The 72,089-nt window shown below is 37.6% G+C and overlaps 2 protein-coding genes and 4 long non-coding RNA genes across 11 annotated transcripts; 1 reads left to right on the forward strand and 5 right to left on the reverse strand.

Moving 5' to 3' along the window:
* Positions 1–4,453: 4,453 nt before the first annotated feature.
* On the reverse strand, positions 4,454–18,143 carry LOC113091503 (gastrula zinc finger protein XlCGF8.2DB-like). 2 transcript variants are annotated; one of them, XM_026257074.1, is made up of 4 exons: positions 18,086–18,124; positions 15,361–15,564; positions 9,913–10,335; positions 4,454–6,647 (listed from the first exon to the last, which is right to left on the reverse strand). In XM_026257074.1, exons 3-4 carry the CDS (start codon positions 10,256–10,258, stop codon positions 5,818–5,820), a joined length of 1,176 nt encoding a protein of 391 aa, XP_026112859.1. In that variant the 5' UTR covers positions 10,259–10,335; positions 15,361–15,564; positions 18,086–18,124; the 3' UTR covers positions 4,454–5,817. The 2 variants fall into 2 exon arrangements, with proteins under 2 accessions (XP_026112859.1, XP_026112858.1); XM_026257073.1 differs by lacking the exon at positions 15,361–15,564 and having other exon boundaries at positions 18,086–18,143.
* Positions 18,144–19,337: 1,194 nt separating this feature from the next.
* Positions 19,338–26,484, reverse strand: LOC113091497 (uncharacterized). Of its 2 annotated transcripts, none has more exons than XR_003287361.1 (4): positions 26,439–26,484; positions 24,872–25,071; positions 20,804–20,884; positions 19,338–19,497 (listed from the first exon to the last, which is right to left on the reverse strand). It is a non-coding gene; the product is annotated as an uncharacterized LOC113091497 (long non-coding RNA). The 2 variants fall into 2 exon arrangements; XR_003287362.1 differs by having other exon boundaries at positions 24,861–25,071.
* Positions 26,485–26,840: 356 nt separating this feature from the next.
* LOC113091499 (uncharacterized) lies at positions 26,841–28,918 on the reverse strand. 2 transcript variants are annotated; one of them, XR_003287365.1, is made up of 6 exons: positions 28,307–28,918; positions 27,966–27,996; positions 27,726–27,868; positions 27,576–27,626; positions 27,280–27,418; positions 26,841–26,875 (listed from the first exon to the last, which is right to left on the reverse strand). It is a non-coding gene; the product is annotated as an uncharacterized LOC113091499 (long non-coding RNA). The 2 variants fall into 2 exon arrangements; XR_003287364.1 differs by lacking the exon at positions 26,841–26,875 and adding an exon at positions 26,993–27,182.
* A 14-nt stretch (positions 28,919–28,932) lies between these two features.
* Positions 28,933–37,521, reverse strand: LOC113091516 (uncharacterized). Its single transcript, XM_026257088.1, has 13 exons — positions 37,212–37,521; positions 37,002–37,092; positions 35,665–35,825; positions 35,535–35,591; positions 35,110–35,184; positions 34,771–34,848; positions 34,377–34,421; positions 32,372–32,443; positions 32,222–32,275; positions 32,008–32,055; positions 31,731–31,918; positions 30,469–30,625; positions 28,933–29,160 (listed from the first exon to the last, which is right to left on the reverse strand). Exons 1-13 carry the CDS (start codon positions 37,396–37,398, stop codon positions 29,057–29,059), a joined length of 1,317 nt encoding a protein of 438 aa, XP_026112873.1. The 5' UTR covers positions 37,399–37,521; the 3' UTR covers positions 28,933–29,056.
* A 131-nt stretch (positions 37,522–37,652) lies between these two features.
* LOC113091500 (uncharacterized) lies at positions 37,653–40,821 on the reverse strand. 3 transcript variants are annotated; one of them, XR_003287369.1, is made up of 4 exons: positions 40,768–40,821; positions 38,752–38,773; positions 38,543–38,602; positions 37,653–38,248 (listed from the first exon to the last, which is right to left on the reverse strand). It is a non-coding gene; the product is annotated as an uncharacterized LOC113091500 (long non-coding RNA). The 3 variants fall into 3 exon arrangements; XR_003287367.1 differs by lacking the exon at positions 40,768–40,821 and adding an exon at positions 39,616–39,769; XR_003287366.1 differs by lacking the exon at positions 40,768–40,821 and having other exon boundaries at positions 37,654–38,248; positions 38,752–39,038.
* LOC113091498 (uncharacterized) lies at positions 40,611–43,108 on the forward strand. Its single transcript, XR_003287363.1, has 3 exons — positions 40,611–40,910; positions 41,074–41,159; positions 42,885–43,108. It is a non-coding gene; the product is annotated as an uncharacterized LOC113091498 (long non-coding RNA).
* Positions 43,109–72,089: the final 28,981 nt, after the last annotated feature.

Below are 72,089 nucleotides of genomic sequence, written 5' to 3' on the forward strand. Positions count from 1 at the left end.
ACTTGTACGGTATCTGGGAGCGTGGCTTGCACTGCCCAACCCGTCACGCTGGGTCATCCGGACGGTCCGACTCGGCTATGTGATTCAGTTCGCCCGGCGACCCCCCAAGTTCAATGGCGTGCTCGAGACTTAGGTGGCAGTCCAGGATGCCCCTGTCTTGCGCGAGGAGATTGCTGTCCTCCTGGCGAAAGATGCAATCGAGCCGGTTCCTCCAGCCGAGATGAGGATGGGGTTTTACAGCCCTTACTTCATCGTGCCCAAGAAAAGCGGTGGCCTTCGACCTATCCTGGATCTGCGAGTCTTGAATCGGGCCCTACACAAGCTCCCGTTCAGGATGTTGACGCAGAAACGCATTATCAAATGCGTCCAGCCCCAGGACTGGTTTGCAGCGATCGACCTGAAAGACGCGTACTTTCATGTCTCTATCCTCCCTCGTCACAGACCGTTCCTGCGCTTTGCTTTCGAGGGTCAGGCATGGCAGTACAAGGTCCTCCCCTTCGGGCTCTCCCTGTCCCCCCGTGTCTTCACGAAGGTCGCGGAGGGCACCCTTGCCCCACTCTGGGAAGTGGGCATCAGGATCCTCAACTATCTCGACGACTGGCTCATTATGGCCCGGTCCCGAGAAGAGTTGTGCGATCACAGGGACTTCGTGCTTCGGCACCTCAGTCAGTTGGGGCTTCAGGTCAACCGGGAGAAGAGCAAGCTCTCCCCTGTGTATAGAATCTCTTATCTCGGTATGGAGTTAGACTCGGTGAGTATGACGGCACGTCTCACCAGCGAGTGTGCCCAGTCAGTGCTGAACTGCCTGAGTTCCCTCAGAGGCAGGACAGTGGTACCACTGAAACACTTTCAGAGGCTTCTGGGGCATATGGCATCCGCAGCCGCAGTCACGCCGCTCGGGTTGCTTCATATGAGACCACTTCAGCACTAGTTACACTCCCGAGTCCCGAGATAGGCATGGCACCGCGGTACACATCGTGTCACCATCACACTGATGTGTCGCCGCCTATTCAGTCCCTGGTCGGACCTTGCTTTTCTACGGGCCGGCGTGCCCTTAGAACAAGTGTCCCGGCACGTTGTTGTCACAACGGATGCCTCCAACTCAGGCTGGGGCGCGACATGCAACGGGCAGGCAGCTTCAGGGTCCTGGACAGGACCTCGACTGCTTTGGCACATCAACTGCCTGGAGTTGCTGTCAGTGCATCTAGCTTTGCGACGGTTTCGTCCGCTAGTGCTGGACAAGCACGTGTTGGTCCGCACGGACAACACTGCGGCTGTTTCGTACATCAACCGACAGGGCGGTCTACGATCATGTCGCATGTCTCAACTCGCCCGCCATCTCCTCCACTGGAGTCAGACATGGCTCAAGTCGCTGCGCGCTGTCCACATCCCGGGGGAGCTCAATCGTGCAGCCGACGTGCTCTCACGACAGCTCACTTTCCCCGGGGAATGGCAACTCCATCCCCAGACGGTCCAGCTGATCTGGAGTCGATTCGGGGAAGCCAGGTAGACCTGTTTGCTTCCCGCGAGTCCTCCCACTGCCAGCTGTACTATTCTCTGTCCCAGGCCGCCCTGGGCACAGATGCACTGGCACACAGCTGGCCTCGGGCTTTACGCAAGTATGCGTTTCCCCCAGTGAGCCTGCTCGCACAGACTCTGTGCAAGGTCAGGGAGGACGAGGAATAGGTCCTGTTGGTTGCGCCTTACTGGCCCACCCGGACCTGGTTTTCGGAACTCATGCTCCTCGTGACAGCCCCTCCCTGGCGCATCCCCCTGAGGAGAGACCTTCTCTCTCAGGGGCTTGGCACCATTGGCACCCGCGTCCAGATCTCTGGAACCTCCACGTGTGGCTTCTAGACGGGACGCGGCAGATCTAAGTGATCTGCCCCCAGCAGTGGTAGACACTATCACTCAGGCTAGAGCCCCTTCTACGAGGCAGGCCTATGCTCTGAAGTGGAGATGCCCGGTCAGAGTCGTGCTTTCTTTCCTGCAAGAAAGGCTGGAGCGTGGGCTGTCACCCTCCAACCTGAAGGTGTATGTGGCTGCCATTGCAGCCCATCACGATGCAGTGGACGGCCGGTCCCTGGGGAGGCATGACCTGATCGTTAGGTTCCTGAGGGGTGCCAGAAGGTTACATCCTCCTAGGACACCCCTGATTCCCTCCTGGGACCTCTCTATTGTCCTGGCGGGACTTCAGAGGGGTCCCTTTGAGCCGCTGGATTCGGTCGAGCTGACGTTCTCTTGTCGTTGCTGTGTCCCGTAAGAGCGATTCGCATATACGTGGACCGCACCCAGAGCTTCATAAGCTCTGAGCAGTTCCTGGTCTGCTTTGGAGGTCAGCAGAAGGGGAAGGCTGTCTCTAAGCAGAGGTTGGCCCACTGGATAGTGGACGCCATCGCCTTGGCTTACCATTCCCAAGGCGAGCCGTGCCTCCTGGGGGTGAGGGCCCACTCCACACGGAGTGTGGCCCCATCCTATGCGTTGGCGCACGGCGCCTCTCTGGCAGACATCTGTCGAGCTGCGGGCTGGGCGACACCTAACACCCTTGCGAGGTTTTACAACCTCCGTGTAGAGCCAGTTTCTTCCCGTGTGTTGGGTAACAGGTAATTGGCGGGAAGGGCTGGCTGGGTGTCTCGCTTGCTGCGCCATTCCCCCTAACACGGGGATGTGAGCGCCTTCTTCTCCCAGTAGAGTTCCCCGGTTGGCGTACCCTGGTCGAGCATCCTCCAGCACCCTCGGCGACATGACTTGGCGGAGCAGTCTGTCGCCAGGCCCAGTACTGGTGTTAGCATGCCCGGAGCCGGTCAGCCCCTGTACTGGGCTAGGTGTCCATATGGCTGGGTTCCCTACGGGTAATCCCATATGTGTATTCTTCTACGGTAAGGTTTCCCTCTTGGCAAACCCGTGTCTTACCTTGACAGATCGTTCTTTCAGTCTCTTCTGGCAGCCGTTCCATCCCTACTCTAAGGTAGGACCTGCCTCAGAGACCCTTCCATATGTGTACTGCCCCCTGGGTCAGTCCATATCGGTATATCCACATGTCACCTCCCTACGGGTAGGATGTGGTCTCCATAGCGGCCTTCCTAAGGCTCGCTTCCCCATTGTCTTGCCAGCTGAAAGAACAAATAGGGAAGATTTGAAGCAATCTTTCACCGAAGGTTGAAATCCCTTCCATTTTCTTTTGTGGGCGGAACAGCAGCATGGCCTTCTCCGGCAGCGATGTACTCACCCTTTGGCCCCTTCGGTACCAAGGTCAGTGAATTTGCGCTGGGGCTTTGGGAAGGTTACGACCTTAAGCGTAGCTTTTGTGGCACACCAAGGCTTGTCAACAATTGCAGTGCCTCAGGGTTGTGACGAGGTTCAGGTTATGGCGTTTTCCATAGGACCCCATTTGTCGGTCGACATAACTCGTAGTGACCGACAGATAGGGAACGTCTCGGTTACGTACGTAACCCTCGTTCCCTGATGGAGGGAACGGAGACGTTATGTCCCCATGCCACAATCTTGAACCATTCGCTGTTGCCGGGACACGTTCTCGGCTCCTCAGCGTAAAACCTAATGAGTGGATGCACCTTTCACCTGTGTTAATCCACTTGCCAATTTCATTGGCGTTTTCTCTTAAAATCAGAGATGATTGGCCTCCCAAGTGAGACCCCATTTGTCGGTCGACATAACGTCTCCGTTCCCTCCATCAGGGAACGAGGGTTACGTACGTAACCGAGACGTTATAATACATCATAATACGTATATGTGGTTATAAGTTTAAGAGTATGATTATTTATAACACACAAAGAACACTGTATTAAATCTACTTCATTTACAGTATAATAGACTGTATCATATCTTGAAATTAAGATCTGCACAGTATCTTACTACAGCTTGTGAGTGGTTAGATGTTGAGTGTTACTGTGGAGCTAATGTTAATTAAATGATGTGAGCTTAATACTCCAACTGAAAAAAATTAAATTATTTATATGGCTAAATTTTATTTTCATGGTCCCCTTAATCAATCGACTATAAGTGACTTTTCATCTACATGCCAACTCTCTCATTAGAGTATTAGATGCTCAAGAATGGTAGAATCTAGTATGGAAGAATAAGATGACACTTGCAAAGACACAGTTAGTTTATCTGTTGGTTAACCATCAAAATAAAGTGTTGGCATATATTTACAGTGGCAGACATACTAATACTCTAAAGACCACTAGTTGTTATGTAGATACAGTTACTTATTAACAGCTGTCTAAAGGGTCCCATCAAAATAATCAAACTAAATAAAACAAATAAAAAAAATAGTTCAAATTATAATCCATTGTAAAAGTGGATGCAACGTGTTCATTGTGTTATAAATAATCATACTCTTAAAAGCAATAACCACAAATAAGTAATTATAATATATTTGTTATGAATATGCATGAGACGACAACATATTATAAGTTTTTTTTTATAATGCATTATGCATTCATTATAATGCTTTAAGAATACCCTTATAATGTATTATAAATATGGGCTTCATAGTTTTACCCAGAATAGTATTTGAATATTTGTGTTCAAGTTAAAAAAACAAAAAACATTTAAATAATCAGTTAATCAATCAGTTCAAATTGTGTTTTACAATTAACCCCACCTGTTGGGTAAGGTGTAACATTTGTTCTTCTGTCACTTTCATTGTAATTGTACGAAAATGGTAGGTCCTAGAAACAAAGTGTTTGTTTGTAGCAGAGATGTGTATGTTACTTGTGTAAAAGTATTAATGTAACATTGAAAAATTTATTTGAATTGATTTTAATTGACCAAAACCAAAAAGTGTTTGCCCCGCCCTCCCATATTTTTATTCATTCTGTTGCACATTCTTAACACTTGTTTTTTATACACAGGGAAATGCAGGGTTTTCAAATGACTGATTTATAGTACAATACTGTATAACGTTTCTGAAATAAAACTCAGAGAGATGTAATTGTTTTTGTAAATATACCTCATCTTATACATCATGTACAGTCTGTGTGATTAAAAGCTCCCCCATGGTTTAGTGTTAAAAAAAAGCAAACAAAAATAACAATATATTGTGATATTGAATTATTTCCACACAGATAGGGTCTCACCATACCTATCAAAACTATTTTTTTTCCTGGCACTCTTCCAAATATCACCCTGGTCTTCTGCTAAATTTTACTTAAAATTAAAAAGTTAGTAAAATAATATTTTTGGCATTCAGAACCCCCTCTTGAATTAGGCATGTATTTTTTTTACTGTACAGCCTTGCTGAGAATAGACTTCTTTTAAACTATTAGAAAATATTACAAATCCCAATTTGAACACTGTGTGTGTGTTACAATGTATCAGCAGAACTGTTGTAGTGCTTATCATTATAACTCACTTAATTTTTGTTTACAGAACAACAGTTAAATTATAATACTAACATCTATTTAAATATTGATAGAGCTCTTGCTTTTTCTCAACTTTTATTTTGACAGAAACGCGTAGGAAGACCTCAGAGCTTCTTTTCGTTGACAACAGCAGATTTATTAACGAGTCTCAATACGAATACATCGTACTTATCTCATTGTCATGTCTTGTAAAAATTCATTAATGTGACTGAACAACTTACAAATAACATTGTATCAGCACACACAGATTTGGACGCTTTGGACTTTGAACCCTAACAATCAGAACGTGCAATTTTGCGATTTCAATCATGCAGACTATTTTGGTGTATTTTGTGTCATGCAAAGTGTACGCAGACCATCGTGTAGATGTAAAAACCATAGTATACATTGGCCTTGATGTTTAGTTTTGAAGTTCTTCCACACAGAAGTTTTAATGCTCCTTTCTGATGTGAACTCTCATGTGCCTGTTAAAGCTTGATAGTTGAGTGAAACTGATTCCACACTGAGAGCACGTGTAAGGCTTCTCACCAGTGTGAACTCTCATGTGTCTTTTAAGGCTTTCTTTTTTAATGAAACCATGTCCACATTGTTTGCAGGTGTAAGGCTTCTCTCCGGTGTGAACTCTAATGTGGACTTTAAGGTTTCCTTGTTGACTGAAATGTTTTCCACACTGTTGGCAGGTAAAAGGCTTCTCACCAGTGTGAATTCCCATGTGGGCATTATAAATGCTTTTATGTGTAAAATTCTTTCCACATTGAAGGCATGCATAAGGCTGCTCTCCAGTATGAATTCTCATGTGCCTTTTAAGGTTTCCATTTTCAGTGAAACTATTTCCACACTGAGGGCAGGTGTACGGCTTCTCTCCAGTGTGAACTCTCATGTGGACATTAAGGATTCCTTGTTGATTGAAACTCTTTCCACACTGTTTGCACGTGTAAGGCTTCTCTCCTGTGTGAACTCTCATATGTTTTTTAAGGTTTCCTTTTTCTGTGAAAGTATTTCCACACTGTTTGCAGGTGTAAGGCTTCACTCCGGTGTGAATTCTCATGTGGACTTTAAGGTTTCCTTGTTGATTGAAATTCTTTCCGCAGTGTTGGCAAGTGAAATTACTTCTACTTTCAGTCTTTTGAGCTCTTTTCAGTGAGGAAGACTTTTCAGTCTGTGAACAACTAAAAGATTTTTCTCCAGTTATGGAATTATATTTGGTGTACTGATCTTTATCTTGCATTTCATTCAATAATTCATGCTCCTCTTTCGGGTCTAGGGTGAAAAGATACAAATACAAATTAACAACCATTTAAAAGCAGCAGTAGAACAGAAATAATGACCAAATCTCCCTTTTATGTCCAAAAAGAAGTGTCAAACTCTGCTCCCTGAGGGTCACAGTCCTGCATTGGTTAGCTAAACTCTAGAGGGTTTGCCCCTACCAAAACTGAATTTGACATCCCTGGTATAAAATATTCAAAAAATATTATCCTAACCCAACAAGCAACCTATCTGTCAGAGTTATGTGAACTAAAGGCTGATTTATACTTCTGGATCGGACCTACGTCGTAGCCTACTCGTACATGTATTCCCTTACGCCATAGGCTGATGTGCACCTCTCCAAAAATCTAACAGTGCATCAATTTTACGCATACCTGAAGCACCATCTTGTGCTTGGTCTGCTGGAAACCCTACCACCATATGCACTTGAGTTTTGTGTGTTCATGTGTACTTTATGAATGAATGAATGAATGAATGATGCATTTATATAGAGCTTTGTGTATTGTTGTAAATACAAAATGCTTTACAATCGTGTGTGGGGTCTCTCCTCAACCATCACTACTTTAATATATTTAAATATTACACCTTCTCATATAAAATAAAACAAAGCAAAGAAACAAGTGTCTTATTATACTGCATAGCATTATACATCAGTACTTGTCCATGACAAACAATGTTGATCTGCCGTGGTACAAGTCCTTGTGGAGACTGAAAGAATGCTGCAATCTTCTTTTCCGGTGTTGTCTCCTTTTGTAGTTTTAAATAATGATTTGATATTTATTTGCCACCGTCATGGCTATAATACTTCTCTGACGAGCCGCTTCGAGAAGGGAAGTCGTGGCCTAATGGTTAGAGGGTTGGACTCCAAATCGAAGGGTTGTGGGTTCTAGTCTCTGGCCGGATGGAATTGTAGGTGGGGGAGTGCATGAACAGCTCTCTCTCCACCTTCAATTCCATGACTTAGCTGCCCTTGAGCAAGGCATTGAACCCCCAACTGCTCCCCGGGCGCCGCAGCATAAATGGCTGCCCACTGCTCCGGGTGTGTGCTCACAGTGTGTGTGTGTGTTCACTGCTCTGTGTGTGTGCATTTCGGATGGGTTAAATGCAGAGCACAAATTCTGAGTATGGGTCACCATACTTGGCTGAATGTCACTTCACTTCACTTCTTCATGGTACTGCGGACTAGCGGTTTGCTTGTCGACACGGACAACGATGCAAAAGTATAAATGAAAACTGACGAATAGCCTACGGCGTAGAGGCCAATGCGTAGGTGCGATGCAGTAGTATAAATAAGCCTCAACACCCAGGAAGAAGTATTATTAAATATGTTGATACTGTAGTATCAAAGACATGACACCTAGATAAGACTGGCTTATGACTCAAAGGAATGTAGAGTTTCACTCTACAAGTATATTGGTGCCAGCGTGGCGGCTCTCCAGGCCTACAAATACATAAAATCTTACATATATACTCAAGCGGGTCTGTGACCAGCGCCGAGAATGGCTGCTTGCCTGTGCTGGGTTACAGCTCTTGCCATCCTTTGCTTTAATTCTCATGCATGGACTCATTCACTAAACTGAATATCCAATCAGAGTTTTCATGCTTGCCAATGTCCCTGATGCCGATTCAACATGCTGAATTGGGCTAACTGCTGCTGGCATTAACACAACAAAAACTAGACTAACAGATGCTCAACGACAAGTGTGTCCAAGCCTATAGTGTGCAAGCATTCCCACCACACTTAAGCTTATTGGTGGAGAGCACTGATGCAGTCAGTGAGTAGATATGGTGATGATTGCCCATAATGATTGACAGAGGCCGATGAGCAAATTTGGCCAGAATGCCGGGGTTACGAAGGACATTCACCCTGGGACATTTGCATTTCGGTTAAATTTTTAGGTACCCCAGACCACAATTTCTGAGAACCCCCAAATTTAAGTCTCCAACATTCTCTGCTCCAAAAAAAACCCCTAAACCATTACACTTCCACCTCCATGTTTGACATTGGGTGTGAGGCGGTCTGACGACGTAATCTCTCTAGCTCTCCATCTCCGTTTGCTTCTGTTAGAGCAAAAATAAAACATATGTCCACAGAACTTTATTCCAGTCATTCACAGTCCAGTTCTCTTTTTTGCAACCAAGTTGCTTGGCTTTATTTGTAGCCTGCAGAATTGCCATCAGTGTTTAACCATCAATGCTCATCTATCACTGCCTGTTTGTCGTAACATCTCTCATGTTCAAATTTCTTAGCAGGACTAACTGAAAAAAATAAAAAACTGAATGGAAACCGTTTTACATGCCTTTGTCACATCTCACCTTGATTATGAGACCACTCTTCCTTATAGCCTATCAGATAAATACATTAAACAATTGAGAGCACATTACTTCGATTCTTTCTTACCTTCCATAGTTAACTTTTTTTTTCTGGGGGTGGTGCTCTTGCATATGAGAGTTTTATAAATCCTTTCACTTAAAGCCAAATGTTTAAATTTTTTATTCATTTACTTTTTTTTCTCTTGCATTGAGAAGGGATGACTTTTTCAATTTGGAGGGTGAAGTGAGTATTAAAGGGGTCATATGGTGTTGCTCAAAAGAACATTAAAAGTTTATGTGGCTGAATACCTCGAGCTGTTGGGCATGCGTGTGATTTTAATGTTATACCCCTTGAACGTACTGTGATGCCGTGTCCCAGAGTTCTATTGAGCTACCTATCTGATTATTCTACCAACACTGTATTTATCCTACTGTAAGTGTAGGTTTAGGGTTGGGGTAGGTTAGCGGTTCTCTATTCCATGTTATCACAGCTTATTCTGCCATGATTCCAGTTCGAAGCAAACATATAGGTTTCATTCAAAGTGAACAGAAGTGTGTGAGATGTGAAATTTAAATTGTATTTACAGTGGTATATGATTTCACACTTGTCCGTGTGTGAGGGCCTTGCAATGCAATAAAACTCATTACAAACTAGGCATTTGTTGTATCCAGTGGGGACATAATTATGGATTATGACTTATACTGTGTTTTTACATGTCGCATTGCACTGCATAAACATAGAACCATGTCTGCATTTGTGATCTGAGAAATGACAAACAAGCACTAATTTCGAAGGATCTTATCTATTTACGAACAGTTTGTAACGCTCCAAAAAGAAAGCTTGAAATCGCATCATGATAGCTTTAACAGAGTAAATATTTTCTGTAGAGTTTGGAGATTAATGAAGTTCAAATGAGTGAGCTCAGCTTTGAAAATGAAAACCAACCTGTTTGTTCCTCAGTACCTTCACGTTTGACTCTGTATGCTTCTTCATTCCTCAAGTCTTCACTCTCCTCTTTAATTAATACCATCTCTATTTGTTCCTCAGTATTTTCATGTTTTACTCTGAATGCTTCTTCATTCCTCATGTCTTCACTCTCCTCTTTAATAAACACCATCTCTGTTTGTGTCTCAATATCTTCATGTTTGACTCTGAATGCTTCTTCATTCCTTGTGTCCACACTCTCCTCTTTAATAAACACCATCTCCGTTTGTGTCTCAGTATCTTCATGTTTGCCTCTGAAAAATTCTTCAATCCTCATGTCTTCACTCTCTTCTTTAATACATTCCATCTTTATAATAGTGTGTCACATGGATCTTAGCAGCTTCAACAGGAGTTTTTCTGTGCGTTTTGACACTTTGTCCTGTCCTGTTTAAGATGAGAATTAAACAAAAAAATTTAAATAAATCCAAACGGAATCTCTGGGTTTGTCTCAAATAGCCTTTAATCACCTCAGATGGCAAAACACAACCAAAGCTAGTACTACAGAATAATATAAGAATACTATGAAAATAATGATGTGTATGAATAGGATGAACTGATTAAGAAATAGGGAGCGAAGAGTACTTTCACAACATTGTATTTTGGTTGCAATTAGGTAATGTTATAGTACAACCTCTTCAAACATAATCTGTAATCTTAATGTTTTTAATAGTTTAAAAACAAATATTACAGGGAGGAACTTTTTAGTTAATAGCCTTTAGGTGATTGTATCTCAAAGACATATGAAATATTACATGGTGTTCCACAAGGATCAGTTCTTGTACCAGTTGTTTTTCTTATACATGCTCAATTTGTGGAGCATAACTCAGATATGACATGAATGATATTTTTTATGCTGAGGATATATAATTATACATTTCATTTGAGTTCAGAGACACTGATGTATTAGAGAGATTAGAGCTGCAACTAACGATTATTTTTTCTGTCGACTAATCTAACGATTATTTTTTCGATTAGTCGACTAATCTAACGATTATTTTAATTACAATAAATAATCTAATGTTCTTTTTTTATTAGCTAATGAATCCTTTGGATAACTTTGCAAAAAATATATAAGTACAACTAATATAATATTTCAACCTTTATTCATTTTCAACTAATGTGATTGAAGTTTTTACAGTATAAAATAATAAAGAGGCAAAGAAAATTATTGTACTATGGTAAATATGAGTTTATGATTGCGTTTATAATTAAACCACAGTAGCCATAAATTTACAGTTGTCTGAGACGTCATGAAATGTTCTTTAGCATCACAAACCATAAAATGTAGTCAGGGTTCTGCTATGGTTTAGCATGGTTTCCAGAGATCTGGAGCTGATTCGGGGTAGCTCGGTGGTTTGTGACTGTTGTCTCGCGGCGCGCTGTCTTTTAAGGGGCCGTTCACATATCACGTGTTTTGCGAGCTCAAGTTCGTCATTTCCAATGTAGGCGCGCGATAAGCGCGCTCATAATGGAAGCGACGTTGTCGCGACGCGCTCGTTTTTTCCAGGCATGTCCGCACAGCATAGAGTTAAAAACATCTCAACTTTTCAGAATGCCGCAAGCACAAGAATATCGGACCTGAACCAGGAAGTTGGTCACTAGATCACACGGTAACCAGTTAAACCGTAACACCGGAGAGCGCCAAGATGTTTTCCTCTGAGGTGCTCGCGCATTGCAGTTGTGCTGCCGTGGTACACCATATCGGTTTTGCAAAGGGAACAAAGGGCCATTTTATTTGTCCTCTGTTTAGAGTATTCCCATACTTTTGATAACAGTGGTCTCTGTTTTTGTGATAAAATGCAACTTTCTCCATTCCCAGTATGCCATTACACGAGATGTAAACAAACAGTTGACGCGTCGACGCATTTCACGCACGTCAACGTATTTTTGTATGTAGTCAACGTAATCGATGATGTCGACGCATCATTGCACCATTAAGAGAGATTGCCTGAGTGTCAATCATTGTAAAAAGAATGAACACAATTTATTATTATTTAATTGAACAAAGATAAAACTGAAATTCATATTGTGGGCCTAAACATGAGCAGGAGAGGATAGAAGACGGGTAGGGTAACCTGGGTGTGATTCTTGACTCTGACCTTAGTTTTAAGTCACATATCAAGTGACAAAAATGTATAATCATTTGATAAATAATGCCAAGATTTGTCCTTTTTTATCTTTGAATGATGCTAAGAAACCCATTCATGCTTTTTATCTTCTTGCATCTTGATTATTGACCAGAGTACTAATGAAAATAAAATAAAAAAAAGGAGCGAGCATATTACACCAGTTTTAATGGAATTGCGATAACCAGTCCATCAAAGAACTGATTTTAAGGTTCTTTTATTGGTTTAGAAAACTCTTATTGGCACAATTTGGCACCTCTATACATTTCAGACTGTCGAGATATATCCTGAATCATAGTTTCAGATCCTCTAATGCTAGTCTTCTAGCAAATTATTATTATTCATTTATTATTTTTTTTTTTTTTTAAATGCATAAAACAAAGCTTACGTTGCATATGTAAATGTGTGTACATATGTGCAAAAATATTTATAGTTTTTGTGGCCTATATTTGTGTGTTTTTGCAATATCTGCTTACACTCACAATGTGATATAATACTACCAAAAAAAATTATAATCCTTACCTTTAACTTCATAACAAAATCCCAGATAGCAAGACAATGAAAATATAAATTTAATAAATACACAAATTATTTGTGATTAGGATGCTGTGAGCATGGAGATTGTAGTATACACCGTAAGTTTGAAAACATTTAAGCTAAGCGTTTAATATGAATAAACAGTGCTCATAAAAGTCTGCTACGGTAATATTCTCAAGTTAAGTGAGTTTCCTTTATATCTACACCACATTTACCATTTCTAAAACTGTTGTATTATATATTATATTGTCTTACAGCCTATTATATAAACCGACTTCAAACAAAGTTTTACATTCTCAATACTGCTTTCATATTCTCATTAAATTACAGCTTGATGTAGGCCTACTATCCACTTAAATATTCCTTTATCAAGTTTCAGTTCATAAACTTTACTTTACTGGCTTTATGTATTATGTAAACACTTCATAAATTTCACGTTTATGCATACAACTGTTTGACATTTATTTTCTGACATGTAATTGATGCTTCAGTTGAATATTTACTTTACAGAAATAGTTTAGTTTAGTTTAGTTCAAAACTATGTTAGCATCACAACCGTGAACTAACTTTAGGGGTTAACTTTAAGTCCCGATATACTCAAAACAGTTATTTGTTTAGGGGTAAAACAAAGTTTGCAATTTGTGAGCAGCAGTATACTTTTAGCGACAAAACGACTATTCTTACAAAGATAATACTTGAAGTGCAGGATAAAACTCTTGCTGTCTGTTGGCGTGCAATAAATATCGAAAGTTATGTATGAACACCTGTCTGTTCTACTCATTTCAACGGACTCGTGAAAACTGCTAAAAAAAAAAAAAAAAAACCACGACAAATAGCATTTTTTTTTTTTTTTACAGTAACGCAAATAGTTACTTTCCCTGGTAACGAGTTACTTTTATTATGGAGTAATTCATTTACTAATTCAGTTACTTTTTGGAACAAGTAGTGAGTAACTATAACTAATTACTTTTTAAAGTAACGCTCCCAACAGTGGACATTAATACATAAACAACATCACCAGAACTGTTCTGAGTCACTTCACAGGCATTTTACCGTTCCATTTGAGTAAAACCAGTGTCAATTTAAAGGTATTCACGGCAACCTGTCAAAACAAGCCCCTCTACATTGTGAGTAAATCACTTGCATATGCGACTTTTACTCTGGGCGACTAAATTATGTCTATTGCTAGCCATTGGCTAATAAATTCTTAGATTTTATGCGCCAATGTGTGTGTTTGAGGCTATTATAGGATTAGCACAGATATATTTTCCCTCGCTAAACACTGACTGAGCGCTTCAGAGTTCTCTCCATTAAAGGATCTGTACTTTTCAGTTAATCTCAATGGACGCACAGCGCTATATTTGCCGAACTGTAAACTGTGTGAGGGTGCATGACTCGCCGTCGCTTTACTGATATCGCTGTTTCTCACACATGCAGAGAGAGAGTACAAGAGTCTTACAACACCGAATCGACTTGCTACATGTTAACTATATTCTTTGTTGTATTTTCCTGTCAAAATAATGGAGTTCATTTAGAATTATTCAGCTTTTTAGAACAAGCAGAAAGCAGATATGCCGGTTTCTCTGGTAGTGGGCGGGGCTAATGCGCAAATGGCAATTTCATTGCCTAGCACTCATCTATCACCATCCCTGTTTTGATTTCAGCAAATCAGTTCAACCGAACGCAGACAACGTGATTAATATTCATGAACCCAGCAGCTCATCAATCCATAGTGCATTGTATATTGTTAGTATGGTAGTAGAATTAGTAGTAGTATTATCTTTTAATAATAATAATAATATGATCTATTGCTTTTTTTTTTTTACAGAAACCCAAAATGACAATTATGCATTCATACGTGATTATCAAGTTTTAGTTCTAATCACTAAAGTTCTATCATTAAATAGTGCTTAATACCATAATATAATGCTTGACTTGACTTAGAAGCTAAGATTTAAGAAGCTGTGCCATTTTACAAATATAAGCTTATTTGAACCATATGTGTGTGTGTGAGAGTGTGTGATTATATTGCCAAGGTGTGCATTGAGGGTTGCAAAATAAAAGTTCATTTTTACATAAAGGCATTGCATATTGCATATGTATGCATATTACTATTATCTAGTAAAATGTATGTGATACTGATACTACTGTTGAATTTTTTTTTATAAAACTAAAAACACAATATTTATTCCATGTTTTAATTTTAATAGCAAATCCACTTCATTTACCAAAAACAAAATGTTTAAATGTCATTAATTAAAAGACAAATTAAATTCGGGTGAAACTGGTTTACCTGTTTTTCATAATTCTATTACTTGTAGTAAAAAACTTTACACACAATTGTAAATGAGTATAAAAATTGGCACTGGATTTATTTTTAGTGATTAATTTTTTTTATTTTTATTATTAGTTTATTTTTGTGTTTTGCTTTGGTACCGAAATTGGTACCGAGAACCATGGATTTTCACTGGTATCGGTACAGAATTCTGAAATTTTGGTACCGTGATAACACTACTTTCAACATTACAATATAATTAAAAGAAATTATTTTTTAACACTTAATAGGCTCTGAAAAATATGACAACTGAAAATTTTTATGTATTAAAACATTCTTCACAAACTATATATACAAAATATATATAAACTTAAAAATTAATATATGTGATGGGTGGGGCAGGCCGAGAGACGTGGGAACGGAGCGAGGCCGGTGGAGTGATTGGAAATCAGCGACACCTGTGACACTCACCGGTCTCGAGTCCCACGGAGGAGATCGGTAGGATATAAAAGAGGGAATTCGGAGACTCCTGCCGGCTGCCCAAAACCGGAGGAGCCATCGCTGTCCACCGGGCGCTGGAGAAGTGTCTTGTCGTCCACTGAGGGTCATCCAGTGCTGCCGCCAGGCACCGCGGAGGAGTTCACCCAGCTGGTGGGGGGCTGAGCGACAGTGCGTCTGGACACCGGAACACTTTATATTTGTTTATTTATTATATTGGGGGGGGGGGGGGGGGGGCACAGTCTCGGGAGTACAGTGAAGGACGAGAGAGGTCCAGGCCTGGATTTTAGTTTGTGTTTTGGTTTTGTTGGTGTACGGCAGTCGTCTGTGAGGGGCTGGTGCGCTGTTTTGTCTCAATTTTATTATTAAAATCTTATTTGATTTTCCAGCGGTTCCTGCCTCCTTCCCGTAATTAGGAAGTTTGTACTTTGCTACAAAATAAATTAATCATTATTCAATAAAAAAAGTTAATAAGCAACTAGGTTTCACTGTAAAGGCAGCAATCTCTTTAAAACCTGATGCGGATCTGACACACACATTGGCTTTTCTCCCAACCTGTTACGGTCATTCAGGACTTATTTAAAGGGTCATGAAACACCCCCCCCCCCCAGATTTTTTTTATAACTGATCCGTTTAAATTATATTAAGCCTTAAAGTTCTGCATGATTAAGGGCGTGGCCACTTGAGTGACAGGTGAATTTCTACTGCTGTCACAGCCGTCGCGCTAGGTGGGCGTGGCTTCAGCAACCAGCTCCTGCCCGTTTGCCCATTTTCAATTGTCCGGGAGAGTCGTGCTGCCAAGATGGCGACGGCTCACTCTGCACACTTTAGGTTTCAAAACTTTAGGTTTTTACAACCAGAAAAAGTTTTAAATACGTTAAATGGTATAAGAAATGTCAAAATTATAATTTCAAGAGGTTTTACAGTTGGGACGGAAAGACAAGAAGAGACAAGATGTGGCTGGATTAAACTTTAAAAGAATGCCATTAAATAAATATAAGCACATTTAAAATCAAATGTCAGATGTCTTTATTTGAATGTATCTGAAGGGAACCAACTGTCCTCAGAAACATGTCATTGCCAATTTAATTTAATTCCAATAAATATAGGCCTATCACATACATGTCAATTTTTTTTAGCCCTGAACGTCCTACAAGGCCTTCTCATTTAATTATATAAGTTGCTATATACCAATATAATTCAAAATGAGACACAGGAGATAATAAAAAGGTTATTTGAAATTAAAATTATTAAAGGTAAGACAGAACCGGAGTACTGTGAATGTGCCTCACCTCAAACTATAATGGTCATCATCGGCCATGGATGGACAGTGGGAAATATATATATATATATATATATATATATATATATATATATATTTTTTTTTTTTATCAATTTGTCAATATTACATTGCCAATTTTAATTTTTATAATTTCCTGTTAGTTAAAGCTGCAGTAGGTAACTTTTGCCGCTCTAGCGGTTAATAAACAGAACTGCTTGCGTCTTGCGGAAGAACATCGTAGCCGGAGCTACTTCTCTTTGTTTATGTCTATGAAGAATCACAAAGGTACTGGGTTACTCCGCCGCGGTACCCCCGAAGCAATCTAAAATAGTCAGAATATAAACACTTATTATAGGTGTACCCTAGTGATTCAGGACAAGCTAAAAACACGGTTTGGAAAATGGATTCATGGTGTACTCGCTTATTATATACATTTTTCTACATTTTGAACTCAAACAAAGTTACAGACCGGACCTCTGATTGGTTGTTTCTTAACGGGAGCTAAGTGATTGGATTCTTTTCTTTATTTTACAGTGAAATACAGCTGCAGTTTGGTCTTGGTATATTTTAGAAGTACACTACTTAAAACATACAAGTTTGGTATTTTCACATTCTGAATGCTTTATTTGGTTAACATTATTATTTTAAAAAAAAAAATTAAAAAAAAATTACATTTCGTACTACAATATCGCCTAATTGCAAGCAAAATATAATGTTGTTGTTGTAAAAAGTTGTACAAATATTTTGTATGCGTTTTGTAAGTAAATACAGTGGTTGACTAAATTTTTGTGTATTATAAATTATTAGTCCTATATATGTTAATATAAGCTTATAAAATGAACAACAACCAGATGTCAGCACTACAGGTAAGGCGAAATGTAAAAGAGCGCTTGTAATAAGCCGAATATTAAGATTTGCAGAAATAAATGTAACCTATGACAGTCTACAACAAATTATAGAGAAAGAAAAAAAAAAACACTCAATCCATTTCTTTTACTATACAGGTATAATATTGTTTTATATTAAAGGGAACACTTTGATGGCAGCATGTGCAATACCAGTTTGGATGTGGCAAGTACTTTGCATTATAAGTAACTGTAATAAAACGTGTTAGAGTGTTAAAAATTATGTTATTTCTTTTTTTGCTTTGCAGCCTTCAAACGCGACTTTCTGTCGTAATAAACACGTCGGATTAAAACGTTTTCACAACAGTTTCACAACGTGAAAACCAGCGTTTTTACAGCGCAGTTGTGTTTGCTGTCTGTGGACGCTCTTTATTCATTAAACAGTGCTCAATAACGCTATTAGATAAAGCACTACATGGTTACATTCTCTAATAGTTGCATCATTTCACAATTATCGGTCAGTTTTAACGCGTTATATTGATTCGCACACTTTAAATGTCTAGAAACAAACCTTCAGGAGAATCACAGACGCAGGAGCGCGACGCAGCCTCAATGACGTCACGCCGTCCGGTCAAAATAAAAGTCTTCTTCTTCTTCTTCTTTTAGAGTTTAACTGGCGGTTGGCAAACCAACTTAAGGTGCATTTACCGCCATCTACCAGACAGGAGTGTGGTCGTCGAGAATAGTCAGAGGGAATTATTCACCTATGCGCATACTTCCCAGATCCCAGACAGCACACATACGTTGTGCCGATGTCGAGCCGACCTACAAAATTCCATCGGGACGATATCGCTCAGGGAGCGTTTGCTAATAGGCAAGATGTCTCGGCGACGTCGGCCTCTGATCGGAAATGCTCTCCGGCCGATGCCGAGACGATACATCCCGGCCGCTCTGCGTGGACGCGGTTCACCGGCGTTTTGCTCATCGTTACGGACCACCCGCGGCTACCGCCGCTGGTTTATAATAAAACAATACACACCACTCTCAAGAACAGACGCAACTTTATTAATATTTTCATTTATTTCATATTACATATACAAATACAATAACATTTACCAGATGCTTTGATCAAAAGTGGATAATTCGGGATTATTTGTAGTCTTTTGAACATTAACCATGATATTACTACAGCTTTTGCAGTAAAACCATAGAAAAAACAAAATCAACCATAGTTTTACTACAATCACCATGATTTTACTACAGCTTTTGCAGTAAACCCATAGTAAAAACAAAAAGAACCATTACTACAGTACTTGCATGGTTAAATGTTGTATGAGTATAGCACCTTTTGACAATACTTATTTCAAAGTAGGTTTACAGGAAATGCATGTTTCAAGGTTACAGTTTAAAAAGCCAGAGATGACTGAGACTCACTGGGAAGACCATCTTCTAGTTCATAATAAAAGTCATGTGTTCAGTGCTGTCAGCATCGCATGCGAACTTCATGCCAAGAACTTTTTAAAAAGAGTTACATAAACACAAAATAAAACCAGGAAAACAATACTAATTAAGCAATTAAAATGTTTTAAATTGCATGATAAAAGTTCAAAAATATTTTCTGATAAAATCTTACTAAACAAGTCTCTAGTTTTGTATTCAGTTAACATTAACATTATCTTTCAACATTTTTAAAGTGATGCTTACAAATAAAAGGGGACATGTAGGTCCACATAACTCAGAGAGTAAATATTGTTCATTTACAGATATAAGAGACGTTACAATAAAGCAGTTTGAAAATCATAAAATTTACCCTTATAGGCAAAATAAGGATAATATTTGTTTTGTGTGTCCAATGTTTTGTGTGTTCATGTACAGTTGTCGTCTGTAGTCTTTGTGAGCGTTGGTGTCATCTGAAGTCTTCAAAAGTGAGTTTGGATTCAGTCTGGAGCTGCTGTAATCTCTAGAAACCTTGGGATGGCCATCCTGAGATAGAAAGAGGAAATAAAAAGGAGAAAGTTTAGAATAGCTGCTGCTGTTCATATTATTTCAGACAAAATATTATTTATTTAATCACATATAACTGGAGTGCATGGTTATTAGATGTGTTGTGTGAATACTAAACTATGTATTTTAATTTAATTTAAACAACAACAAAAAAGTTTGTCCGAGCCCCAAATATTATTTGGAAGGCTATTTTCAAAGTAAAATACCAATAGGTTTTGCTTCCTTTAGTGGACTTTGATAAATTCTTGGTGTTAGAATTTAGTGACCTCACTACAGGCCATGCACCATAGATGCTGCTGCCTCAATTTGAGCTTATTTTGCTATATATATATATATATATATATATATATATATATATATATATATATATATATATATCTGATTTAATCACAAGTAGGTTAAATAAACGCACATCCACTTCCAATTCACCAATCAATAAACAAAAATCGACACACTGCCACTAATGCTCTCAAAAATCTGTTTATTGATTAAGTGTTTCACGTGATCCCTGTAAATGTAATATTTGTGGAACAGGCATCTCTTTAGAATGGAATATAAATTTCAGTAGGTGGAACAGCATATTTGTAATTTATACTACCGTTAAAAGTTTGGGGTCAGTACGATTTTCTTTTTACGTCTTTGAGAAAAGTCTCTTCTGCTCACCAAGGATGCCTTTATTTGATCAAAAGCAAGTAAAAAAAACTGTAATATTGTGAAATATTACAATTTAACAACAGTTTTCTACGTGAATATATTGTGAAATGTAATTTATTTCTGTGATCTAAGCTAATTTTTATTACTCCAGTCTTCAGTGTCACATGATCCTTCAGAAATCATTCTGATTTGCTGCTCAATAAACATTTTCAATTATTATCACTGTCTTATCAATTATCAAAAGTTAAAACAGACATTTCTGTTTCAAACACTGTACTGTTTTAAAACTTTATTCATCAAAGAATCCTGAAAAAATGAAGGAACACAGCGGTTTTCAACACTGATAATAGTCAGAAATGTTTATTCAGAAGCAAATCAGAATATAAGAATGATTTCTGAAGATCATGTGACACTGAAGACTGGAGTAATGATGCTGAATACAGCTTTACCATCACAGGAATAAATGACTTCTCTAAATATATTCAAATAGAAAACTATTATTTTAAATTGTAGTGAACTGTTTTCATTTCATATATTAAACCGTGGTTGCCATAAAAGACTTTCAAAAACACAAAAAACCATACCTTCCCAAACTTATGATACAGTTGTGTATGTTCAAGATTGTACTTACTGGTCCTGCAGTTTATAGCATCTTTGAGATGTTGTCTGACAGCAGCGGTGGGCCGTCAGGGTGAGCAGGGCTCTGCTGGCCCTATAAAAAACAAAATTGTGTGAAAAAAGCTTTTAAAGACTATTTAGTTATCATTTACATTTGTGTAATGTTCACAAATTGCTTGTGATTAGTTTAGTTGAGGTGACCTGGAATATCCTACATTACAAAAAGTCTATGGCCAGCACTACAGATTGTGCTCCTCTTTTGATGAAAGAAGTCACATCTGATTTGTTACAAGCATTAGTGACAGAATCATCAGCCAATACAAATTTTGACATTCAATGACAGCACACCCTCTGGGTCTAGAGACGTGCCCAGTGCCACCCCCAGCGTTAGACTGCCCTTTTAGTCAGGGATTTCCAAAGTACGAAAGTGAAATTAAATGAAAAGAAAATACAGCCTACAGACCTGGTTGCCAATCTACTAAAATGCTTTAAGGTGCTATTTTGCAGAAAAAAAAAGAGAATAACTGAGAAATGAAGACCTACAACTGAGAAAGGAAGACCTACACCTAAACTGAAGGCCAGCAACATTTTTACACCAAGCACAAGTTATTTTGTTGGCCGTGATTACTTTTTAATCTGAGTCAAGGGACATGAAAAGAGTTCTTTATTATTTGATGAGTATTGTATCATGCACATCGTTATAACAGAGGTCGACCGATTCATTGGTTTTGCTGGTTAATCGGCACCGATAGTTGATTTGTAAACTATCGGTTATCTGCAAAATCCATGGAGATATTTTTCCGTGTTGCGTTTGTTTTGCCATGTGACACTGTGCACTGCACAGAGTGGGAAACTTCAAAAGCGAATTTAAATGCAGCCGTTCACATAGTTTTCTATTAAATAACATTATATTAATCTCAAATCATTGTAAATTTACATAATGACTTCACCCTAGGCTATAAATTATGTATTGTGCATTTTACAGCAAAAACGTTGGTCTTTCTGTGGCTCTAATACAGTCTGTATGCTTCATATAGAAAGCTGTAATACAGATTGCGCGTTTTCTTTCCGTTTGCTCTTTTTTTTCTTTAACCCCTTACTAGTAACCCCCCTTTTTTGGCATGGAGACCGAAATTACATACCCAAAATAAAAAGGTTTCTGCTCATGATTCTTTCTGACTAGATACATATTCAACCTTTGTTCACAAAGCTGACACTTTAAAGTTTACTGTTCAGGAATCAGAATCACTCAGACTGTTATGATAATAGAGATATATAAGCTCAAACATAAAAACAAAAATAAAAATATTAAAAACATATGTTTTAAATGTATTTAAAAAAATGTTGATGTAGGAAATGAGTTTGAAAACACAGTGTAGCTAAGGCCACAAGTCTTCCAAGACTTCATAAAAAAATTCATAATCGAATCTGTAAAACTGTGAATTTTATGAAATATTTTCTAAGGCCATGTCATGTGTGTTTTTAGAGAAGGCTAATCAGATTGATTTATGGCCCTTGTCATCTCTGTAAGATCTCACATGTAAACTTTCCTGTGCTCTTTGTGTATTTTTCACTGTTGAAAACTGCCCGAATCATGATTGTATTGTTCTCACCAAACGGTTCTTTCACACCTCCGCCAAGTATGACACATTATCCGCATTATTCTTTTATCATTATTCTTTTGTTTTTATTCCGCCTTTATTAGCCTTGATTGTGGTTTTTCAGGCTTTACAAAGCAGCGATCTCACTTCAGTCTCTCTTTGCATTTAGCCCTTATTTATCAAAAGTCTTACTATAAAAATACAACAAAACATTTTCTTACGACCTTACGTGAATTATTGAGACAAAAATGCATTATGAAGAAGAAAAGCACCTGCTATTAGTAGCATTGGTGCTAACGTTAGCATCAAGCTACATCTGACAATTTATGAAATTATTAGTACACTTTTACTCAAAACTCACTTTAAACCCCGATCGAGTGTTTATAATAACTTCCTTTAGCGATCAGGGGTGGAATTTGGTCGTTTACTGTTGTAAAAATATGTTATTTGTAGCCTTTTTCATCGCTGCACAAGTTAGCATTTCCGATGTACATTTTCGATTTTTTTTATAAAAACGCCCCAGATCTCAAGAAATTCTCATACCAAGCTTTACTATCGTAATCGCGGGTTTATTATTCGGATATTTTGTGTGTACAGAGGTGTTTCAGTGTTGTTTTGGCCAGATAACTACCAGGAAGTGTGCAGGAAGCATGTGACACGATGGGGCGGTGTCCAGATATGAAACTCTAAGATTGACGTTTGAAAGACCCAATCAGAGTCTGAGTCACACACCGCACGAGCTGTGACTACTGCACGCACACACAGATCGCTGGGAGAGGCTGTTTATCATCAGATCGCGTAAATCCGTGGAAAATGAATAGAAATGACGATTCTGTCTGAAGAAATATGAAGTAAACATCAGTAAATATATCCATATATCTCCGCAGATATGCATGTTTGGTCTGTAAATCCTTATTGACGCTGTTCAGTGAGTCTATGTGAACACAAATAAACAGCTCTTGACGTGACTGAATATGAGTGAGTTGTGAATTTCTATTCAAAATGTGGCATAATACGGATTTATTATTTTGCACTCCTGACATAAATCACTAAATATCTGTCACTGCAACAATGTTTTATCAAAATATTGGTCAAATATCGAAGCTTGAGTCTTTAAACTTTCCATTGATGCACAGTTTGTCCAGATGAAGTAAGACAGTGATGTTTAATGTGCTGTGAAAGTGAAACAATAATAAACTGGGGCCGTCAGCGATGTTTGCACGCAAAGGGGTTAACACTGAACTTTAAACACATATGCCACATAGTTCATTCCTGAAGCAAACTTATGTCCGCCTGGTGATTAAATAAACAGTTTTAGACTGCTGCTTGAATTGAATGTGACGCATCCGGTGTGTGTGATAACTGTGATTTCTCAAAGACGCTGCGCATGATTAGATAATCATGCACTGTTCTAAAATAGCAGCAAATAAAATGTGATGCGTTCGGTGTGTAGGGTTGGGTATCGTTTGAATTTTATCGATTCCAATTCCGATTCTGCTTATCGATTCCTAGTTTCGATTCCAATAAGATAAAAAATCCAATATAAAAAAATTAAGTCAAACATTTAGATGTCAAACATGTTTCTGTCTTTTTACAAAGCATTCTGTTACAGCTGAATAACATGAGCAAAAATCAGCAGCTTACAAAACACTGCAAGAGGAATTTTGCCTGTGCTTAAAAAAAAATACCATAGCAAAAACAATTAATTAATAAAAATATTAAAGTGTTAAAGACAAGTAACCAGTCAGTAGTAAGATATGAAAAAACAAATCAATTATCAATATCCTAAATACAACTAAACAAAATTTCAGGTACAGAAACTGTAATTAAAAGTTTAAAAACACTGCATAGTTTTCTTTTTATAAATAAAATAAAGATTAATCAATTAAAGTTGTTAAATATATTCAGTCGAGATCACCGAATGATTTTCTTTTGTTCTTTGATTAACATTAATGACAGACAGCGCGTTTATTAGGCTGTTGTCTCTTTAAACAAAAATACTGTACGTGTGTGTTTTCTTTCTCATCTGTTTACATTCATGTAAGACAAAAACGTTTGTGTTTATGATGATATACTGATGTAGTTGGTCGACAAATATGAAAGAAGTCAGTTTCGGCTCGGAAAACAACCTTTTCTACAGTTGAAATACATGGAATGGTCCGAGAATGGACACAAACCCGGGAACCCGCAGCGCGACCGCAGACCGCTGCTCTCATTCAGTATCCATTTTGTTCAGTATTCATTTTAAAAACTATTGGTTTATAAATCGGTATCGGCCAGTGTGGTCCAAACTAGCTATCAGTATTGGAAAAATCCACTATCGGTTGATCTCTAGTTGATAATACTGTGGTGCTGTGTGGATGTCCAGAAAAAAAACAAGACCAAATCAATACCGGTGGCTACTGGTGATACACTGAGGTCTAATGAAGCGAAATGATCGGTATTTAGGAGAAAATGAACACTACTTACAACAGTATTACCTTTAATCCATAGCCTGGGCAACCAGCTGTCAGCACGTTCACAACTGTCTATAGAAACTGTCTATAGAACGTGACTTCTCTGTCGCATGACAACAGATGCACGGGCGAGATACTGGAGCTGATGACGCTGTTTCCGGCGCAGCATCGTGATGTCTATCAGCCATTGGCGATGGACGATGGCATCGTCAATCAGGCCAACCCTAACCAGGATGACATAATTAAACAATTGTACACAACTGTTGTACACAGTTTTTATAATTTATTAGCTAAACAAATGCACAGCTTCCACCAATAAAAAAAAATAGTTAAAGCAAGAGTACAGCACCAACTGCTATTACCCGGATGAGCCTGTGTTATTACATTTTACAGGTTTTTATCCAGGGATAACATGCATCGGAATGTCGCAACTGACCAATCAGAATCAAGTACCCACAGAGCCATGTAATAAAAGTAATTAGCTAATGGTAAACTAATCATTTACAAAACATGACTATGTGTTCATAGATGATTAATAAGTGATGTTAATATATTTATCTATGTTATGTAGATAAAGTTATAAATAACTTACAAAGCTTTCTGCACCCACAATCTAAAGTGTAAACTACTCATCAGTTGTAAATGTAAACTTTCCGGTTACAGGTTGGTTGATTTTGTGTGTGTGTATATATATATATATATATATATATATATATATATATGTATTTGTGTGTGTGTGTGTGTGTATATATATATATATATATATATATATATATATATATATATTTATATATACACATACATACGCACACACAACTGAAAACCACAAAGTTTGTAAAACATTTACAACTGATGAGTGGTTTACACCTTAGATTGGGGGGTGCAGAAAGCTTAATGATTTATACTGTTTATTGAGATAATAGTACAATGTTGACATTTCAATGATTTATAAGTGATTCATAATATAGTAACTAGTAACTATTAACAATTAAGGATCTGTTTTCGCATTTCGCTGCATTCGAAAGTTCAAGTTTGGTGAACTTTGACCTGCGAATTCGCATCACGTGAAGTCGTGGGACCAGTAGATGAATGATACGTCACTGCGTGACCTCTCTGTACAGAAATTAAAAAATGAAGTGCTAATTTTAGCCGTAGCGCAGCATCCTATTTTATATAATACATATTTAAAAGATAATTAAAAAAGAAGCTGCATGGTTCGCAGTGTCAATGGAAACAGGAACAGATGGCACATTTGAATGAGGACACGTTCTATATTTTTTTTTATTGTTTAGTGTGTATATTTATAGAGAGAGAGAGAGACAGAGTGCAATATAATAAGACGCTTTCGACGCCATCGCCAAAGACAGAGTAAAAGCACAGATTAACCCATGTTGTGATAAGGGGAAACCGTTATATCTTGCTCCCGCCCATATTCGCAGTGGCATCCGAAATAATTTTGCACGTTCAAAGGCTAGTGTGATCGCACCTTTACACATACGGCTGCGTTAGCTGTAACAGAGATGTGTAAGATGTGTACAGGTATCTAACAGTTGTTTACTGAAGGCCCTGACTGAAAACCCACGGTACTCACTGTCTGACAGCAGGTTCACTCAGACTCTGCTCATCATCACTGAAAAATCCAGGAACAAAACAAGCTGACACAGAGTCAACAATATTTACTCTGCAGTTCCAGGTTCATTAGAAGGAAACAAGCTAGAGTAGAGGTGAAATGGAGATAAAAGACAGAATAATATATAACAATTATAATAACATGTAATATACATATTCTACTACTAAAAATATAATCTTAAAATAACACAATCTATATTTTTAGTTTTAGGTTGAGTGTGACTTGCGTTATGATGTCAGGGACTTCTTAAAATTGGTGAAATGTATTCTGAAAAAGGCATATTCATGTTTTTCATGAGCTTCTTCAGGTCACCTTGTATTTCTAAGTCAGAATCTCCCTTCAGAAATGTTGAAATCTTGGAGCTTCACTTCTGTTCTGTAGGGTTTCTTTCTGTCCTCCTGAAATCACAGAACAATTTGTATTAATATCTGTTTATCATGAAATATCAAAACTCATGTGAACTTGATTTCAGCCGATTACACTCTCACTGTAAGTAACGTCATCGATTCAGTAAATCAGCCTTTTCCAATAACATACTGACAAATCACCAGCAAAACATTCAAAGTGCCATCAAAATATCTCATACACACACGAAGATTTGATTAAAAGCCCAGAGTTTCATCAACAAGAGCTCAATCTATAGAGTTAGCCTACCTGAAAGCTGGTAAAATGCTAACGGACTTTTCCGAAGAAACTAAACCGTTTCTATAAAATAAATTTAATTGAAACATGTCAATAACAAGCAAGAAACGTGTCAGGAACATTTGTATGTAATTTGTGTGATTTTAGCGACTAAACTTACCCAAAACAGTGTAAACTGCAGCGAGAGACGGAGATTACTGCTTGCCAGTAACGGTTTTTGTGTTGACGCCCCGTTTCCATGGCAACTCTGCTCCCCGCTCGCGCAGGACTCAACGCGCACACAGCATTTACACAAACATCTAGAGTTAAAACATTACATTTATAAAGTACAGTCTCATTCAATAATCATTCAATAATTAATTTAAAAATCATTTTGTTTTAATCAAATCGAAGATTTGATTAAAAGCCCAGAGTTTCATCAACAAGAGCTCAATCTATATAGTTAGCCTAATTTACCTGAAAACTGCTAAAATGATAACGGACTTTTCCGAAGACACTAAACCGTTTCTATAAAATAAATTTAATTGAAACATGTCAATAACAAGCAAGAAACGTGTCAGGAACATTTGTATATAATATTTGTGTGATTTTAGCGACTAAACTTACCCAAAACAGTGTAAACTGCAGCGAGATACGGAGATTACTGCTTGCCAGTAACGGTTTTTGTGTTGATGCCCCGTTTCCATGGCAACTCTGCTCCCCGCTCGCGCAGGACTCAACGCACACACAGCATTTACACAAACAAACATCTAGAGTTAAAGCATTACATTTATAATGTACAGTCTCATTCAATAATAAATGTAAAAATCATTTTGTAGTTCAGAAGCAACAGCAACTATAGCTCACCATATTATTTCACCGGATTATTTCTGAAAGCCTGTAAAAGAGTGAAAAACACGGTGAAAAAGCAGTCAGGACTTCTCTTTAATAACCCGCTTTTACTTTTCCCTCCGAGAAACTTCTGAAAACGCATTAAGGCGTTAACATTAATGTTAAAAAAAATCGCTACCGTGACCGTTGGCTCAAAAAGTTAACGGTAACATTATTTGAAAATGAGCCAGACTCTTCAGCTGCCCATAGACTGTATAAAACACACCGTGTGCCTTACTAGTACTTTTTCAGTGTCACAGAATTAACAAAGAAGTATTTTTTGTCTAATTGAGCTGAAGTGTAAATCGTAATGTTACCTCAGAGCCACAGATGTCGCTGGGATTATCCTCTTCTCTCTCTCTGGGTGGCTAAAAGAGACGAATACTGGGCACGCGCACACAGAGAAGCGCGGCATCGGCCCTGCGGTCGTGAACCAACTCAGGGCCGACGATTGATGAGCTGGAGAACAGAGCACTGACCAAATTATATCGGCCTCCGCCAGGCCGATGTTTTATAGATGTTTTAGGTATAGAGGCCGACGTTTCGATATTGGGCCGACGTCGGCCAGACGTACATGTGCTGACTGGGATAGCACAGGTACGTCGCGGGGACGTCTGTGCGATGTATGCTTTTGCATCTGGGAGACGTCGTTTTTAGGGCGTTTGCTCATCTGGAAGACGTCGCATAGACGTCTTTTCCGATGTTCCAGCGATCTCCGGGAGACGTATTACAGACGTTTAATATTTGAATGTTACGTCTATTAGACATCTGATTTACATAGCATAGACGTCGTTCTTAATTGTACGATTTTATACGTTCCTTCATATTTCCTTTTATTGATCACAGCTTTAGTTACACTGATTATGCATGCGTCTTCACATATGAGAAAAGTATAATAACTAACCCCAAGTATTTTCCACTCAGAATGAAAGAACACAACATGCTGTTGAATGATTTGTATCCTTTTATTAACAGTGAATGAAAATAAGCAGTCGTTTATGTTATTATTATTATTATTATTATTTTAATCCTGAACCAACCAAACAAACAACAAAAAATCAAGTTGACTAACAAGGCATTCTCCCTGGGGCCAAGCGGAGATAATCCTTAATGTGTTTTTCAGCCTCTGCTTCAGTTGGCGACGGAAGCACGGGATTCTTCATAGCTGCTCCTGCATGTTAAAAGGTAAAACTTAAATAAGTTTAACAAATAAAACTTTTTTCACTTATTGTTTAATTAAATCCTCAAAATATGTTTTTTTTAAACTGGGCTCTTATGAATTTAGACAATGATAAGCAAACTATAAAAAATTATTGCAACATCCGTCCTTCCCCAAAGCTATAATGTCTGTATCAGTATCAATTAAATTATTCATTATTCTATTAGTCATGTAAGATAAATGCATGCCGATCCAAACAAATCCATTTAAGAATTATGCATTAACTGCGCAAAATAATGTAAAATAAGACATTTATTTAGTCTTATGTCTGTTTAATTGTTCATATGATCCCGGTGCGAGTTACTAACTGAGAATGATTAGCCTGCCTTAATATTATCTAATTAATATAGATAATTGATGTGCAATTAATGTTTGTCTACTGTTTTTAATGCCACTCAGCGTGATGTAGGCTAATATAACATACAAGTAGAACGTTTCATGTCTGTGCTTTCTATTTGATTGGTCACTGTTCATTTCCAGTGGTGCTGAAATTCTGCTTCAGTCATAAAAACTTTAAACTGGTACCGGTTTCAGGTTCTTTTAGAGTGACTCCCAGATTAGTGGAGACACAGCCTGAGTTGAATATTAATAATTTTATATTAAGTCTACTTCGAAAACTGGGCTGGTCAGATTCAAGGAATCGACTCTTTTGGAGTCGACTCCTCATCAGTACTGCGCATGTGCTTACAAATCATCACATCGACGCGCACGTGGAAGTCATCGCCACGGGAAAACTGAGGTACGTAGCTTGATTCATTGTCATTAATATGTGTGGTGTATGTTTGATTTTATATAAAGCAAATTAAACAGATAAGTATTAGCTTAATATTGACGAATAGTTTTTTCTGTGGTTTAGTCAAGTGGCGGTAACAGCTGATTTTGTGGTTCATCAACAGTTCTTCGTCACAGCCTAACTGTTAATCGTAAAACAAAAGTTAACATTTCTCTTGTGAGTATGAAACCGCGTTTTACACTGTTAAAACGGCATGTATCTGCTGGTAGGCACATGCATAATATATATTATGTTTTGTAGGCCTAATAATCTGTATGAAAAGCTCACGAGGGGTAATCATGCTTTAACGAACAACGTATGATTTTAATAATGCATTGATGCATGCATTGATTCATGCTGAAATTAACATTAAGATTAATAAATTATGTAGAAGTATTGTTAATTCTTAGTTCATGTTAACTAATGAACCTTAATTTAAAGTGTTCCCCGTACACTGTACATTGGAAAACATTTTGGACGTAATTTACCTATTAGGAGTGCTCCTATGTTTGTTTTCCTGATCCCTCGCTTTTCTCCCCTTCCACACCAGTTTAGTTGTTTGGCTACAGGACCAAACACCTTGGAGCATATTCTCCATATTGTTTTCTTCAGTGTGTGTCCTCCACTGATGGATAACCTGTTCACCTTAAAAATAAAAACACATTTCAAAACATTATAGACAATGCCCATGCATTATGGTCCTGTTTCACAGACCGAGCTGAGTAGTTACTCACAAATTGTTATCTGTTACTGATTCCAAATTACATTAGAAAATTGTAGTTAGCAATGAAATCCATTACATTACACGTTTTAAATAATGTAATCAGATGAGTTTGGTCAAAAGTAATCTAAAAGTAGTCTATCAAATTTAAATAGGATATTTAAAGTACCATATGACATAAAAATACAAAGAGTAAGTAAATATATTTTAATTGTTGTTATTTATAGCATGAAATGCATTAAATAATATATTATGTCAAGTTTTATCAAACTGGTGTTTGTGAATGAACTGTAGGAGGCTTGTGAGTTCAATTAATGAGAAGCTAATAATTATTTAAATCACAAAAAGATTTTAAATTAAAATAAAGCATTTAAAAAAAAAAGTTTAATTTGTTTACCTGCATGTCATGTGACCATAACCAGTGTCGCAGAACCAAAGAACATAGAAATGTGACACTTAATTATTAAAAATATATATATATTTTAAAATCTCATGAGTACTTTTAAATAAATATATTAGGTGATCAGACGACAAATTTTTTTTTGTAAAAATCAATGTGTTGATGCAGATGCTATGTTCTTAAACATTAATAATCGAATGTAGAATAATCTATTACTATATTGTAAATATTTAATCATGTAATCCATAAAAAGTAACTGTAGTCTGATTATGAGTTTTATAAAATGTAATTTTATATAATTACAAGTTCTTTATTTACTAGAATCTGTTTACGTAATCCAGATTGCATGTAATCAGTTACTACTGAGCTCAGAACAGGGATTAGTTTAAATCAGGACTATAGGTCCTAGTTTTGCTTTTATAAAAATGCTGCATGTGTGCATCTTGAGATGAAACAATGGCACAGACATATTGTACGAAATGTTATTGCAAGTTATTTTGAGTTAAGACAGCTCACACATGCATTTTAGTCTGGGACTAGCCTTAAGCCTGGTCTGTGAAACCGGGTATATAATAGATATTATTTACTTCATTGCAACTGTTTAACCTTCAAATGTCAATGATTTTTACCATCTTTTGCATCATTGCTTTCTCTGATAATTTTCTTTCCAGTTTGTCTAGTTCCTCCATGGTTGTGAGAGGGAAGACATCATCCTCGCTGTCCACCACTGGAGCACTGGAACGGTTGTTTGCTGAAGTCAGATGATTGATCTTCATGTCCAGTTCATTAAGTGCCTCCAGAATTGTCCTCTCAACAGCTGCAACACAGTAAGTTTATCTGGGAGAGTATTTTAATTGAACTATAAGATGTATAATTTTACAAATTAAGCACTTCAATTTAACGTACGTGTACATTGATTAGTGATGCAGCTCCATCGTCTCACACCAGAAGCACCTGCAAGCACATACAGCTCTTAAATGTGATTAAACTAACACGTCATGAAAAATTGAGTTTCTGAAGATATGGCTACATGCTTAAAGCCTTAGGCTGATGATACACATACTTTTTGAGCAACGATGCTGTCAACAGGCAAAAAAAAAAAAAATTACAAATGACTTACTATTTGTTCTTGGCTGGTGAGTACTTGAGGATCTTTGTTCAGAGATTGTGTTCTCTGATGGATTGTACAGAAAATGTAATGTTAATAAACCTAGTGTTATTAATTTGCAGTGTATGTGTTTACTACATGTGTTTATGAATGTTCTTTTACCTTGAAAGTTAGATGGGTGTTCACCCCAAGCATCTTCTTGCTCATTTTCATTGGACAAGCTCACTGGAACAGCTGGAGTTAAGAAAGGTGAAGTTGGTAAGTGTATTTGCTATATTGACAGTGCATGACACTGATACAATATGGGCTAGATTTACTAACAGCTTGCACCAGCACAAACCTTCTTTTGGTGTTAAAATAGTACTGTCAGGATTTACTAAAGAGGCGCAGTAAAGAATTAGTGCTGAAAAAGATGTGGACAGTTGTTTTTGCGTTTAACCTTGAATATGCATTTGTAGTAGTTTTCCTTTGAGACACAAAATTTATGGGAGGTGAGTATTAAGATGAATAACGCAATGATTTAATAACATTTGTGCTCTTCAAATTATTTGTATTTGCTATATTTTTAATGCCCAAAAAAGGCACTTCTTAAAGCAGGTGGTAATTTGCGCTGCACTTGGTAGATTGCACTAGTTATTGTGGGAATGATCTGGCTTCGTCTGTTCTGTAAAGTTTGCATTGTCAGTAAATCACACGCATAATTTTCCCTCCCATCGGCAAATTTATGGAATTGTGCTCTAATGCTAATTTGGCCTGTTTAGTAAATCTGGCTCAAGGGCTCCTAAAGGGGTCATATAATGTGATTTCTATTTTTCCTTTTCTTCAGTGTGTTATGTAGGTATTTGTACATGTATAAGATCTACAGAGTTACAAAGCTTAAAGTCTCCCACTAAAGGATTTATTCTATCTAAAAGATAAGGCTGATCCAGACCATGCTAAACGGCTCATTCAAACACGCCCCTACACATCTACGTCAAGATGTGGAAATATTTGCGTAATGCCGCCCAAATGTTCACTCAAAAAAAAGGTGTGGTTTCAGGAACCGCAGTTAGTGTTAAAGCAGTCATGTCAGGGAGACGCTTTGTGTTTCGAAGCAAAAGCTCTTTATGTGGCCATCCGAAAGTATATGCAATGAGGAATCATTGTTAAGATTTATTTACAACAGAACAGCCCAGATGTTCAAATTTGTACAACACATTTAATGGATGACAGTTTTGTGAACCTAGGAGAGTACAAGGCTGGCTGTGCGCTATTTAAAAAAAGAAAAAAAGGTAAATTCCGACTTTGCTATGACAATCTTTGCAACGATTGTATAGTAAAATGCGCTACACAAATAAACTTGAATTGAATCTGGTGCTTATTCTGAATCAGCTACTTTAAGTATGTTTTCTTAATAGTTTAAGTGTTTGCTATTGACTGTTCAAATGCAGAGTTTTGCGCAGCGTAGAGTAACATGTTGTGTGATTACGTGTGTGTGTGAGGGTAACATCACAGCAGAGTAAAACAGACTGTCAGAAATCATAGCACATAAGCTGTCTTAACCGTGGCTTGTGTACTGCATCATCACTGTGTCTGTCACGTGACTCTGTTCCCCTTTCGGGCTTGAACTGATGGTAAAACGAAGGACATTATTAACAGTCTTGATATTTACTTTGAAAGATGAAGCTTGCAATTATGGAAAGGGGCGTTGCATTTCCGACGAGTGCTTGCGATGTTCGCCCAATAACAATGCATTGGGTCAGTTGGCCATTCAGAGCAGCCTGTGCTTGACGGAAGGAGGGACTTTGTTGAAAATGACGTTTTTGAGAGAGGCGGGACATAGAGGAACTACAATAATGTACAGTATTTGAAAAATGGTTTTTTTCAAAATTAAAACATGTCAACATATTCTGTTACACCAAATATACAAAATAATGGTCTTTAAAATAGCATATGACCCCTTTTAGTGATACCCTAGTAATGACTGAAATTGACTTTTTTTATTTTTTTTACTTTGCATTCTTCCTTGTTGTGTGTTTGATAGTCTTTGGTCTTGAGAGAGTCTTAAGGCAGAGAATTTGTTCTCTAATTAGAAAAAGTGAAAAAAACTGTATTAGGTTGTGTTAGGCCATGACTCATTTGCAATTGTGTTTTTGATTTCCTCCATATACTAATGAATGTTTTTTACCTTGAGTGATAGATGGGTGTTCTTCCCAAGTTTCCAGCTGGCGGTCTGAATGAGAGAAGCTCATTGACATTACAAAAGGTACTCATTCTGCTGCTTCAACTGAATTGTGCTCTCTATTTCTTTGTATTTTAGCTTATTTAGCTTTAAATTTTTTGCTTTAAACAAGAGCACATTTTCTATAGTAAACCTAGATGAAATCCTACAGTATTTACCAAAAGTGAGTCATACAACTTACGCTGTGTTCTTTCTTGCTTGGAACTTGAAGGTCCCAGCAAAGAAAATGCATTCTCTGACAGATTGTACATAACATGCTGAATTACCTTGTGTGTGTACAGTAATTGTCCTTTTTGTTTTCTTTTACCAAATACTAATTGTTTTTTTGTTTGTTTTTTACCTTGAATGTCAGGTGAGTGTTCACCCCAATGATCTTGTGGCTCATCTGCCTGGGAGAAGCTCATGGGAACATCTGGAGCTGACAATGATGGAACTGGTAAATTTAAATAATTTTACATGACACATTCATTTTAATGGCTGGTTTTTATTCATTAAAGGAATAAAAATATGATCAGAAAATCAACTTGAATAATAAGTTTACAAACTGCATGTCATCTATTTATTCAGCAATCGGAAACTTGACCCACCCTGTTATGGAGTCAGGCTTTTGAGTTGTCATAAATGCAGTGAATTTACAGCTTTTACATTGTGTTTACAGTACTCATGTAGAGCCTGTTACCTTGACAGCTGGGGAAAGTCTCAAAACGGGCCTGCTCTGGCTTCTCCATGGCTCTTTGGTGGTGATTAACAAATGCTGTTGAAAGAATTGGTATGTAGATGTTATGTCTGCCTCACAAAACAAGATTTTGTACTACACAAAGCCTTACTAAAGCTTGAGATTGCTATCACTTCTAATTGGCAACCAAATGTTTATTATTAAATCATCATTAGTATGTAAATCCTCAAGTTATGAATGTAATGATAGTAGTTCTGTCCAAACTGTTAAAATAGCAACAGAATTGGGTGAAGCTGAAAAAGAAAAGTGATGTAAACCAACAAATCACGAGAGCCTGTGCTATACATTGATCTTACCATGGCTAAGGAACATTCTTGAGCATGGAACAAAACATCCACAAATATCAGTTTTCTCAATTTAAAACTCACAATTGCTGAAAGAGTTCACTGCTTTGCTTGTTGTAAGCAGAGGTCGTACAACAGGACCTGAAAAAGAATAGCACTCAGCAGTCACACACTATTATGCCTTAGTCATTTAACTGTTTTATTGTATTTTTACCTTTTGTCTTGATGTATTTTAGAGGTGCTGGAGGTTTTGGTGCAGGCGGGACTTTTGGTGCGGGCTGGATTTTTGGTGTAGGTGGATTTTTGTCTCTATTCATTTTAACTTTTTTGTTGGGGGTTTCATGAAGCTCATCATCTGATGAGAATGTTTTCTTTCTAAGAGCAAAATCAGGGAATTAGATTATTTTACAAAAATGGATTATATAGGTAATAAACTAGCATGTTTGTCAATTTAAAAAAAATCAAAAACAAAAAAAAGCAACAAATACGGTGTAATTTCCTTTTCCAATTCAAACTCCAAAAAGGGTGCATACTACTTTCTGTGGTCTATATACAGGTTTTCTGACACCGTACAATAACCCAGGAAGGTTAGGAAAAGGCCAAAATATATATAAAAAAGCTCTTCTTACGTGAATGTGGCAAAAAAATTGGCAAAATTGACCCTTTGCAGAAAGTTTGATTGACATGCAGGCTGACCAATCATATCGCAAAATCTGTGATTTTAGTCCGACAATTAAACCAGACCGGAGATAAATGACTGGATTAACGTTGGTGGACTAAAATAATTTTAGTATAGACTTTGTTAAATAGGGGTGCACGATATATATCGGCCGATGATTAATGCACATCTCTTCAGTAAAGCTGGTTCTCTAATCAGCGGTAAATTTCATCAGTAGCGTGATTTCACATAGAGCAGCTATTACTACACAGAGCCATGGTTCACAGACAAGCTGCGCAAATCCAAGTTCATTATATGCTAGGATTTGCACAGCATGTCTGTGATCAACGGCTCTGTGTAGTAACAGCTGCTCTATGTGAAATCACGCACCTGATGGAATTACAATATTTATGTTTGTTCACATTTGTTTCTTTGTGTGTGCTGTTGCGCTTATAGTTTTGATTTCTCCACGAGTCAGACAGGCTGTTCGAGCCTCAACTTATGTGACCTTAACCAGAGTTTACACTGAAAGTAATACAATCAGAGTCATTCTCGCCAAAGTTTCCGTGCTGCCCTAGTTATTGTTTATTCAAATTTTAATGAGGTTAATTGTCCTGTCGGTCAAGTACAATTCTTTCACTTGCCCCTTCACAAAATCCACTTGTCCCGGACAAGCTGAAAAGCGTTAATGTCGAGCCCTGCATTAGAAACTGAACATGGCTGGTTACTAATTGTGAGTGAAAAGGTAGGGCTGAATTCAAGATTATAAGTAAATAAATTTATCTGTTACTCACATAAACTTTCTATAGTTTCAGAAGACTGAATATTACTGTTTGTTGAAATTACTTTTCAATGTATCTTTTTAAAGTGAAATATGTATTTTTACAACTTACTTGTGAATTCTTTTTATAGAATTTTCAGATTCTGAGATGTCAGAAGTGTAGCATGCCCTTTTCCATTTTTTGGAAATGTTGTCAAATGATGCTGAAATTATCAAAGTATGTGAACTTAATTCATGAAAACCTTAAGCTGTGGAATATCATGTATTAGTAATTTTGTCATCTGTTTTAATGTTTATTTAAAGTGTATTTTAACTTGCTTACCCGACTCATGTAGAATTCTGGCCTGATGCTTGGTCCAACCCTTATCTGGCTGTGGTGCCTCCATCAACCTGACGCTCTTTAGTAACCGGTCCAAGTCTTTGTAGGCCCATGAGTGGCCATCTGAGTACCAGGACTTTGCTACAGGACCGGTACTCCCTTCTCCGACGAACTCCACTATCAGGTACATGTTCTTTTTGTTGTTGTTTTATTTTAGCTGGAACAACCTAAAGCCCCATAAAGTGTAACGATTCTTATTACATTTCAGTTGTTCATATGCATGATTCAGTTACCCAAAATAAAAGTAGCAAGTCCAAAAAAAAATTAAAAAAATAGTGTGTGTAAAAGAGGGACTGAAACAAAATTACGGTCATAAGGAACTAAGAAAGGTTTCGCCTCAATGTTCTCAAACTTGCAGAAATGTGTTGGTCCTGAGATGCCATGAACTAGATGAATACCAAGCTCTGAGGATGGAAGGGGATAATCAAAAAAAGGTTCATGATTGTTGAAGGTAGTGTAGGCCACGTAAATGTCATCCTTCGCTGAAATTATATTTTGCAGCTTTGCAACTTTCCCATCAATGTAAACATAACTGTTGGCCTGGTCCAGTTTAAGAGTGTAAGAGCAGGTTTTTATTTCTTTGTACTGTGAAGATCCATGAAAACATTCAGGTAGAGGGCCAGCCGTGTGTTGTTTCTTAATTTGTGTTTCGAAAATAGAAATGACGTGGAGGTTGAGTAATTAATGACAGATTTAACATTTTTGGGTGAACTATCCGTTTAAAAATGTGAATTCCTGGTATCAAAAATCAATTGTTATGATGAAACTGGCAAATCAGAGATCAGAGACTAGCAGGATGCTAGTATTTATGTATGTAAGAATCTCTTTAATGTCTTCATTAAGACATTACTAACATGCTGCATGATGTTGTAATTGATCTAAACCCAAATACTGAGTGGTCATTTAAAATATATACTTACAAAGTCAAAGATGTTCTCAAGATGTGGCTCTTAAAAGAGCCGTTGTGGTGTATGTAGCTGCTGTAGACAAAAAAGAAGAACGCATACGAGTGAGATGTCTGTACACATTAAAATGTTTTCACTTTCATCAGTGGTTATTGATTAATTAGGATGTTATGATGAATCTGGCAAATCAGATGCACAATGCTAGTTTTGTTTCCATTTCATTCATACATGCATTTAATAATTTTTTTATTTTTATTCCTTTATGTATTCCTTTAATGTCTTCATTAAGACATTACTAACATGCTGTATGATGTTGTTGTAATTGATCTAAACCCAAATACTGAGTGGTCATTTAAAATATATACTTACAAAGTCAAAGACGTTCTCAAGATGTGGCTCTTAAAAGAGCCGTTGTGGTGTATGTAGCTACTGTAGACAAACAAGAAAAGAGAGAAAAAGAACAACGCATACGAGTGAGATGTATCTGTACACATTATGTTTTCACTTTCATCAGTGATTATTGATTAAACATGTTGTGATAAATCTGGCAAATAAGAAATGGCGTTGACTCCACTTACAACAATAAGACGGCAATCGACACTGAAAAAGAGAGAGAAGATAATTAATTTCACTGTAGTCTATTAAATCCCAAAGTTTATAGTCTCTGATGGATATGTATAATATTATTTAATAAAGCATGATAAGAAGAAGAATGCAGAGCAATGTTTCTGATGAGACCTTACAGCCCACTAACAAATAAGCCAAAGTAAAAATGCATTTTCATTCTTGAGAATCACCGATTTCTATAAAGGTGTCAAGGCTTATGAGTTTTATCTCTCTCTCTCTGTCTGTCTCTCTCTCGCTCTCTCTCTAAGTGCACGCGCCAGCGTGTGTTAGAGAAAGGGTTTACGCGCTCGCGGTTAAACCTGACAAGTGACACGCACTACTTTACATACAATTGTGAATAATGAAGATATTATTAAGAATAATTGTATGATTGGTCTCTTTTAAAGTAATGTTAACATGACATAACTCTAAAATGAAAGAGCGTCTCTCAAACGGAGCGGATTGGCTCTATCAGCAATGACGTCACACGGATGTAACGGCATTTCGGTGTTTAACGGCGCTGATGAGCGGCCTGTAACTATATATTAAACGACGGAAAATCGTCTTCGTGAAATGTGATACAATTAACGGAAAATAAAAATTTCTATAAGTCCAATTTTTACTACAATTTAACTGGTTTCATGAGTTAAAACGTCTGCTATTTATTTTAGTAGTATAACCCTCAGAAAAACGAACTGTTCCCTCAGACGGATTGTTATTATAATTACAATTTATTACTTTCTTTCTTCATAGTTTTAAATGTCATTTACTTTTGTTGTCGGTCCATACTTTTAAAAAGTCATTTAACTAAATAGGTTAAGTAAAAAGTAATTTACCTCAGGAAAACGCACTGCTGGGGATGTCACTCAAAGTTGAGTCAGGCTGTGCGCGCGGTGGGCACAGACCCCTGCTTATATAGGCCCGCTGCCCGGTTTCGCGGGCTTGGCACGCGAGTAAGAATTTAAGTTTTAAGAAAAATAATTATTTTCTTTTTTTATATTTTTTTTTTATGTACAATGATATAATGACACACAGCGTTAACTTTGCATTAAACATAATAATAATAATACTAATAATAGTGTTTTCCTATTATATTCAAAGCAATGGTGTTACCAAAAATATAAGCCATATCATTTTTTGTTTTACTTCTTTATTTTCTTCCCAGACTGAGAGTTCCTTTTTTTATTATTATAAATTGGGCAACCCCATAGGTGGCGATGTACGCGCGCGAGTCGCCAATGAGCCAAGGGATGAAGAAGTCCTCAGGGCAAGATGTGGAGGAGTTATGGTTGAGAGGTAAAGTATGAAAGGTGGAAATGTATAGATTTATGATAGTATGTTTGTCATTGGTGAGATTGTTGAAAGGTTTTTAATAGTGAACTAATTTTAAACAGTTTTAACCGACCATATGTTGAAGCAACGCGTTTTGGAACCAACCGCGGTGCATGTTCAGTTAGCAACAAACAAATTTTATCCCAAATCAACTGCGATACACCTCACGATAAACGCATGGCAAAATAAATAAAAACAAAGAATATTATTTTATGTTCTATAATTGTTAGAAATGTAAATGTATGCAATACTATAAATCCATAAAATTCCAAACCTTGTGACCTAAAGACATGCATGTGCACATTATGCACAAAGTTTTTCGCTCAGCCTTGTGCAATATAGAGAATAATCATAATAATAATGATATTTATTGCCTTTTGCTATAAAAGTGACATTTTCTTGAACATTTCTTAATGAAGACATTGAAGGGGTGATTTAAAAATAAAAACTAGCATCCTGCATCTCTGATTGCCAGATTTCTCATAACACGCATAAATATAAACAAAGAGACTCAAGTTATAGCTCTTAAAAAAACCTGTGTGTGTGATAATGTCATATAGTTAGTTCAAAATTGCTTTGATTTATAGGGATTTAATTTAGTGACTTTACCATTTGTTTTAATGATGTTTATTTACAGTGCAATCTATTCTGCTTACCCGACTCATGCAGACTTCTGTCCTGATGTTTGGCTGTAGTCCTTCCATCATCCAGTCTTTTGCAACCGGTCTATTTATGGAGACCACCATGATCTAATCTATACAGATCTAGTTGTCTCTTCTCCCACAAACTCCTCTTTCAGGTATATATTTTTTGTTGTTGTTGTTTGTTGTTGTTTCAACAATGTTGACTGTATTTTTGTATACCAAAACAACTTGGGGGTGTCAAACAAACTTCCATTGAGTACCATTAGACCACTCAAGAAGAATTACCTCATATAACCAAGATTTGATGTTGTAAAGCAGATTTTGAGCGGATCTCCTTCATTCTGCAGCCAGCTCACCAGAACCTCTGGGTGCACCAGCTGTGGATATTACAGGCCAAACTTTGGGTGAGGATCTTTCTCCCACTGTTCACCACCAAAACTCTTCCTATATGTAAACAGTTGTTTAGCACACTGTTGTCTATATTTGAATGGGTAATTTTTAGGCTGCAACCAATTATCTTAATTAAATAATGTTCTAGATTAATTTGATAAAATGCCACATTTTATTTTCTTTATTTTTATTTTCCGCATCTACTTACAGATGTGAGTCTCAATGTTTTCTGCACACAACTGCTTACAATAGTGTTTCGATTGCTGTCTGTGTGAAAAAGTAACTATATGAACAAGTAACTAAAGTCAAGCAGTATTTAAATTGTATTTGTTTACAGAGGTATATGAAGTCACATTTGTCTGTGTGTGAATATGTTGTGCAGCACAAATCCATGAATGAATGTTCTTGAAGTGAGTTAAACTTCAACAGATATCCCCTGCTAAGGGAGTAGGGAGCAATGAACACTTTGTAGGGACCATGTCAATGGGAACACAGGTTATGCACAGAGCTCTCTTCTAACGAGCTGATTATCTGAATCAAAAAGAGAGACTTACAAAATATGTAGAGCTGGTGGGCACGGGGACTGGAACTGAGAACCACTGCTCTAATTAAAGGAAAGTAGTATAGTAAAGTATTATCAAAGATGGCGACATCCATACAACTAAAAGTCTTCTGTTAAATCTGAACCAGCAGCATCTTTTATAACTTGGAGTAGATAGGATTATTTGGGTCACATACAGAGTACAAAACTTGAAAGTAGCGGAGAAAATGCTTCAGTAAAGAAATATTATTTGCAGTTTGCTCTGACAGATGCTTTGACAGATGTGTGTGGACCTGAGTCATGTTTCTCCAGAGCACAACTTACATTTGATGGTGGTAGAGTCCTTGTCTAATTTTGGAAATAATTGAAGAGAATAGGAGTGCAATGATTCTGACTACAATTTACGTTGTACTAAAATATTTATTTTAAATGTAGGTTTAATATTCTATGTTATATTTATGAGAGCATTAAATGTAAAGGAGTATACATGTAATTACTACAGTTACTACACGTAAAACAATTGCTATGTTAAATTTACTATTTTCAGAATATACGGGTATATTAACGTGAATACATGTTCCCCATAACAGTTAACATTTAATGGGTGTTTTGTTTTTAGGATTTTTTATGCTTTAAAATGGCAAGCAAAGAGTTTTTTTGTTTTACAATGTCATGTTTGTATTTTAACCCTTTTTTGGCTAATGTGTAGCACAACTTACATAAATACATTCACTATATTTGTTTTCTTTGACTTCAGTTTTCACATTGTTTGGACGACAAAATCGGGAAGGATGTAGGGGCACACAGTTTGGGCACACATACACAGTTCATCTTTGGGTTTGTTGCTCTGTGCCGTTTGATTGTATGGTAGTCAGAACTTTGCTCAGTTTTATTCATTACTGTCAGCTTTCACAGCGATACTGCTTAATGAGCAATTATCTCTATCAAACATGGACCTTAAAGGGATGGTTCACCCAAAAACATTATTCAAATAAATATTGTGACAATCATGTTCATGAATCTGATTTCAGTGGCACAGCTGTGTAGTATCTAGTACAGAGGTCGTTGACAGTATTGTGTGCATTGTACATGATGTTCACTGCCCAGTATTGTATTATTGTTTACACAGTAAGTTTTCAGTAACATTATTTCCTTATAAAATGCTCTAACATTTTTTTCCTCCTCTTTTCTCCACCAGACACCCTAGGACAACATCCTTAGCACAGATCTACCTATAGCCCTCCATCATTCCCACATCCATCTTGCAACAGTTTCATTAAGTGCAGTCCATAACCAGTTCACAGTCTACACCTTGTCCATTGCAAATGTTATGGATTATTCTAATAAAGATCTTTCTATTATTTTTTTTGAGACAGTTATTATGTACTCTGTTATGTTGTGAATAAAGTCTAATTCTATGAGGCAATATGAATCAAATTAACATTTGTATAGGGTTTTCATCCGAAGGCTTATTCCTTATTCAGTTAAACATCAAGGGTTTTCTATGCCTTTGTCACCTTTTACTTTCTCATTGGAAATTATGAGCAGCAGTATTTGGAAGAAAATAAGAATATGAAAATGGCTTTGATTTCAATGTATTGAATGGAATCAAAGAACCACACAAACCTTTGACCTTCACACAGACATTGTATAAATTAAAGTGTTACTTAAATTATCAAGCTTGTAATGTTTGTGTTTGTGTTTAATGTGTGTTTATAGTTATGGTTGTATTTGTATTTTATTATAAATGCATGTGTCTAGTTGGACGCGAGCGGAGCGATGCAACGCAATAAGATAATCACTGATATCGCCTACACACACTGGAAGTGGGCGAATTGACAAATCCCCGTCAGAAAAAAATATTCCTCTTCATATTTCTGGCATAGCTCTTTGCAACAATGGTCGCGTCTGTGTGACATTGTAGTGCTTTAAAAACTCTAGTTTTCCTCATTTATCTGCTTGCTCCGATCGGCGCTGCGTGGCAGCATGTAATTTGAAATGTTGAAGATTCGTCGTATAGACGTCGTATAGAGGTAAAGGAGACGGCTCATTAACAGCTAAAAACATTCGATCGAATGCGATGTTCACCAGATGCTACGATCTTTCATAGACGTCTCCGCGACGTACCTGTGCTATCTGGGTATATACCAAAAAAAAAAAAAAAAAAACTATCCTATAACAAGTACACAATTACACATTACCAATTATCGATTAGTCTGCCAGACAATCAAAATCCAATACTATTATTAGATTTTACCTGCCGCATGTATTTTTTATTCAAACATAGACATATTAAGTTAGGTGTACAGAGAATCATGACCTCAGTGCACTGTTGCAGAATGAGGTTCCAGTTGTTCTTCGTTGTAATAATAGCAATCTGTCTTATATAACCACTGGTAATTGCCATGATCTCTCTAGGGTTTTACAGGTTCACTAATAAAAGAGAGAAGAAATTAAATCGGAGATGCTAATAAGCCCTCCATTTCGTAGGTTTGCAATTCATGAAATGTGCTCTCTGAACCACAGAGCGCCTGATAAGCTTATTTGGGGCTGCATTAGTGGCTGGATCTTTGCATGGTGTATCTCAATTCGGTAATCCTAATATCTTTACAAGCAGCCATATTGTGCGTTCAACATGTTGATCCGTTATTATAAATGGTATTTGCCTATTTCTTGTGTTTGTCATATTGAGCCATATTGAGGTGAAACTATTATTATTATTTATATTTTTTTTTACTTAAAAAAAAAATAATGTCAAATACATCATAATCATGATATCTGGATGTGTGTGTGTGTGTGTTTGTGTACCTACTTAAACCACATTTTAGGGACACATTTATACCCAAAAATAAGCAAACCTGGTACTTCTTTATTTTTCTTTCTTTCTTGTTCTTGTTGTTGTTATTGTTTTTGTTGTTGTAAAAATGTTGAAAGTTTGCTGTAAGGTGTAGGGTTAGGGTTAGGAGTAGGATTACACAGGTATTACAAGGAGAGGGTGATTTATGAGGACATAACCCATGTCCCCATTTTTCAAAACGCTTTTAAACCATACAGAAATAGTTTTTTTGAGAAAGTAAAAATGAACAACGTTTCCTGTGAGGTTTAGGTGTAGGGTTGGTGTAGGGCCATAGAATATACAGTTTGTACAGTATAAAAAACATTACGCCTATGGGATGAACCCACCTTTCACAAAAACAAACGTGGGTGTGTGTGTGTGTTTGAGATTTATGTATTTATTTATGTATTTATTTATTGGTTGGATGGATGGACATAGAATAGACAATAGAATAGACAATAGAAAATACTTTTATTCAGTAAGCATTCATTAAACTGTTCAAAAGTGAGAGTAAAGACAATTATATTTTTATAAAATATTTATATTTCACATAAATCTTGTTCATTTGAACTTATATATTATATAAAATTGTCACAGTTTTCACAAAAAAAATATATAGATGTATTAGGCAGCGCAACTATTTGCAACATTAATAACGATAGATAGAAACATAGAAAGATAGATAGATAGATAGATAGATAGATAGTAGACAGAACCATAGTTCTCTGAAAATCTATGTAAAATCGCATTAATAATCGCAGATGGTATATTCGTAGGATTATGAAATCGATTAAATCGTTTGCGATAATGTTGTTTGAGGATCTTATCAGTGAACTACAGCTACATGTGGTAAATGCTACTTCATTTGAGAGCATGTAGAAATACCACATTTAATAACATGTTTTTTTACTCCCAACTCACTTCATAATGTCAGTTGAGTGTTTGAAATAAATCCTCCTTTAAGATGATGTGGCTTCTAAAACAGAATGATTAAGCACACAATATTCCATTGCATTTGAAGCAGTTATAATGTCGATTAGCCTTTCATTATACATCTACTTAATTATGATGAAAATTATTATGATGAAAATTATAATAAGAACTCAGATAAACCATATATTCCTGTTGTTGTGTGTTTATTAGTCATGTTGTATCAACTAATGCAGTTACATCTTCTGTTTGTTCATATATATTTATTCCCATTTCCTGGAATTCTTCTTTTCCAGGCAAATGTAGATTTTCAGCATGAAAGCACACTCTGGCCTTTGGTTGGATATTTACTTCTGATCACAGAACTATGAATCACTGAAAGATACACATGACAATCGCAGCTTCTGCCTAATCGCGATTTATTGTCTTTGCAATTTAATTTTGATTAACTGTGCAGCCCTAATTCATCCAGACAGATAGGTGGCAGTATAAAGTCCAGTACACTGGGAGGAGAAGGATCCAGTGTGATGGAAATAACATCCTCGGTGCACCCAGGGGGCAAGGAACTCGACCGGAAGTTGAAGTCGGGTGAGGGCTGCCATCTTTTAGCAGAACTTCACTTGCGTTAGCATTCCCATTGACTCCCAATTTGGCGTCACTTTGACAGCGAATAACTTTACATCTGAGGCGTTTAAAGACTCCGTTTGTCCATTATTTATTTCTAAAGATACACGACAATGTATAAAGGGCTCCATTACCTTCTATGTTACATTATGGCCCTGTATAAACAGTTTTTGTAAAAAATAGGCAAAAGATTGCGTCATAACCACTCGTCTCTCTGTCGCATTACCGTAAAGACAGGAGGAGAAGCTCGCAGGCAATTAACTTAATATGGCGTACTGGAGTTACATTTTAAAATACTATACAAAATAATTAATCAGAATACTTACTCCTGCTCACTCACGACAAAGAACTCCCCGCTCAAGCTCGCCGTCTCTGCAAGATTAACGATGGCAGTTTGCACGCACAGCCACTTAGAATATTTACATCTGTCAGACAGGTTGCTGACGTCGTCAAGCTTCGTTTGAGTCTGCGCGTCAGAAACGGAAGTGCTAAAAAACTTTAAAAATGGGCTTCATTTGTCTCAATTGAGTTCCAATGGGGTCGCTGTGTCGATTTCTTTTACTGTCTATGGGTGCACCTAATTCATAACATTTATTTGCAATGCATGTCAGCCTTTAGTTTATGTTTGGATTCAACTTATTTTACCTACCATTTCACAATTTAAATATGCCTGCATGTGGCAAAGTCTCCTCAAGCTTCACACAGCTTCAACAACTATAAAACTCACCTCAGTTAGCTTCAGTCTACTTGTGCTGCTTACTCCTCCTGGGAGGCCACGGTTTTGCTTTGGCCTCATTCTCTCCTGCTTTAATGCTACACTGATTTCACAAAGCAGTGAGAATGATTGAGACCAGCTGAAACCTTTTATCCTGCTGCAGAAGTCATGTTGTGCTTGATGACTCGGTGACCTAAGGAAATCTCCCCCTGCAAATGTTCGAGAGGGCTATCTGACTTAATATGGTACATGAATGACAAAATCTCCTTCTGCTGTTATCACAAGTCATGGGAGTCTGGCCTGAGGAGAAGCTCTAGATTATTTTGTCCTTTGGCGTAACGGTCCCCTTGCATTGTAATCACTTTCCCGGCGCGGCAATTGAATGTAATTAGGAATCTGTGTCTATTATGAGTAAAAATAGCAGGTTTTGCTGAAAGGCAGAATCTTTCCATCTGTCTTAGCATTATAGAAAACCTCAAAGGCAGTTTGTGGTTTTCATGCCGGAAACATTAAGAGAACAATTTAACCTTTATGTAACCCTTCCCCTTCTGTTTATTTGCCAAGCCTGCAAGCATGATAAAACGAGTAGATATTGTGTTTTGGAGAGGGTTATTTGATATGGAAAATGTGTCATCAACTCAACAAAATGACTCTTCATAATGTGAACAAAATGCAAATGCAGAATTGTGCTAATGAACAGTTCAGGGTTGCCTTGGAGAGCCAGTGTTATATTTCATATAAGAATATTTTGTTGTTGTTTGTTTTTAACAGATGTCTTCAGTGAAATCACATTTATAGCATGGTTAGCAAAGACAAATCAGCATCTATCTATCTATCTATCTATCTATCTATCTATCTATCTATCTATCTATCTATCTATCTATCTAGAGTGGATTAAAACAAATATTTTCTTTTCTGTGTTTCTTAAATATTAGATGACAGGACATCATTCTGTCACAATTTAAATCGTAAACCTTACATTTCAGCATTTAGGAGACATGTTTATACCAAGCAACCTGAAATAACTTGATAAAAGAGAAATGAAAGCAATTTGTCAAAGAGTCAATAATATTTTTAATGTACAATGCAAGTACTTCACATTTACATCCGGTGAATTGAAAAAAAAATGTGTGTTTGTAAGAAACAACATCCATCATTAAAGTATTTTAACTTTAAATTGTCATGTAAAAAAAAAAAAAAAAAAAAAAAAAAAAAAAAAACTGGCTACAGTATGAGTCCATAATTCAGTTCTTCTAAATATCCATTCCAGGGTTGTCCTCTTGCATGATATGACTTAATTTTGAACAAAATCAGGCCGAAAAGCAGTTTGTTTTGGTAGTTCTAACTTTCTGCGGGATTTCGCTTTGGCTCCTACAGATGTCTCAGCTTCTATTTGTCCGTGGCAGTGAGCTTATGTCGGTCCATGGCAGTTACGCAATCAGTGGTAGTGTTTTGTAACTCCAGCTTCTTTGACGTGCAATATCTTTTATTTATTTATTTATTTTACCCAGGTTCGTTTCCCACTCTACGGAGGTCCAGGCATAGACCAGCATCTCCTGAAAACAGTGGAGTGTTGAATAGCTGAGCTGCCACAAATATATCCGCAATGATCGTTCGCTGAGACTTTAAAGATTAAAGAATTGCCAGCCTGTCTGCCTTACTGAGCGTTATTCCAATATTGCCATTGTTTGCCTTCTTGTGTATGATCATTGCCTGTTTTCTGCCTTTTGGATTGCCCACTATTTTGTTGCCTAGATTGGACCGCCTATCTGTTTATGTACCCCTGCCTGTTTCACGTTTCTGATTTACTGTTTGTGGTTTTGGATTTGTTTGCTGTGGATTTCATTTAAAACACTGCACATGGATTTAAATACCGCCTCAGGGTCCTTACATAATACTTCGCCACCGAAGAATCCAGCAGAAGTTATGAATCTACAGGCCATGTTTGCTTATCAAAACAACGTTCTCAAAGAGTACCGTGATCAACTGGCTAAAGCTCAAGATGCTAATGACTACCTCACTCAGTATCTACGATCGCTCCCACCACCTACGCCCATGAAGGTAAACTTTGCACTTCCTGACAAATTCATCAGTTCTGTTGAGCAATGTAAAGGTTTAATTTGCCAAGTTGAGATCTTTTTCATGCATCAAGGGAGTAGCTTTGACTCTGATGATAAGAAGTGTGCTTTCCTGATGTCATTGCTAATGGGCAAAGTGATCGAGTGGGCCGCAGCAGTTTGGGAAACTGACCTTCTGTTTCAAACATCCTATCCATATTTCGTAAAACAACTCAGAGATGTGTTTGAATAGCTTCTCCAAGGCTTGTAGACTCATACCTCTGAAAGGCCTTCCCACAGCTATGGATACTGCTCAAGCAATGTTCCACAATGTCTTTGGGAATATCGTAAATCCTGAAGACGTTGTGGAACCCAGTTCACATCCCAGGTATGGAAAGCATTCTGTAAACAATTGGACATTAATTTCAGTTTAACTTCAGGTTACCACTCGCAATAGAACAGGCAAGTGGAGAGGCTGAATCAGGAGATTGCCACATACCTCAGGTCATACTGTGAACGTGAGCAGCATTGGTGGTCAGAGTTCCTTCCATGGGCTGAGTACGCGCAAAACTCATTGAGCCAGTCATCCACTGGTCTTACACCATTCCAATGCATGCTAGGATACCAACCCCCCATGTTCCTGTGGTCAGGTGAACCATCACTAGTACCTGCAGTCAACGACTGGATTCGCCGTAGCGAGAGGTTGTGGGACAGCGCTCATGTACGTCTGCAAAGAGCTGTCAGGAATCAGGAGATTCAAGCTAATCGACGACGTCACCTACATCCTCCCTACCAACCTGGACAAAGGGTCTGGTTCTCCACACGGGAACTCAAGTTACGGCTGCCCAGCAGGAAGCTCAGCCCACGGTATGTAGGCCCATTCAAGATCTTAAGACAGATTTAATGCTGTCACTGATGAACTTGAGCTTCCTGTTAACTATCGTATCTATCCCTCCTTCCATGTTTCCCTCCTGAAACCGTTCCACCTGGATGCTGACCCCAACTTCGGGAACCGGGAGCCACCTCCACTGCTGGACATTGATGGTACTCCAGCATATGTGGTAAACGAGTTGTCGGACTCCAGACGGAGAGGGGGTCAGCTCCAATACTTGGTGGACTGGGAGGGATATGGACCAGAGGAGGCATCATGGGTAGCCACCCACGACATCCTGGATCCTTCATTGATTGAGGAATTTCATCGAGCCACACCCGATTGTCCAGCCATGAACATGGGGATGTCCTCGCAGAGGGCCAGGAGTCGCTCGTAGGGGGGGAGAGGGTTTGGTTCTGTAACACCATGCCAGCAGAGGGAGCCCTCGCCTGAGTACTGACTGTGTGCCGCTCCCTCTGCTTCACCTGTCATTTCCTGTTGGGTGGATATTTAAGCATGGCTTTAGCCACTGTTACTTCGTGAAGTATTGCCAGCCTGTCTGCCTTACCGTTATTCCCATTGCCATTGTTAGCCTTCTTGTGTATGATCATTGCCTGTTTACCCTGTTTTCTGCCTTTTGGATTGCCCACTGTTTTGTTGTCTGGATTGGACCGCCTATCTGTGTATGTACCCCTGCCTGTTTCACGGGAATGTTGTTTTGGATTTGTTTGCTGTGGATTTCATTAAAACACTGCACATGGATTCTAACGCCGCCTCAGCGTCCTTACACCAAGACAAGTTTTCTAAAGCCGTGAAAAGAATGAAAGGAAAGAGTAAAGATATAAGGTAGCAAGTACCAAATACATGTGTTTCAAATCAATTTCACATCATACTACTGATGCTGCTGTTGTTCTATCAATTAGTGAATTTAAAGGGTATACAATAAATGAAATGCCAAATGAACGTAGAATAAAAAAAACTTTTGTTTTTATCAAGTAAATCATGACAAGACATAAAATATAAAAAGATTTAACAATTTATCCAGTTTAATAAAATAAATGGTAGCACTTTATTTTACAGTCCTGTTCCTCGTGTACATACTATGTACTTATTATAGTATTACAATAACTATGAAATAACTAGGTACTAACCCTGAACCTACCCCTAAACCTAACCCTACCCCATGTTACCTTGTATTAAAAGAACGAAGTACACTATAAGTACATGTTAGTACACGTACTGTAAAATAAAGTGAAACCAAATAAATAAGCACTTATAAAACAAACTAACAAACTGACTCCAATATGTTTTCCCCCATATCAAGCAAATATTTTCAGACTATAAAAAATGCACATTTCCCATAAAGGCCTGGTTATGGTATGGTTCTTTTATATTGCAAACATGATACTTTACTCTGAATTACTTCTAATCATTATTCTTTTGTCTATAATATTGGTGCCCGTCTCATACCGAGATTGCCCACACTTTTTCATTTCATAGTTGTTGTGTTTAGAGCATACACCTGAGTTTTGCGACACATGTTTACTTTAATTTACATGTTGGAATGTTTGAAAAGATTATATCATCTCTCAAACTTTTCAAACTTATTTTTGCCCCCAAATAAAGAATGAAAACGAACTTCATTTGAAGTATATCGTGGTCTTTAGTCATTGGAAGTCCAGGTTAGCAGAATGACATGACAAGCTGTTATTTCAAAAATTATTGTCAGCCAATCACGTTGCATGGTCGGACCTAACTGTAGCATGAAATACAATAAGAGAAGCCCATCAGTAACAGCAGTTATCTGTGGAGGGGGCGCACTGACCCACTGTCGCTGAAGGACTGAAACATGACATGATGGAAAAGTCCAAACATGCATCTGTACTGATCACATATTACTGAAAGCCTTCTCTCGTTTAAACCAGCATGCACTGACAGTCTCTTTACTTAGCATCGGTAGGTGGGTGTGGGGGTCTCATTTATAATAGTCTGATGCTTGGAAAGTAAACACGCTAGGTGACAATGCAGCAGACTGAACAACAGGACGGTGTCTCTGTGATGGATGAGAATGGATAAGTCACTTCCTCTTCTCACCTCACCTCTCCATCTATTTTGCCAAAGAACAGGAAATGCAGTAGAGGCCAGATTTAGTTCATTGCCTGGATGCTCTATCAAATTTAACAAATGTGAAAAGTGGATAAGATGTGTACTACATTTTAAATAATTTAATTTGGAGTTAGAAAGCTGTTAGAATCACAGAACAGTGTGTAAGGGAAACAGGTCAATTTAGCTCAAAGGGAATCATTTAAGATTTTAAAGGGAATTTGAACAGAATCACTGTTTCACGGCTGTTCACGGAGACGCGCCTGCGATTCAGTGAACGAGCCGTTTAACATCAAATCTGCGCTGGATACTAATATCCAAACTATAGTGAAAACACTATCAATTAGCACAGTAACAAGATCGGCAGTTTAAGACATTAACTTGTAAGCACAAAACACAAGATACTTCTCTTTTCAATATGAATAAGGCTTTATTAGATAAATCTAAGACATGTACTAATCTAACACATAAACGCACGCACACACACATTCACACAAGTTGCAGGAAGGTCGAAAGTTAGGGAAAGATGAGTTTAAGAGAATGGAAATATGTAATCCCAAGTTTACAGCAATACGTTAAATTGCATAGACATGAACAACCATCAATCACGTAATTAGCCTTTGCATTGAGTTCCTCAATGTGACTAAAATTATATTAGATACACCAGTACAACAAATATCTGGGGATACGTTGCCTTAGTTTCCTGTGAAAGGGACTCCCGTTGAAAGGGGTATCCCGGTGTCGCTGATTGGCTGGAAGTTCAGTAGTGAAGTGACGTCTTGGGAAGCCCGTGGTTGTTGGGCGTTGGCTGACAGTGCAGAGTCGTGTGCGCTGGTCGAAGTTGAACGGGCATCCGAGGTCAGGCGTTGGAGACTCGACGTTACAAAACTTAACTCAGAACACGAAACTCTCAAACGGAAAAGAAAAGAAATAAAGTTTGACGAGACTAGGTTGTGTTCCTTCTCATAGTAGCAGCAGTAGGCAGGCACGCTGGAACCGCGCTCAAAGAACAATGACGACTAACCGCATGGCTAGATGCTTATAGCTAAAGCTAGGTAGCAAAGCTACAAGCTAAAAGCTAAGAGCAGGCATGACTGATAGCAGCAGCTAGACTAGAACTAAAAGCCGACTAAAAGCCGACATGGCTAATAGCAGCAGGCAGACTAAAAGCAAGGCATGACTAAAAGCAAAATTTCATGGGGTCCAAAGTATTTAAAACTTCCTTGTTGGCCACCCCTCAAATGTTGCCTTGACCAATCAGATATGTTCTTTGGGTGGGTATCATAAATCATTTGTTTATCTTACCAAGCATGTGGTTCTTGCCTCACAGGGTCTAATTTTGGACATGATTCCTATAACATGATTATGATATATTTTACAAATAAATGATTGTCAGGACAATATCAAGCAAGAAAATGCGATTATTTGAATACTAGACATGACTAGGTATCCTATAGTTATCAAAAGACATACACAATAAGTGATTATACATGATAGTCAAATGTGTGGGTTACACGTAAATGAATATGGAGTTAAGCAATGGAATGATTCATTCATAAGTCTTTTTTGAGTTCATTCTGGTCCATATATAATGTATAAAAAGGGTTTCTTTGCCATTCTCTGGCAAAGGACTTTTCTGTGAAGACAAAGGTTTAAAGCCCTTCCCCCTTAGGAATTTCAGTCTGGTTTCACTGGCTGGGGGGGGAAGTCAATGCAAGTATTTAACTTGATCTCCTGGGTTTACATGTGATGTCCAGCGTTGCATTCCAATCACGAACAATAAATTTGACAATCTCTTCTTTGAATTAAAATTGTCAATAATTGTTCTATTGGTGTTAATGTTGAAAGCTGTTGTGTGAACAAGTTGGTTGGTTGGTTATCTTGTTTGGTTCCTGTGGCACTAGAACTGATTTATGACTTCCTGAGGAATTCAGCTCATGTTTCAATGCACACAGCTCTGATAGACTCTTTGATTTGTCTGATTTGACTCATTTCTGCTACATATATCCCCCTTTCGATCGGCGAGGTGTTTAGGTGAAGACATCGTCGATCGCTGGAGAAACAAAGGCAGACGAAGCAGACAAACACAGCAAACAGCAAGACAACACCTCCATGACAGTTACTGTACTGGTGCAGGCATCAGGTTATTTAGGTACACGTGGTTAAGTTCAATTAGTCAATGTAGTTTAGCACATTGAGGATAGTTTAGATCGTCTTGGAAATTGTTTTTATTTTGATTCATCAATCAAATTTGTGGTTAACTTTGTTTGGTTCTTCTAGGTTGTCTTACTTTACATGTTTACCATTAGTTTTCTAGTAATTTCATTTTCAATTCAATGGATTGACCTATCATGCATGGAGCTCTCTGGCTTCCATTCAGTTTAGAGTGGCTGGCGGATATTAGGTGTTGCGAGTCAATCCTAATATCAGACCTTCAACCCTCGCAGGGTGTCTAGGCATTTCACCTACTCAGGAAAGAGGGGAAGGAGAAGGATAGGTAAAAGAAGAACAAAACAAAACAAGGCTGCTGTGGGTTTTCCTAGCATGTGTTACAACTACTATTGAGCTAGGATGTCAGGTGCAGCTAGTGTGTCGTGAACCTTAACTTAGTGTCAGGTGTTCTACCTATTGTGAGGATGGCTGCACGTTTCTTCATGGTGGGTATGTGTAACTTTGTTACACTAAAAGTTGGATATTCTACCTGTGGGAAGAATATGTTTGTTGACTGTGTTATCAGTAGATGTGTTTACCTCTGGGTGTAGGTAATGTTGTGTGTTACTGGTGTAGTGCATGTGTGGTCAGATCTGTTCAAGTCGGTGTTGTCTCCCCCTTTTTCTAGCATGTCACTGGCTCTCAGCATCCTTGGCTTGGATGAGGGCGTGTCCATGGTCTAATGAGGGGTCAGTCCAGCAAGGCAGGAAGTTCTTTAGCAGACAGTCGGAGGCAGTTTGGCATGGCTGTGTGAAGCTGAGTTGCAAAACTTGTCTCCTATGTTGCATTCTTCTTGTGATGCCTTCTGGCTGTAGCAGACTTTCTGACCGTCTGTGCTCTGGTGGTTGCTGTTGCACAGACAGGGAATTTGGAACTTGGAGTTGGAGTTCATTTGACAGTTTGTTAGTGACTGAGGTGATGTCCTTTAGTACCTCAGATTTTTCATCAACAGTTGGCCGTTAAAGACTTGTTCATTCTGGGTTGTTGTTGAACAGGTGCTTGTCATCTCTGATGTGGTGCACCAGGTGATCACCGGCCTTCCGTTCTGTCGCTGGTCACAGCGAGCATGACTCAACTTTGTGGTCATATGCATGTAAATTGTCTTGAAGGAACTCTCTTAGTTGTTCCATGACTTGTTCCGTGTCTTCTAATGGTAAGCGGTTATGTTCTTGTGAGTACTCAGCACTGTGCATGTCTGAGTGGTGCTGAGGTGGGTTTTGTTGTCGCTTACCCACACGAGTTGCTCTTGGATGAGTCAGGTGATTACCTTTGGATATCTGGTTAGGTTTCCAGATGTTATCCTTTTGGTTTCTTGAGAAGCGTGGCTGGTCCCATGGATTTTTCCAGCAGTTGGGCTGAAAGCGGTCGTGGATATGGGCGTCACGTTCTCTGTGCTCTTGCTGGAAGACTCTGGTGTTGTGATGCCACTGGGTGTCGTCCAGTGCAAGGCTTGAGTCTTTGTTGACAGAGTTCAAGAGTGTGGAGGTTTTGCTACCTTTCTTTGAGGCCACCTTCTGCTTGTTATAGGCCTTCTGTGTTAGGTCACGCAACTGTTGGATGGTCATGGAGTTCGGACAGGCCATGACACCTAGATGGTGACTGACTCCAGGGTGCAGATTTCTTAGGAAGAGGCTTTTGAAGTTCACATCCTCTTCAAGGTCAGGGCTGTTGTGTGCACCAAAGTAGGCTTGTCGGAGTCGGTTGTAATAAGCTTGTGGAGTCTCTTGACGACCTTGTTTGGTTTCCAAGGCAGTTAACAGTCCATGTTCAGACTCTGGGTCTGTAAACTCTTTAATCAGGACCTCACGAAGTCGCTGGTAGTTTGACTTTGTTTGACTGGGCTGTCGATCTAGAAAGTTTCGTACCTCGGAGCTGGACGTGGCTCTAAGGAGGTATAACCAGTCTCTGTCAGTCACATGAGGTCTCACTTCCAGGTGAAATTCGATATCTCGCAGGTAAGCTTGGATGTCGGGGCTCTCTGTGGAGTCCGGGTTGAACCTGCTGATGTTTTCAGACAGCTTGTTGAGGTCTTTGATTGTCATCCCGTGTGCAGCTTCAAGGTCTTGGACGGGAGGTTTTCTTTCGTTGGCAGGAAAGGGTTGTGTGGCGAAGGCAGGTGAGGTTTTGGGTTGTGGCCCTTCGCTCCTTTCGTCACATGCCAGTTCTTGGACGTGGGACTCTGCTCTGCTCAGCAGTGATGAGGCTAAGAGATGTTTCTCTTTTCTTGGCTCTAGTTTGTGCTTGTAAGCATTTTGGAGTTCTTTTCTGACCATGTAGAGCTCATCGTTGGTATCATCTAGTTGTTGGGTCAGATTGTCCATTTCAGTTCTGTACCTTTCAAGGTGGTCTTTCAAAGCACTGATTTCAGAATTCTTGTTTCTGATGTCTATCTTGGCTTTCTCCAGTAGCTGTTCGGCATACTGGAGTCTGTTTACCAGGTCTTTCTGAGCAGCCATTGCATGTTGCTGGTCGAGCTGAGCTGCTGCCAGGGCTGCTAGGAGCTTCATAACTTGTTCTGTTGTATCCTGCTCCCTCTCGCTGGGTGCTTTGAGTTGATTTTGAACTTTCACTTCCAGCTTGTCTATGCGACGTTGAGCACCTGTCAGCTCCTCTTGAAGGTGGGTGATGTGCTTGTCGCTCAGTTTCAGCTGGGTTGTGAAGGCATAGCTTAGTGAGCTCGTGATCTTGACTAGCTCCTCGTGGTTGTTGTTCTGGCTTGAATCTTGTGTCAGGAATCTTCTCAGGATTAGGATTATTATTAAAAATAATAACAGTTCAAATGTCTTTGGAGTGAGGCTGTCTGTTATGCCTCTCAGCCAAATGTTCACATCTTCCCCATGGGCAATGGGGTCTGCAGTCTGCGGCATGTTGGCACGCTGGGGAGAAGAGAGACTGACACAGATCTGTGTGGAGTAAAAGCCTATGTGTGGTGGGACAACTAAGTGTTGTATCAGTGATTGTGAACCACTAGTGAAATGTGGTGATGACTGTGTTGGTCTCAGGGTGTCTAAGTAGACTAGAGATGCGAAGACTTTGTCACTCTAATGAGGAAGAGGAAAAGAGAGACAGAGGTGAAAAACAAATTCAAATGACAAGCAAAATTTCTGTTTTTCAAATGAGGAAAATTATTTTTTCCAATTAAATGTTATCAAAAACGTAAATAATATTATTATATTTCTTGCTTAGGACAAAAGAATACAATAATAATTCTGATATCTCTTTTCTTAGTCTGACAGGATTGACACCGTACACCTTTCAGTTGGACCGCTCACCAGGGAGTCAGCGAAGGCGACAGTTGCTCAACACGTATCTCTATTAAATTGATCTCAACGTTGGATGAGATGCTAAAACTTGGATTGCGTTTCCAAATGTAGGGAGGTTATGAAGAACAAATGAGAGGATGATTACAATCAAATTCATAAGGATGATTCAACGTCTTTGGCACGATTGTGTATTTACTTCACTTAGAATTGATTGATGGTTCTTACATGTCCTACAAATGTAAAAAGAGAAGAGGAAAGTAAAGGAGAGAGAGGACGGAGATGGTAAGTCTCAGTAGCGGTTATCTGAACTACAAGGAGAGCGTTGTGTTAGTTGCTACACAACTAATCAAACAAAATAAACTTTAAGTGAAAGAGAGTTGTCTTTCTAATTTATTTGAACTCGTAGTGAGGGATAACAATGTCTCCTTTTAGGGCTCAGGTTTGTCGTTCCCAGGCTAGGATACACAAAAGAAATGGTAAGAAATAGGAAAATTAAAAAAAATTAATAAATGGGCAAAATATGCAAACATGAAATTAAAAAGAGGAAATCAATACGTAAAACAATAGTGGTTAAGTGTATAACCAAAACAGGAAGAGGGGTAAAACGCATTCAAATAAGTAAAGGTCTGAATAGCATATATTCAGATGGGTAATAAATAAATTAGGAAGAATAAGTTTACTTAACTTCCAAAGTTCAAGGCTTATTCATAACTAAAATAATTAGACCCAAAAGAGAATACTAGAAATAAAAGATCATATGAAATGACCTGAGAGGGAAATTTTAAATGATTCAAAATAAATTTAATGTTTCAATTAAATTTCAATTTGACAAATAATAATTGTGAGTCAGTATTTCCCTTTCTAGTAAAATGAAAATAAGTGGTCTAGTGAGGAAAGAGAGAGATAAAAAGAAAGAGACTAACAAGTGTTAGTTAAGATGTTTAAAATGGTTAAATCACGTCAGCATTGCCCAAACACACATTATTCTACCACTGGATGGTAATGCTAACGGCTAACCCTTGAGGCTAGTGGCTTTAGTATAGACTTTCAATGTAAATGCAATGGTTTCGTTAGCTTAGCGACACCGCAGAGTTTGTGCGCTGCGCATGCACAGTTCAGAGTTGCTCCGGAAGTACGTTAGGCTTCCGGGTCACGGTCGTCACTATGGCAACCAAAACACATTCTAGTGAATTAGTACATGAATCGTTGCATTGTTGCAAATACAGTTAAGCATGTTACATGAAATGTCGGCTCATTTCAACACTGTACAATTAACAACACCGCCTTTCAGTTGGTTTTGCGATGTGGCACTTAAACTCTCAGTTTGTATAGAGTTAAATTTATCTTAATTCAAATAGCAGCTTCCTGCTGTAGTTATTATATCAATCTCAGCAATTTGATTCTCCGTGACAGTTTTTCTGGACACAAACATAAAAGTTTTCCTTCGCTGTTGGTACACCGTTAAAATTTACTTGATCAAGCTTTTAAAACACTCCCATTCAAATTACTCTCGGACACACGCCGTGTTACGCGAGATTGCATTCACTTTGTGAACGGATACAAATGGGCAAACATTGTTCTCTAATGTTTAACGTTAACTTAGGGGAGTCGAATATCAAATTTGATTCGGCAGTGGAACACGCACTGGCAATCAAACTATATGAAATATGAATACGGGGGCTTTGATAAATAGATTGAGGAACACGCTCAAAACTATTCTTTATTCACCGATTTATATCCCTTTTGAAACACTAACAGTTTAGCTCCGTTCAGCAAACAGTGACTGAGATAGCGTTTGAGACACTGGAACACGCAGTGAAATCAAATCAGCTATAAAACAAGGCATTACACAAATGAGGAACACGCTCAATTTCTACCTTTTTGTACGATCTCAGATGTTTACTTTTAAGTTCACTTACTGCTGTTAACAAAGGGGAGACGGACTCGAGTTAAAGTCTCCTCTAGCTCCTTTCATTCAAGCGGGAGGGCGCGCGCTGCTTACGTCACGCAAACACACACACATACTCAGGTCTCGGAAGCTTTTCATCCGTCATTCCTTTAGCAAAATCAAAGATTAAATAACTTGGTTTATGCTCACAATTTAGGTTAAACTGCCCGCATTCTCCACCATAATAAATGTAAGGGAAACAGGTCAATTTAGCTCAAAGGGAATCATTTAAGATTTTAAAGGGAATTTGAACAGAATCACTGTTTCACGGCTGTTCACGGAGACGCGCCTGCGATTCAGTGAACGAGCCGTTTAACATCAAATCTGCGCTGGATACTAATATCCAAACTATAGTGAAAACACTATCAATTAGCACAGTAACAAGATCGGCAGTTTAAGACATTAACTTGTAAGCACAAAACACAAGATACTTCTCTTTTCAATATGAATAAGGCTTTATTAGATAAATCTAAGACATGTACTAATCTAACACATAAACGCACGCACACACACATTCACACAAGTTGCAGGAAGGTCGAAAGTTAGGGAAAGATGAGTTTAAGAGAATGGAAATATGTAATCCCAAGTTTACAGCAATACGTTAAATTGCATAGACATGAACAACCATCAATCACGTAATTAGCCTTTGCATTGAGTTCCTCAATGTGACTAAAATTATATTAGATACACCAGTACAACAAATATCTGGGGATACGTTGCCTTAGTTTCCTGTGAAAGGGACTCCCGTTGAAAGGGGTATCCCGGTGTCGCTGATTGGCTGGAAGTTCAGTAGTGAAGTGACGTCTTGGGAAGCCCGTGGTTGTTGGGCGTTGGCTGACAGTGCAGAGTCGTGTGCGCTGGTCGAAGTTGAACGGGCATCCGAGGTCAGGCGTTGGAGACTCGACGTTACAAAACTTAACTCAGAACACGAAACTCTCAAACGGAAAAGAAAAGAAATAAAGTTTGACGAGACTAGGTTGTGTTCCTTCTCATAGTAGCAGCAGTAGGCAGGCACGCTGGAACCGCGCTCAAAGAACAATGACGACTAACCGCATGGCTAGATGCTTATAGCTAAAGCTAGGTAGCAAAGCTACAAGCTAAAAGCTAAGAGCAGGCATGACTGATAGCAGCAGCTAGACTAGAACTAAAAGCCGACTAAAAGCCGACATGGCTAATAGCAGCAGGCAGACTAAAAGCAAGGCATGACTAAAAGCAAAATTTCATGGGGTCCAAAGTATTTAAAACTTCCTTGTTGGCCACCCCTCAAATGTTGCCTTGACCAATCAGATATGTTCTTTGGGTGGGTATCATAAATCATTTGTTTATCTTACCAAGCATGTGGTTCTTGCCTCACAGGGTCTAATTTTGGACATGATTCCTATAACATGATTATGATATATTTTACAAATAAATGATTGTCAGGACAATATCAAGCAAGAAAATGTGATTATTTGAATACTAGACATGACTAGGTATCCTATAGTTATCAAAAGACATACACAATAAGTGATTATACATGATAGTCAAATGTGTGGGTTACACGTAAATGAATATGGAGTTAAGCAATGGAATGATTCATTCATAAGTCTTTTTTGAGTTCATTCTGGTCCATATATAATGTATAAAAAGGGTTTCTTTGCCATTCTCTGGCAAAGGACTTTTCTGTGAAGACAAAGGTTTAAAGCCCTTCCCCCTTAGGAATTTCAGTCTGGTTTCACTGGCTGGGGGGGGGAAGTCAATGCAAGTATTTAACTTGATCTCCTGGGTTTACATGTGATGTCCAGCGTTGCATTCCAATCACGAACAATAAATTTGACAATCTCTTCTTTGAATTAAAATTGTCAATAATTGTTCTATTGGTGTTAATGTTGAAAGCTGTTGTGTGAACAAGTTGGTTGGTTGGTTATCTTGTTTGGTTCCTGTGGCACTAGAACTGATTTATGACTTCCTGAGGAATTCAGCTCATGTTTCAATGCACACAGCTCTGAAAGACTCTTTGATTTGTCTGATTTGACTCATTTCTGCTACAAGTGTCTATATATAACATTTAATATATGTGTGTGTGTTTGTGTGTATATAATTTAATTGTTTATTTATTGATTTTGCAGGATATTTACAGCAAGGGGCTGTTATAATGTAATTGTATCCATTCTAGAGATTTGTTTTTGTATGGAAAATATTTTTTTCATGATCAGGTCTCTTCATTGGGACCACATTGGAGCTCACGTGACCTAATGAGTACTATTCACTTTTTTTCTTAGTAATAATTGTAATGTCATATACTTTTGCTCCCAAAATAAATGACTGTTACACATTTTGACAAATAACAAAAAATATATATATTTTCTGTATGATTTTACATCCACACCACTGGGTGTCAGTGTAAATTCAGTTTAACAGTCATATCAGCAGCATCTATCAGGCATATAAACTGCATATTTCATATGAATATAATTCCTGTCCTCAAAGCTAAATAATACAAGTAAGCATATTGTGTACTTACATCTGGACATAAAATGAAACAAAATGTCAACAATTAACTTTATATATATATTTTTTTATTTTTCCTGTAATTAGAATTAGTGGCAGTAAAACGCCAAAGGCTTTTTCTTTGTTTCTTACAAATTATGATTACATCGGCAGATCATTGATTAATAAACAATATCTATATTTTGCAGAGTACCTTGCACAATACTATATCTTTACCTCAAAACACTTACAATAGTGGACCATTTATACAATTTATAAATTTTGTCTTTTGCAGCACATAACCAGCTCCATGTTTGTTTTTGGGGGGGTAGTAAACTTGCTCCATAGCTCACCTAGTACAGCACTGCACTTGTGACGTGCAGCTCTCAGATATGAGTATCATGAAACACAGGTCACAATATAAGAGCTTGAAAACTTTTAGATGCTTGTTTAGATATAAAGTAGTAAGTTAATTTTAAAAGCGATAGAACATTAAACCTTTTGCACCAATCAGTATACTTTTATTTCCTAACTGCCACAGTAAATACAGCAACCAACATATATCATCAGCTATAACTAAATGTGCTTTTTTCATCAATTACTGGACATCTTTACTTAGAAAGTCTCAAATTGTGCCAGAAGCAACATAATAATATTGTTATGCTGAAATAAGGACAATTTTCCAATCAGCATGAGTTGGAAAAAACACTTTTGACAAAATGCACAAATCCCATACAAAGCCTGGTTTTAATTATTTTTGTATTTTATTTTATTTTTTATTTATTTATTCGGTTACACTTTATTTTGATAGTCCACTTTAGACATTCTACTGACTGTAAGTAACTCTGTAACTACATGTCGACTACATATCAACTAAATCTCAGAAATTTGCAACTACATGTCAACTAACTCTCAAAGTAGACTGTAAGGGTAGGTTTAGGGTTAGTTTTAGGGGTAGGTTTAGGCTTAGTATTAGTTGACAAAAAGTTGACAAAGAAAGTGTTAGACGATATTAAGAAGACAGTCTACTAATACTCTACTAACTTCTAGTTGACATGTAGTTGCAAAGTTACTTACTGCTAGTAGAATGTCTAAAGTGGACTATCAAAATAAAGTGTTACCATTTATTAACCTCATCTTATCCACTACTCTCTAAGTGGAATGACAGACCAGACTATTTAGCTCAGAGACCGCACAACACTAGTGTTTTTGGCATAACAATAAACACAATATATACTAGTGCAATTAGACAGACAAGTCTCTTCAACAAGTACCCTTGATTGTCAACACTTGATCTATGCCTTGCAGGGTCCCTTGCTGACAGAATGAGAAGGGAGAACAAATTGAATATTGTTATAAAAGGCATTCCTTTGTTGTTGAATAGCATGCTTCTTGATGAGCAGCTAGAATTGGCTAATTGGGTCCCAGCCTGCTTAGCAAAGTATATTCTGTTAGCCCTGTGTTAAAGTTGTTTAGATACATATGAAGCCTAATTGTCTACTTTCAATACAGTAATTGCACAATGGCCATTATCTGAAATCCAATGACAAAAGCTACATACAGTAGAAACATGTTTAAGAGCAAAAGGAAAACCAACTCTGAGAACACAAGAAATGGAAAGTGGATGCAACTGCTGTTTTTAAAATTCATGAGGCGTTATGCCTTAAACACAAATTATTCTAATGTACAGCCAGCTTCTTGTGAAATACAAATCCACAAATTTCTGGCAAATTCCCATGAACTTTATGTACAAAGCATCTAAAGAAGAAAACATTCTTTACTCAGGCTAGTTTAGAAAATAGGTACAGTTGGTGTATTAAACATATCTTCCAGAAAACTGTACTAGACTCTGTAAAATTTACATTTTGATGAAAAGGTGTATACAGCTTATACAGTGTATTTCTTAATGAATTTTTATTTATTTACATTTTTACTTATTGCTTATTATCTTATTTGCCCAACACATTCAAATTTATAAAAAAATTGCATTCTTGCATACACTGATTTATATTCATAGATTATCAGGTTCGATTTGGTCAGAAATTTTAGAGGGAACTTAAATGTTTCTGCAAACAAAACAGAAGATCCACAATTAACCTCCAATTGTATGCAACTCAGGCGCATTGGTAACACTCAGTTGTGGTTACATTTCTGCTAAATTATTTTTTATTTTTTTCTTGCATCTTCCTTGCCACTTTCAAAGTGAAATCTCCAGTAAACGGCACTAAAATCACATTTTGTTTCATCCAAACCACACATCAACATTCTATATAACATTGCTTGTTTTATGCATTGTGGCAATTCAGAAATGAAATTTCCAATGAGTTGTACTAAAAGGTTTAAAATCATGTTTAAAAATAACTTATTGAGATATTGTCCCTCTCATTCTCCCCCTTTGCCCGTTCTTGCAGAAGCACTCAACCTGCCTCAAGGCAGTACAATATCTGTGCCTCCTTTCACCAACACGCCATTCTATGTGTTGTAGTCAAGATCTATTTGCCGTTTTGAAAGAGAAAGACTTTTAAAAGGCTACTGTTAACATTTTTACAGTAGTATCTGTCGACTTTCACTTCTCATCGCCCCCAGTAACTTGGCAGGTGTCATAATCTTCAATCCCATTATTTATCTCATTTTATGAAGCAAGTTAAGTGCTGTATCAGGTGAGATAATACGCAAGTTTACTGTCGGAAAATCCCCTGTAATCATAATTTATATAAAAATGTATAAATTGTTGTTGCTTTACTGCTACTTGTGTGCATTTCAGCTGGAAATTGCAGTGAATTTTAGGAATACTATAGGTATGTTTTGGAGTTTTACTAAAATATAAATAGAATCATCATTTTCCAATAAGCTTAGCTTGATTGTATGTTTCCATTAAATATAGAAATTATATAGTGCACAAAATGTCATAGTATAGCTTTAAATAAACACCTATAAATAAAATGCACAATATTATTTACTTAACAGGAAAAATGTAACCGACTCAGTATTGTTAATTGCTCCTAGAACAGCATTTAAGAAAAGGAAAGGAAGTCACGTCCCATTCTTGGAATTTGTGCTCTGCATTTAACCCATCCAGTACACACACAGAGCAGTCAACACCCACAGCAGTGGGCAACCAATGTTGCACTGCCCAGGGAGCAGCTGTGGATTTGGTGCCTTGCTCAAGGGTCTCACCTCAGTCATGGTATTATAGGTGGAGAGAGAGCTTAATATTCACTCCTTTCACCTACAATCCCTGTCAGACCTGAGACTCAAACCCATGACCTTCAGGTTACAAGTCCGATTCTCTATCCTTTAGGCCACAACTGCCCCTTTGATTGTTAAAATTATATCAAAAAATTACAATCTGATTGGTTGACAGCAGTATTGCTCAAATAACACCAAGTATGTTGGTTTTAAAATGTGACAAACTCAAGCTAACCTAATAGAAACACAATTATAATTTTGCATGCTTTGCTGGGCCAGCATTGTCATGCATGTTTGCTTCAATATTTTGCTTATATAATCCTAACATTTAAGAGTATCCATTATCACTGCTACAAGGACACTATATTGAATCTCACCCGTGTATCAATGTTCCAGGCTATGTCTTTGTTCTCAGAAAAGTTTCATAAAAATTGCTTTGCATTCTTGTCTGGCCAGAATCCTTTCATTTAATTAATAGTGGAGAGGTGTAAAAGGCCTATGACAGTCTGTGATAGAAAGGGCAGGGGGTCATTTGCCACGACCCCAAGAATTTGTCATGGAGATGGACTCACTCCGTGCACCATCATAAAATATTAATCACAGGTACCTGGCCACCTCATTAATTCAGTATGAGTTCTCAGGCACAGGACAGAGCGGCAGGATATGACACGTGGCCATTAGCTGGTTATTCTTGCAGGTAATTGAAAGTGTAGAGACTAGGCATTCAGATTGGATTCTGTTTGCCTAAAATAAAGTTTGACCAAGCCAGACACTTCCAGAGACATTTTAATTCTCTTAAAGCTTAAGAAGGGTAAAATGACCTTCATTTTTCATAAGGCTTTGACTCCAGTGAGGTGTCTTAACAGAAAAACAAGCTTTAATATCACATGTAAATATCATTTCACACAAGTGCAGCATTTACGTACTGACAGCCCAGAGTACAAGGCATTTTGAAGTTACACATCATGTACTGTGCAAGATGAAGAGCATAACATCAGAGTTTCCTGTGTGCAGTGATTTGCTGACATTTACGTTGTGAAATTGCACCTATTACCCAGGCATTAGCATCTTCACCAGGGTAAGAAACTCCATAGGGCTTTCCCACTGGATTGGTAAATTCATTTCTTGTCGTGGCATTTGGAACACTGCAGGTAATTTACATCCAAAGCCCTTGTTGTGATGGTGGCATAACACGCAGGTGCTTAACGGCTTCTCCGTGATTATGCTCTCAAACAAACAGATGATCAGGTAGGCTGGAATGAGAGAAGGTGGGGCTGCACCAGCGACGAGGACAAATGCAGTATGGTCTCATTGGAAAAAACACATTTTTATCTACATTTTTTGTGACACTCCTAAATCATACCTACACGTACTATTCACCGCAGTTGCGAAAGGACCCGAAATCGGAATTTTATTTTGGATTTTTTTTTTTTCCTTATAAAATACTTTTAATCGGAAAACGTTAACGAAACAACAGACATTTAGCAAGATGATATATTATATATGTTCCAACGGAACGCTCGCCTGGACATCATCTCTCCTTCTCTAATGTTAGCGGTTGTGATACATCATTCAGCACATTCGCGATAGAAAAGTGGAGCTTTTCAACTTCAGTAACATATTATGGTACAGCTGTGAAATTACGAACAAACATATTATGGTACAGCTGTGAAACTACAAACAAAAAAGACACACTCTGAGACATAAACTGAAATAATTGTGATTTTTATAAACATTAAGTCGTCCTCCTCCTATGTACATCAAAAAATTTTGGGGAAGCCATGCCTCCCCTGCCTACCCCGCCACTGATTGGCTCTCTATTTATGGCTTTTCTGACATAGTAAACTTGCTCTGTAGCTCACCTGGTAGTACAGCACTGCATTTTCATTATGAAGCATTAGGTCCAAGTACTGCAAAATACAAGTCAAGATAAAAGAGCTCAAAGACTTGTAGAAGCAAGCTAAAATGGCATGGTTGCATTAGCAAATGCATTTTAAACTCACATATACTTTTTAAAACTGTGTCAGTTAGGTGTAGGGAAGGCTTTAATGAAAGTTGCATGTTATTTCCAAATTTTGTTTTGTCAAGTTTTGAAATGCATCAGTATGTACAACATTAAATGCAACAAAACAATATCAGATTCACATTCATCTGTTTCAGGTAAAACTGAATGTTTTTTTTAGTGCCACTCACTGGAATGTTGCCACAGGCACATTTTTCAGTCAGCCTGGCTTGGACATATGAGCAACTTCGGTAAAGTCCAGGTCCAGTGTTTTGGGATTGAAGATTATGACACCTGCCAAGTTACTGGGGGCGATGAGAAGTGAAAGTCGACAGATACTACTGTACAAATGTTAACAGTAGCCTTTTAAAAGTCTTTCTCTTTCAAAACGGCAAATAGATCTTGACTACAACATATAGAATGGCGTGTTGGTGAAAGGAGGCACAGATATTGTACTGCCTTGAGGCAGGTTGAGTGCTTCTGCAAGAAGGGGGAGAATGAGAGGGACAATATCTCAATGATTTTCTATTTTTATTACACAAGGTTGGTGCTTCCCATAACTTTGTTCAAGAGGTCCAAGATGACCAATGTAAACACTTGACCTCAAATGAAGTCAAAGTACAAACTCAATTTGACATCAACTGTGAAGGAGTGAGCTGGAGTTCCTTGGTTCTCTTGTTACCACTCTGTCAATTTGTCCACTCCTTGGACTATCACCTTGGTGTATTTACATTGATTTTCTGATTCTTGGTTCTGCAACAAAGAATGACAGGTTTCAACCACAAGCTATGCATACAGTATGTTTTTTTTAAACTCGTAGGTACTCTTCTCGGTTTCAACTTACTTTCTGTCTCACTGAAGAGTCTACAGGGGAAATTTGGACCTTGTGTTTGTCCACCAATCAACCGCAGAGGAGCTTCATGTGGTAATTGGACAAGTCAGCCTATTTCAGGCACGAGCACAGAGATATTAAAAAGACTTCACTCCTTCATTATTCGGATGTAGAATATTATCCTACACTCAATCCTGGACACCACAAGAACAATTCAGGGATATAAACAGCTGTCTCCACATTAATACAGGGATACCTTGTTTTGAAAAATGAAGCCCACTTCAGTAAGTACAGGCCACCAGTGGAAAAACAGTAAACAGCCAACAGACGTAACTTTAGAATGGGAGATTGATTGGTTTATGAAAGGGAAGATAAAAGTCAAACAGATCCAGGCAGGAGCTGGACTTTCAAAAGCAAGATTAAAAAAAATATATATGACGGGGCATATCTTGCTTTTAGCTTCACTCATTGTGTCTACACTGAACGCTACACTTGTCGTGTTACATCGCAACAGCTAGGGGCGGTCTACACTGGATGTGAAAAGTAACGGTTGCAAGTCATAAATAGAGCGAGGCATAAGTTTACTGTTGTAGATTTGTAGTGTCCCATCGCACAGCATTCAGACAGCATCACGGATTATAATGGGTTCTACTGTATTTTGCCGCTCATGCCGAGTGTACACACAGTGTTTAATGTCTTTGGTGAGGAGGAAAGGCCTGTGTGTGTCCTGAGCTATGCTTTAAAATGCTGGCAGCAGACAGCATGAAGCCCATAAAAAAATTACAGAGATAATTCTCTCTGTGCCAATGTTACTTTTCAATGTGTCACTACAATGTTTTTTATTTTTTATTTTATTTTATTATTTTATTTTATTTTTATTAAAAGATTTTTTACAATATTTAGTGGAGTTATTTGTTAGTCTGAGGTGGGATGTAGATTCGGAGGGGGTGGAGTTACAAGTTTAAAAGGGATGAGAAACTAAAAAATTGAGAACCACTCTCCTAACCCTTTTAGGGTCTATACAGCTGATCAGCAGGTAACACTTGAGAATAGAGACCAATTATCACTATTTAACGGGTCATATGATGCTGCTGAAATGGTATATGGACATATGATTTGGTGTAACCCAATGTGTTTATGTGGTTTAAGGTTAAAAAAGGTGTGAGCTGATTGGCAAGCCATCCTGTGCGTTGTGATTGGCAGAATGCCTCAGGCGTGTGATGGAAACGTTACGCCCCTTAACAAACTGTCATGCTGTTTCCCACCAGGATGAGTTCAGCTGCTCTGCTCGTGCACATCCCAGAATAACTGAATAACTTGTGATATTGGTTTATTTCGTGTTTCGAACAATTCGATTTGGTGAACTTGAGAAGATCCTGTTAAATAGAATGATTTGTCCATGATCTGGACATCACTAGATGATACAAAACCCATTGCAAACAAGGCATTTGTTGCATCCATTGGGAACATAATTACTGATTATAATGACTTATACTGTCTTTTTATGCATTGCATTGTGTAAACACTGCATAAACACTGCATAAACATAATATATAATTAGTTTAAGTAATATATTTCGGAATTGGTTATTGAAACAAAATTTCAGCATACAGTTTTGGAAATTTTGTTTTTTCCTCATTCAAGTAGACAGGAGCTGTACTTGTATGCATAATTAATTGTTACCCAGAGGCATTAAAAAGATTGGCCACAAATGACTGACAGCCTTATACTGTAGGACCATGGGTTTGAATGTCATGCAAGATGATATACAGTACATACTGTATGTGTCTGGTTGTATTCAGAAAGTCATGTTTTGCCTCAAGCTAAGAGATCTGAGCTGAACAGCAAATGAAGGTCTGCTTGCCAGATCTCACAAGGACTTATACATCCAAGAGTCTCTTACCTGCCAAGTTATTTAGCACCCGCTGTCACAATCATGTCACGTAATTGTGGGCCATTATAATGCTCATGCCTCAGGGTCAACTGTGTTTCTGTTCCTCAATGACATTATTTCTCATCTACAGGAATTTACAATGTCATGAAGGTTTACGCAAACTTCCAATTCTTCTTATTGCCTTCCAGTCCCATTCAGCATAATCATCTCTCAAGTGTTATCTAGACGGCGTTGCTCTCGTTTTATTGGATGCAGCTCTGTGGAATTATGCAGATTGTTGGTTGGATTCGTGGGTAACGGGGTATTCCTAGGCCTCAGTCTCCAGTGATCCCCTTGTGGAATTTAGATCAGTCTATCCCTCTATCCGCCTCTACTTCTCTCTGCTTCCATCAGTATTTATAGGTCTCCCTCCTACAGAACAGCTGACCTGAAATCATGTTATTAATGAAGGCAAAATTAGACAGCTACAGTTTCCGGTCGTCAGCCACATGTTGGAGAAATTGCAGTTTTTGTTGGAATTCAGGGAAATACTGTGTTTAAGTGGACGTGCAATTTTACTTTGAAATAGAAATGGTTAGACGTGTCCCTTGGTAATGTAATGAAGGATTGTAAGTGCAAGACTCAAAGTAAAGTGAAATAGCGTTTTTACATTTTAAAACATTAATGAAACCAATGTAGAAAAGCTAATTTTTTTAATGTTTTTTTTTTTTTTTTTTTTTTTTTTAAACATCCTCATTTTACAGCATTTTTGCACAAGCTCCTATTACTTTTAACAGTACTGTAACTTTGCTGTAGCTTTGCTATTATCAAATGTCACAATAAAAAAAAAAAAAATAAAAAAAAAAAAAAATATATATATATATATATATATATATCACTTTGCTTGTTGCATGTTAATATATACATATATATATATATATATATATATATATATATATATATATATATATATATATATATATATATATATATACATATACATATATATATATATATATATATATATATATATATACATATATATATATATATATATATATATATACATATATATATATATATATATATATATATATATATATATATATATATATATATATATATATATATATATATGTATATATATATATATATATGTATATATTAACATGCAACAAGCAAAGTGATTTTTAATCTAAACATTTTTTATAAAACACTGAGTTTTCTGTCCCTAATTAACAATGTGATTCTTTTGAGTAAACAAATCTCTTTCATTTTCATAAGCTGGCATTCAGATACCCATTCAAAAGCTGTAATTTGTGCATGCAGATACTGCAATTTGTCTTTCCAGGAGAGCACATTGTTAGATCTCTTCTAAAGGTCTGTAAATGGTTTCCATTTGTAGATAATTGTGACAATGTTGTGTGTAAAATTTTATTTTTTACAAAACACTTTCTTTCATGGTAAATGTCACAATACAAACTGATGGACAAAAACTAATTCCAGATTCCATGTTCTTTTAAAAAAAAAAAAAGAAATTCCATCTTGCTGATGGAGTGCCATCCAGTTCTTTTATATACAGACTCTTCAAAGAAGTTCTTTGCTCTGTTCTTTGCTCATGCATACTAATTTGCCATAGCCTCCCTAAGAATAGATTAATAACTGCCATGCAACTCCATCACATTCTAATTGCATTCATGACATGAGAATATTAAAAAGAAGCAGGTTACTCTGCCATCATGCCTATTTCCATCTCTCCTAATCATGCGCATAGACCAAGTAAAAGGTCAGTTTTCTAAATTGATGGATACCATCTGCCATGAAACCTCTCAATATGCTGACACCCACATGGAGACAGAATACAGAACAACAAGCAGGAAAAAATAAATAAATAAATAAACAAATCTAAATGAGTCAGTTTCATTAGGTTTTGGGGTCATATTTAATGTCAAATATGTAGACGTTTTCTTAAGTGTGAAGATAAGGTTTTCATGCAAAATGTATGGCGGATTCATGCATGCACCCAGCAAGCTTAAATGCATCAGAAATTTTGAATGAAACTTAAAAATAAATAAATAAATAAAATATAAGCTGAAAGAGTACAATTGAAACACACTAGAAAAAAAAAAGAAAAAAAAAGAAATTAATTAATATTTGTTTTTGCAAATAAACTCATGTATTTTTGAATAATAAATGAATAAATAAAGCAATAGATCCCATCTACAAGTTCAAAACAATTATTTTTATTTATTTATTTATTTATTTATTTATTATTATTACTATTTTTATTTTTCTTTCTTTCTTTATTTTTTGGTGCCACCTAACTTTAATTCAGATGTCACAAACTGTAGGAGACATTTTAATTTGGCTGTTGCAGAACAGTTTGTGCTAGCACTTGTGATTTTCACAGCTGCCTTGTGGTAGTCCTGGGTTAAGAGTGCCAGCAGCACTAATGAAAAGAGACAGGGACATAGACGGCC

Source organism: Carassius auratus, unplaced genomic scaffold (assembly GCF_003368295.1).
Source record: "Carassius auratus strain Wakin unplaced genomic scaffold, ASM336829v1 scaf_tig00214205, whole genome shotgun sequence".
In the NCBI taxonomy this organism is placed as follows: domain Eukaryota; kingdom Metazoa; phylum Chordata; class Actinopteri; order Cypriniformes; family Cyprinidae; genus Carassius; species Carassius auratus.

Excerpts from the sequence above, each read along its gene's own strand:
- LOC113091503 (XM_026257073.1), bottom strand. The coding sequence starts at position 10,258 with ATGGAATGTATTAAAGAAGAGAGTGAAGACATGAGGATTGAAGAATTT. Across the intron at positions 6,648-9,912 it reads AGGTACTGAGGAACAAACAG|ACCCGAAAGAGGAGCATGAA; the intron begins GTTGGTTTTCAT and ends TTTTCACCCTAG.
- LOC113091516 (XM_026257088.1), bottom strand. The coding sequence starts at position 37,398 with ATGTACCTGATAGTGGAGTTCGTCGGAGAAGGGAGTACCGGTCCTGTA. Across the intron at positions 37,093-37,211 it reads CAGAATTCTACATGAGTCGG|CATCATTTGACAACATTTCC; the intron begins GTAAGCAAGTTA and ends TGATAATTTCAG. Across the intron at positions 35,185-35,534 it reads AGTGAACTCTTTCAGCAATT|CATTTGTTAATCACCACCAA; the intron begins GTGAGTTTTAAA and ends TTCTTTCAACAG.